This window comes from Dipodomys spectabilis, unplaced genomic scaffold (genome assembly GCF_019054845.1).
Source record: "Dipodomys spectabilis isolate Male_0828 unplaced genomic scaffold, ASM1905484v1 ptg000093l, whole genome shotgun sequence".
NCBI lineage: Eukaryota > Metazoa > Chordata > Mammalia > Rodentia > Heteromyidae > Dipodomys > Dipodomys spectabilis.
Window position 1 is genome coordinate 144,207 of NW_024870770.1, and position 72,089 is coordinate 216,295.

Consider the following 72,089-nt stretch of genomic DNA (forward strand, 5'->3'; position numbering starts at 1 on the left):
AGGCTTTGCATGTTGGGTTTAGGATTGGCATTGGCCAAATATAATTGGAATTTTCAAGTGCTCCACTACAAAGCAGTGCCTCCTTAGTCCTGTGCTGGTCCATCGTGTCTCACCCCCTGGCGTTGTCAATGCTTTGGGTCAGCATGGCTCTGGATGGAAGGAAGGGCTCCAAGGAGGAAGATCCCAGAGCAATCACCCCACCTCCTTCTTCCATTCTCACCCTGCTACTTCTGCTCTTTGTCATAGACTTTCTTCCTTGAATCCATCCATGAGGTCATCACCACCAACATAGTGGTGAGTGGTGGGTCTGGCCTAACTCGGGGAAGTCAGAGGTGGAAGTAGGTCTGGGATTAGGAGCTTCCTCCCTGGGTGTGGGCTGAGCCCAGGGTTGACCTTTATTTCATCCTGAGCCTTACAGTGGTGGGAAGACAGTGTAGACTCCACATTGAGTCAGGTAAGATTGGAATCTAGAAGAATCCTTGTGTGGGGGAGGATGTGGGGCCACTGCTCTTGATACTCCTCTCTCAGGACTCCCCTCTCCCTCCCTCATCCCTCAATGGTAGAAGAGAAACTTCAACTAAGGGTGTGGGATTAGGGGGTGGGGAAGTATTTTGGTGTGAACCAGAAGTGCTTCATATTCATCCTAGCCCCTACTTCCTATTTATCTGAGGAATGGCCATTTGGGTTTGGGAGGGGTGCATCATCCTAGCTGAGAAGGTGCGTCAGTGGTAGAGTGGTCGCCTAGCATGACTGAAGGGTTAGGAATTGATGTGAGACATTACACTCAGAACTATATTGAAGGAGGAATCCAAAATTAGTTACCAAGATATACACTTAACGCACTGTTTTAAAAATGTAAGCTAAAGGAAATAATTTATGAAAAATTGATTCCACACAGAAAAAGCTGGAAGAGGAAGTGGGGCTCAACTGGTCGAGCACCAGCCTTGATCAAAAAGAGCTCAGGGAGAGTGGCCAGGCCCTTAGTTCAAGCCCCAGGACTGGAAGAACAAATCTTTGTTGGAGGCTTTTTTCCCCTTTGAAAACAATTTATTGTTATAAGCATAACATGGGTCTCTTCCCTGGCCACCAATGGACCATTATATCCCTTGAGCTTGGGCCATCTCCCGGCAGCCTCTGCCCTACCCAACCCCCAGTTTAACCTTCCCATCAACCAGCAGATGGAGGCCTGAGAGAAGGCACCTGACCACCTACTTCTGGTGGCTTCCAAGGCTTTTGAGAGTCAATATGTCACATGGAGAGTCATTATCTGCATCAGTCTACAGAAGAAAGGGAGGGAGCCCTCCTCCCCTGAGCTGTGGGCAGATCTGTATCTGGGGCATCTACAGCAGGACGTGCTCCTTGGGGGAGTCCTCTATGGTGACGAGAACCCTCACCTATCCTCTGGCAGTTTCCACGCTGTCTTCAAGTTGCAATTCTTCAAAATCTTTCTGCTCCTCCCTCATTTCACACACCACAGGCCCTGATGCATCTGAAGCAGCATTGGTGGGGGGGGGGGGGCTCAGCCTGTGTTGGCATCTGGAGCCTGCTGTCCATGCCTTCCTCTGTGAGGATCAACAGCAGCTCCTGCAGCACTCTCCTCTTCTTCATCTTCTCCTGGGACAGCCAGCATACACACTTGGCTTTCTCCCAAAACAGCTCATTCAGAGCCAACATCTGCTCTTTACACACCATGGGGGATTCCTCAATAGTTTGGATGTGTGCTGACAGCTGGCTGCATCGATGGTGGAGCTCACCTGCTGGATTCTGGAAGTCCACCTCATCAGGCAGGTTGTGGACGAAGCAGATTTACTTCTTGGACGCCAACATGTCCTGCTTCCCATCCCCATGAATGCTGTGGTGGCAGCACATGTGGCAGGGAGCTGTAGCTCCAGCTCAGTCTGTCACTGAGCTGCCAGGTGGGCCAGGTGCCTGCAGCTGGCCCACCGCTTCTGAGGTATGATTTCGCCCCCTATAGATCTCAGCCTCAGTGTGTTAACAGAGCCTCATCCATCTACCAGGCAACATGGAATGTGGGCGTAGCCACATTTCTTGTATCCCATTGGTCAGAAAGAATCATGAAATAATGGGGGTTTGGCCAGAATCCTGTGATGCAGGCAGAATGGGCAGAGTTAAGATGACAGTGGCTCCCCCAGCCCCTTTCCCAGGGAACTCTGTCCAGTTAGGGACAAGAGGATGACCTGCTTGAGCCAGATGGCTGCACAGATTGTTGTGTATGTCTGTTTGTTGCCAGTCTCGGACATTGAACTCAGGATCTGGCACAGTCCTTGAGCTGCTTTTGCTCAGAGCTAGCCCTCTACCACTGGAGCCACATGGCTCTACTTCTGGCTTTGTTGGGATTGAAGTTGGACAGGGGTCTCAAGGACTTTCTGGCTTAGAGTGACTTGACCATGATCCTCCTATCAGTCTTGTAAATATCAAGGAGGAGCCACTGGTGCCTGCCTCATCATTGGTTTTGCTGATGTTCTTGGACACACCCATGAGTTCCCTATCCTCAGGTTTAAGTGGTGGGAGCTGGAGCCCACAGTTGGAATCCTAGTCCTGCCACTTTCAAATGGCAGGAGATCCTAAGAGACTCATTTCTATCCATATGAATGCCAATGGAATGTGATGTATGTCATGATTGAATGGGCAGTTCTTGCATGATTCTAAGATAAAATTATACACAATTGTATTCTAGGACACTGATTGATTTTAATTAATACTTTATAAAGCATTTCAACAATCACATTCATTAAATGGAGGCAGAATGAAATACCGAAGAATTGGGCATCACATAGTATAGAGATGCCATTTTTTCTGCCCGGACTTTCTTACTTAATTGCTATATACCATTTTCTGAATGTACTTTGGTATATTCAACTAGGATATATTATACTTGATCTGGAAATCAATTATTCAAACTGTTTTTTTTTTATCAAAAATGCTTATAGCAAAATAAAGAGGTAAATCCAAATTATGGATATTTGAAGACAATGCTTGGTTAGTCCTCTTCTCACATTACCCATTCCCTTCTTGAGAATAATACACATTTTAAGGAAATGCTTAGAATGTTTTGGAGAAATAGGTTGACTTTAAACCAGTTACTCTATGCTGCATTTTGTTTATATCTAGAAAAGCTAACTTCTTACCTTATCATTTTCCTTAGGCTTTATATTCAGGTTTAATGTTTGATGGGTGACAGATAAAGATATAAACATTTTTTAACAGTTGTTAAATTTAGGCTGAGGAATCTAGGTACAATTATGCTCATGCAGATAGGCCTCATCAGTCATGAGAAAATGATACCAAAATGTTAACCAATGCTTACTGGTGTCATCCTTATGAGATTTTGTGTATTATAAACAATGGTTATTACCATTTGTTTTGTAATCAACATCATTTCATGGGTTAGGAATTGCTGTGAGACATTATACTCAGAACTATATTGAAGGAGGAATCCAAAATTAGTTACCAAGATATACACTTAACGCACTGTTTTAAAAATGTAAGCTAAAGGAAATAATTTATGAAAAAGTCCACATTTACAATAAATACAGAATCAGTATGACTGATCTTTCTTTTATCCCAGTTGCAATACGGCTTGCATGATGACTTTTATGGTTATATGTTAAGTTAGGTCTTGATATTTAGTTGAAGTTCTCTTTTTTCATATATTCATTTGTCAGATCAAAGAGGAAATTAATTCCATGCCAGAGTCAACATCCATAATAATGTTACAGTTGTATCCTGCTACTTTGCCAAAGTTTCAAATGAGCTTGAGTATCTTGGTTCTTTTTTGGATTTAACTAAATATGTATGCAATTTTGTCAGTAGTATAAAAAATTTTTTTACCACTATTTATTAAACTATTATTTTCCAGAAACTACTACTCTCTTTTCATGAGATTTTTTTTTTGGGGTCCGGTCGTGGGGCCTGAACTCTGGGCCTGGGTGCTTTCTCTCAGATCTTCAGCTCAAGGCTAGTGCTCTACCACTTGGGCCACAACGCCACTTCCGGCTTCTTTATTTTTGCGTATGTGGTGCTGAGGAATCAAAGCCAGGGCCTCATGCATGCAAGACAAACACTCTACCACTGAGCCACCTTCCCAGCCCTTTTCATGATGTTTTTAATGTCATTTATATCATGGGTTGATGTTTTCCTTTAGATAACCCACATTCTGTATTCTACAAAGTGTAATTTGGAGTAGTTTAAAATTATGTACACTCAGGTACACTGCTCAGATTCTACTATTGGCATATTTTGTTCTTGTTAAATCAGTAGGATTTAGGTCTCGATATGGATACTATTAGACTTATTCATTGCATTTCTGCATTTTTTAAGATGTCATGATTTTTGTTATTTTATTCTCTTAAATATGTGCAGATCTTACTCTACTTACAGTCACATTTCTTTTAAACAATTTGATCCATTCAAGAGATTTGCTATATCAGGTTCATCTAGATGAATTTAATTACAAATGAACACAACCGTATTTTTGAGACACAGTTATCTTTATGGGTCTAGTCAAGGGTAATATGTATTTGAGGTTTTTGTGCTTAAAAATAACTGGGCACAACATGTTTTTGTTCCTGGTGGACTTCTACTTTGTTGGTTGTTTTTTGAGCTCTGGTGACTTCAACATATGTGTTTATTTTATTTCAATTGTTTTGTGTCTAAATTTTGTTTCATATAACAGAAAGTACCAAAAGAATCAGTGATTTTAGAACTTTTCAAAATAGATTTCTAAGAGAGACACTTGAAGTTTTGTGACATCTGGGACTGGATAGGTCTTGTTAGTGGAGGGCGTAGTAGAATAAAACAGACATTGTTTGACATGATTTGAATTCTTCCTCTTATTGCCTCACTATTTCAAATAGTATTACTTCAAAGTCTTTAGTGGAAAGAAAATAATTTTGTCTGTATGAGCTCAGAATTGTTGCTTTAATTGGGACACACTACACATTTATAATTGATTTTAACTCTAAAACCTTCTTTCCTTCCTTTAAAATCACAGATGTGAATTTATAATGCTAAAATAGCATCTAGTAATTTATATGAAATAGTCCAAACTATTTTCCCTTCACACTATATGTAATATAGACTGTAATAATAGTGAGTAATATAATATGTAATAATGGACTTTGGGGAATGTCAATTACAGTGGATTTTTTGAGATACTGCGTAATATTAAAAATTATATTTTATTCTATTAAAAAGATCACAGTTACATCTAAAAATAACTCATAGTTATAAACTAATGCTAAAAAGTAAGATTGTTTATTGGAAAAAGCCAGACGTTTCAATAAGCTTGCTTTTTATACATTGACTTGGATCTGGGCTTTGGTGGCTCATGCATGTAATCCTAACTAGTCAGGAGTCTGAGAACGAGGATAGTGGTTCAAAGCCAGCCTGGACAGAAAAGTCTCTGAGACTTTTACCTCCAATAACCCACTTGAAAACTAGAAACGGCACTGTGGCTCAAGTGGTACAGTGGTATCAATGAGCAGAAGAGCTCATTGAAATCTGCGACCAGGCCCAGAGTTCAAGCCCCACGACCACCAAAAACAAAATGACATGCATTTTTACTTTATTATTTCATTATTTTTATTGTGAAAATACATACAGAAGGGTTACAATTACATGAGCAAAGTAATGATTACATTTGTTATCAAACATTGTTTCCCCGTCCTTTGTTTCCCCTTACCATTCCTTCCCATCTACCCCTCAAAGCAACCCAGGCGCCAAAGTTGTAAAGTTCACTTTTTGACATAACTTGTTGTATATCTGATTGTTGCATGGGACCACCTGTATCCCTATTTATACAACATGTTTTTCCCTTCCCCTCCACAAATTATAACAACATCAAATACAGTGAAAACAAGGGTTATGTCATGGGGGAGAGACACACAAAGCAACAAAGAAATCATCTTATAAATATGCTAAAAACAATAGCAAGAGAAAAAAAAACATTTGAGTCCTTATCTTTGGGTTCATTTCACCTAACATCAATTTATCTGATCATTGCTGCTTGTCCAAGACATATACTAATAATTGCAAATAAGGGAAACCATGAGACTTATATGTCTTTGGGTCTGGCTTACTTCACTTAATATAATTTTTTCCAAGTCTTTCAATTTCCTAAAAAAATAGGGCAATGTCATTCTTTCTGATGGAGGCATAGAATTCCATTGTGTATATATATCACATTTTCTTGATCCATTCATTTACTGAGGGGTATCTGGGTTGGTTCCATATTTTAGCTATGGTAAATAATGCTTTAATAAACATAGTTGTGCTGATAGCTTTAGTATGGTCATGTTTGTGATCATATGGGTAAGTGCCCAAAAGAGATATTGCTGGGAAATAGCGGAGCGTTATGTGTAGTCTTTTGAGGAACCTCCATACTACTTTCCACAGTGGTTGAACAAGTTTACATGCCCACCAACAACACAATAGAGTTCCCTTCTCTGCACATCCCCTCCAGGTTCTGTTGTTATTAGAGTTCTTATTTATAGCCATTTTAACTGAGGTGAGGTGGTATCTCAATGTTGTTTCATTTGCATTTCTTTTATGGCTAGGGAGGTGGAGCATTTCTTCATGTGTCTATTGGCTATCTTTCTTTCTTCTTCAGAGAAGTTTCTCTTTAAGTCTTTAGTCCACTTATTCATTGGGCAATTGTTTCTTTGAGAATTTGTTGTTGGGGGATTTAATTTTTTGAGTTCCAGGTATATTTTAGTTATGAGACCCTTGTCCATTTTATAGCTAGTGAAGATCCATAATTTAACATGTTTTTCTACAAATTTATAGAATAGTGTAGCTTTGGAAAATCAATAAATGTTGCATTTTCATATAGGATTACATATCCTTGCAAGTGTTGTCTAAAACTGATCTACACTGAAATGATTGCCATTGATAGCTTTCTCAAGATTCCAGATGTTTATACTTTCTGCTGACCTTCCACAAAACTCATACCCCGAACGTAAGTTTTTAGTTTGTTCATGCAATTATAGAAACATAAACATATGAAACTGCTGTCATTAATGTAGTATAACTAATACAATTAAGTATACCTTGAGGAAAATAAGATTCTTCCTTTGAAATACTTGCTTCAAGGCACACTCACACACACACACACACACACACACACACACACACACACACACACACACACATATTTACCACTCTGACTCAGGTTAGGTTCCTGACATTTGGTATCAGACAATCATCTAATAATCAAACTTTCCTGCCCAGACATAAAATACATTCATAATTCCACACATATAAAAATACCAGATCATTCAAAATAATGAGAATATTTAACAGAATCACCCAGCTCCTGTACCATCTACTCCCTGATTTAATTCATTTATGACAATGCATTTTTCATATCATAATTAAAAATAATTTTCAGTCTCTCTGATTAGCAGAATAAAATATGTTATCATATAATAGAAAATGTAGGTAAAATTACTTTCCCCTGTTTAATCTTTTATATAACTTATCAAAAACTTCTTTTTCCTTGCATACTCTGTTTCTGGCATTTGGCCCTAATGTCTAATATTAAATTACAAAGGACATGCCATATTCCTTAGTTCGTTTTTCCTAAAGGTTATGCTATGGTGTTAAATCTGATTTGTTTGATTATTCTAAATTAAATTTTCTCAACAACTTGAATTATTGTTTATGTTACTCCTAAGCCATTTGAAATATCAAAAAGAACTGCAAATTCACTTTGGCAATGATTTGTGAATGGCAGCAATGCTTGTGGGTGGAATGAAGGACTTGAATTATCTAGAGTGCCTTAAAAATGGCACTGTTCTTTAAAAGGCTGATCATTTAGTAAGCTTTTAAAGTGTGGTCTTCATATTTCATCTAAGAAGATAACAGTATGCTTTTCATCACATTCTTGCCTGCAAAGCACAGAAATTATTTCCGTTGTACAGTTCATGCCTAGCTGCTAATGTAGTGAAACCCACAAACAACTGCACAGCTGTGTTCGCTGCTCTAGATTTTGAAATTTTCTTCCAGTAGCCCTAGTGATTTGAGCCCAGATTCATGGGATAGGCACATAATATACAATTACAAAGCACCACAATATACAAAGACCACGTACAAAATGAGGTTCAATATTCTTCTTTGTTGTTTCCTTTTTGTCTTATTGATTGTCTTTTAAGGCATTAGGGGCTGTTTATTTCTCATTACTGTTGATGTAACTTCAATAAATTACCAGATTTTTCAAATAAAATAAAGAGATATAAAAAAGAAATATTCAGTCATAAAATAAACATTTCAGTGATGTTTTTTATTCTAGTCCTGTTCTCAGTTATCTTCATATAATGTTGAGATGAGTCAAGCATATGTGTAAATTGACACGTATTAAGCACAACGAACTCTGGAATCTTTGGGTTTGATTTCTATATCAACCACCTAGAAAAGAAAATTATCACTTGCTTCATGTCTTAAGTAATCTACTTAAAACAAGTTGTATTAATTTTTTTTCTCTTAAAATACGTTTTCCTAGTCCTGGGTTTTAATATATATATATATTTATTATTATTATTATTAATTGTGAAAATACCCTATAGAGGGGTTACAATTACATGGGCAAGGTAATAAGTACATTTCAAACATTTTTGCCTCTTCCTTTGTTTCCCCTTCTCATTCCTTCACATCTCCCCGTTGGTATAATTTGTGGAAGGGAAGGGATAAAAATAAATTGTTTAAATAGAGATACAGGCGGACCCATTGCAACAATAAAATGTACAAGAAGTTCTGTCTAAAAACCATCTTGACTAGTTTTATTAATTTTATCAATAGATCTCATAATCTATGGAATTGATTCATTGCAAAAGTATTTGATTTTTTATTTCCACTGGATTAATATTACATTTATTTTACTTTTTTTACACATGAAATAATGACATTCTTGTGTATAAAACATCCCTGTTTTTCATTTTGGTTGCCAAAATGGAATTATTACATACTTTGAAATTTTAACTTTAAACCTGAACCTTCAAATTTCACTAGGACTTGAATTGTGTACTTACAAATTTAATGTTAAAATAAAAAGCATTATTAAATACAAAGCAACATTATAAATTATCATACCATAGTCCCTGAATTGACTTTATGATAAAAAACAATTATATTTATATAACATGATATACATACTCAAACAAACTATGAGACATGGAAACAGAAGTCTCCTATTTTGTTTTGTGTTTGTTGTTCTTTATCGTTTGTGATGAAACTGTCTTTACCTTACATGTGATATATTCATCGTACGTCTTCAGGAAGATGAGGGGTGGGCACAGAGCCTTAGGGAAAAGGGTAAAATATTGCAGCAGTGGAGTTCATTGAACATTGATGAAAGTAAACTATTTAATACATGGATGGGGACAGGAGTGAGGGACTAGGAACAAGTGAGGGAACCAAAGTCATTTCATAAAAGGAAATGTACTCATTACCTGACTCATGTAATTGTAATCCCTCTATAAATCACCTTAATAATAACAACAGAGAAATTTTTTAAAGTCAAATAGAATATTGCTTTTTAGAATTCTAGAAGCTTTTTTGTTCACTGGTTTGAGCTGTTTGAGTCTATCTCTGAAAATAGCTACATTGACATTCATTGAGTGAATTCGTGAGTTACTAGTAGATAAAAGTCAATTATGATTGCTTGTAAGTTTTTTTGAAACTCTGATTTATTTATTGCTTTAATCTAATTTGTATTATTTATGTCTACAGGTTTTTGGTTTGGCTTGTTCCTGTTTTTCAAGGACCTAGTGGTGCACCATTAGTGCTGATTCAAAATTGTTCTAATTTATTGCTGTACATACTCAAAACTATACATTTTCCTCCGAATATTGCCTGTGCTGTTGTGTCCCAGAGGAGGTAGTATTTTGTGTGCTCACTTCCACTGAATTCCATAAACGTTGGAACTTCCCTCCATATTTCTTCAGTGACTTACTGATGATTTAGCAATGTTTTATTCAGTCTCTGTGATTTTCAGAATTTTCTATGATGCCTTTTGATGTCAATATCTAATTTGGTCCCATCATAGTCTGACAGGATACAAGGAGTAATTTCATTTTTATTTTTGAATTTTCATAGATTTTCCTTATGATCTAAGATATATATTTTTGGAGAGCATTTCATGGGCTGCTGAGAGAGATATATATTGTGATGCTGCTAGGTGAAATATTCTGTACATATCTATTAGGAATACCTTGTCATTGCAGTTACTTATGTCTGAAGATTTTTTGCTAAGTTTTTACCTGGCTGGCCTATCCAGAGGTAAGAATGATGTGTTCAAGCAACCAACTATGTGTTTGGATGTATGAATATTTCTACGTTAAGTGGCATTTTTCTGATGAACTTGGGAGCTCTAGGATTCAGGGCATTGATATTTAGAATTGTTATATCCCCGTGATGGAGAGTTTTCTTTGTCAATATTTAATGTCGTTTTTTGTCTGTTTTTACTTTCATCCAACTTTTTATTTAAAGCCTATTTTATCTAATAATTGTATACCTACTCTAGCCTGTTTATGAAGTCCATTTTTAATCTGTGAACCCTAACATATGTATTCAAATGTTTTTTCTTTCATGCGATTGTTTCCAACATATTTATAAGATTATTTCTTAGTTGCTTTGCATGTCCCTCCCAACGGTATAACCCTTGCTTTCACTCTATTTGATGTTGATATAATTTATGGAGGGGAAGGGAAAAAACAAATCGTTTAAATAGGGATACAGGTGGACCCATTGCAACAATGAGACATACAAGTCGTTATATCGAAAATGAACTTTACAACTTTGGTGGGGGGGGAGGGATGGAGGTGGATTCTGTGAGGGGGGAGGATGGGAAGGGATGGGATGGGGAAACAAAGGAGGAGGCTACAATGCTTGATAAGAAATGTACTCATATCTTGCCCATGTAATTGTAACCCCTCTGTACAGTATTTTCACAATAAAAAAAGATGATGTACAGAAGGGTTACAATTATATGATCAGATATTGGACACTCTTTTGAACAGTCTCACCTATTCCCTCATGTTCTCCCAGATTTTCCATTTGAACCTCCCTCCCGTATAAGTTGTATAGTTCATTTTCAATGTAGTGTTTATTGAGTAGGACTGCTGCCTTTGTTCACCCTTTGCCCCACCATTTCTCTTTCCCCTTGACTTTTGCAAACTTACATATAAGACCAAAGGTACAAAAATCAAAAGAGCAACAGAAGACAGGAGGAAAAAGCAAAATAATAAAACTCTCATTATCATTTCTTCTACTTTTGCTGAATATTATTTTATATGATAATACTCATACAGCTATTGAGCCTTTGTGATCTTCTTCAAAGGGCATCCTCCATTGATCTCACTGTATAAATTTTTTGAATCCCATATAATATATCTTGTCCATGTTTAATGTTTTCTCTTTTACCATCTAAGTGTGTTTACTTGTAGAATTATAGGCACATTCTAATACAACAAATAAGGGAAATCAGGCAACCTACATACACACACACACACACATATACATACATACATTTGTACATATATACATATACATACAAGACATATATATATATAATTTTATTGATCCCTATTTATAAGTATGTATGTATATATACACATATATATACATATATATATATATATAAAAATAATCAAATTCCATTAATCCATCAGAAAGAATAATATTGCACCATTCTTAAGGAAAATGAAATACTTAGAAATAAGATTAAGTGAAATTAACTGCACTCAGAGAAACCTAGGTTGCATGATTTTCTTCATTTGTGGTAGATAGAAGGTTCTTATAAATGTAAAATTCTTTTTTAATTAATTAATTTTCTTGTGAAAATACCGTACAGAGGAGTTACAATTATATGGGAAAGATAACAAGTTCATTTCTTATCAAGGATTGTTGCTTCCTCTTTGTTTCCCCTTCCCAACCCTTCCCATACAATTCCCACCTCTTCCCACCTGATCCTCCCCACCTCCACCAAAGTTGTAAAGCTCGTTTTTCGACATAACGACTTGTACATCTCATTGTTGCAATGGGTCCACCTGTATCCCTAGTTAAACGATTTGTTTTTGCCCTTCCCCTCCACAAATTACACCAACATCAAATGCAGTGAAATCGGGGGTTATACCATGGGGGTTAAACATACTGGAATGTATACAAACAGGTACAAATGAATTATCTCAAGTATCAGAGCCCATGGAGAGTGAAATACTGTTATTATTCTCTTAAAAGATTAAGTCAAAGCCCCACAAAATAAATACCAATAAATGTGTACTGCAAGAGAGGACAATGGGGACAATGTGAGAGGGGTAAGAAATTGAAGGGGAAAAGGATAGAATACAGGCATTATACTATTGCATACTTCCCAGAATTGAAATATACAAAGCAAGGAGTAGTGTGAAATGGGAGTGAAGATATTGAAATGGTAACACAATTCCAGGTGCATTGTACACATAAATTGCTTTGTTAAATGGCAAGTAATTCCATACATAACATAATATTGAGATACGTAAAGACTGGGGTTGATTGGGAGGAGTGGATGAGAATATTGAAAGGGGTGACATTGACCAAGATGCACTGCATCCATAAACTGTTTCAGCGAATGGCAACTCCTTTGTACAACTTCTTAAAGATATTAAAATATTCAAAAAATTAATTATGAAAGTTGACTAGAGAGTTGCACATCAATTCAATTCCCATTTAAAAATATTTTTAACCTGAAGGTTTGGAGAATAAAGTTCAAATAATAAAACATTATGAATCTTTTTTTCTGAAAATTGAAATTTAAATCAAAACTACTTTGCTTTTTGTCAATCATTGGGCTTTTATAAGAGAATACTTCAAAGTAAGTGGCTTACAAACATCAGGAGTATATTACTCATAATCTAGAAGCTTGAACATTGATTATAAAAAATGGTTATTCAAATCAATTCCTTGTCTTATGGGGGTCTACTTTCTAGTTCATTATACTTTATTTGCTTGATGTTCACATGGCAGAGTAGTTATATTGGGCTTCTTTTATCAGGATCATTATTTCAGGGTCATCTCTGAAAGGGTAATTCTAATGTCACCAGACAGGTGAATACAATTTCAAAATATGTATTTGGGAGGAGTTACATCGTCCAATATATTTTGCAACTTTTGCTTTAACTCAGTGTAGTTTATCATTTGGATATTATTTCATAGAAAATAATGACTTAAGGACAAACCTATAACAAGTAAATTATATGAATGATTCTTCTTACAATGGGAATATTTATAGTGATAGCAAAACGAAGTATGATTATTTTGTGGCTCTTGAACTACATCAAAGCTAATCATGTAAACATGGTGTAACCTTTCTAAAGCCCTTCTGATGTATTTGAACAATCTCCATTGAGTTAATTGCTTTCAGAAATACAGATCTCCTTTGATTTTAATAATGTCTGCTATGAGGACTCCCACAGACACCAAAATTAGAGAATGCTAATTTCTCTGATAAAATACATAATTGTTATGATTAAAATAAAATGAAGATTGTAATATTATTAGCATTATAAATACTAGAGTTCACATTATATAATACATTTACATCCTTTGGTTGCATCAATTTTTAGAATATTTATAAGTAAATGTAAATTGTTTGTAAATAGTTATTTGATGATGTATAGAAAATGAGAAAAAGCTTTGTGTACGTATTTACTACAGATACAAACATTCACGTGGTTATTTCTGATCCTTCATTTGTTGGTTTCATTCATGCATAGAGAACAGGGAGAGAAATGACAATTACAAACTTGCATTTACTAAAGGGTTAACTTACATGAAATTTATGTTGGGCTAAATAGCAGATTTTATAAATTAAATTGTTTTTGTTCCTTCCTTCCTTCCCTCCTTTCTTCTTTCCTTTCTCCCTCCTTCCCTCCATCCCTACCTCTCTCTTTCTTTCTTCTTTCTTTCTTTTTCTTTCTTTTCTTTCTTTCTTTCTATCTTTCTTTCTGTCTGCCTGTCTTTCTTTTTCTTTCTTTCTTCCATTCTTCCTTTCTTTCTTTTACTCAGAATACTTCTTAAGACTATAGAAAAATACCAAATGTTGTACTCCAAGGTGTTATGAGGAATTATACCTATTAAGTAGATTAATATTAATTTTAATAACCTATGCTATATCTTAAAACAAATTTTACTAAAAACCACTTCACAAAAGTTGCAGTGTATGTAACAAATATGACTTTTCATGATATCGTTTATTTCTTCAAACTAAAATAAGAATTTAGACATAATATTTTCCATGTCTCTCTGTGTATGTGTGTGCGTGTGTTTTGTTCTTGTAATTTGAACTCAAGGCCTATCCCTTAGTTTTATTCACTCAAGTATAGTGTCCTAACATTTGATCCACAACTCCACTCCTGGCTTTCTCTCTCTCTCTCTCTCTCTCTCTCTCTCTCTCTCTCTGTGTGTGTGTGTGTGTGTGTGTGTGTGTGTGTGTGTGTGTGTGATTGAGATGTGTCTCACAACATTTCTTGCCAAGGCTGGCTTTTAACTGCAGCTTCCAGAGTACCCAGGATTAGAAGCTTGAGACACTCATATTCAGCATGGATATAATATATCTAAATATAAAATAAATTTCTTGTTATTTGAATTCCAGAGGTCAATTTAACAAATTAACATTTAGATATTTATTTAGTTATTAAATCTGAACCTGCACTGTGGAAAAATACTTTTCATTTTTATGAAAAAATATACACTCGAAGGTTTAAATGACAGAATCTTTGGACAAATTGAAATACTCTATTATTCAAAAGTGACAAAAAGATCATTAATCAAATGTCTCATGTAAGCTAAAATCAATAGCCTCTGTCAGGCTGAATGAAGCAATTTGTCATTAACATTAATTTTTATCTATTGTGGCTACATGATTTTCTATTCTTTTTACCCTAAACTTTTTTGACATAAAATGTCGATTCATATAATTTTTGAGTATGCAGAAATCTTAGTTACTGGTCATGTATTTCTGAGGTTTGAGTAGAAGTCATTTCAGAGGTTAATTTCATGTATTTTATGTCAACACTGACTTTTAGAAATTGAATCAATCTAAATATGAGATAACTAAAGCAAGATATTCCATGACTTATCCACTTATTCCTATAGATCTGAATATAACTTATTGTTGAATGGCAGGAAAATCATATTATACCTACTCTCTATAGAAGTGATAGTATTCATTTTCCTTCTACTTGAAAGAATGAACCTCACTATAGATGACAAAATACTTGAATAAAAATGCCATAAAATTATGAAAAATTCAAGTCATTATTAGTTAGATGAAATAATCATTTTTGAAGATAAAAAAATGAAATCTCTTGACGCTTCCTTATCTGTTAAATAAAATGTATTTGCACTCAAAATATTTCATTCATGTATAACCTAACCAACTCGGAGCCAAATATCTCCTCTGATTGATTCAAGTAAATATTTAGGAACAGAAGTTATACAATTGTACAGAAATGTCTACCCACCACTCTAGAAATTAAATCTGAAATCATAAAGGATTGGGATTAATAATTAGTTTTCACTATGTTGCCATAAAGAGGTGGTGAACATTTTCAAGTGGGCACAGTTGTAGAGATTTGGTCACTCTGAACTTGTGATCAAAGAGGACAATAAAATCAAAGTCCTTTCCTCTTCTTCCTTCTTTTTCTTCTCTGTCTCCTTCTCCCTTTCCTTCTCCCTTTCCTTCTCCCTCTTCCTCTCCCCCTCCTCCTTTTTCTTCCTCTCCCACTCTTATTCCTCCTCTTCTTTTTTTTTTTTTGGTCGGCCGTGGGGCTTGAACTCTGGGCCTGGGTGCTGTCCCTCAGCCCTTCAGCTCAAGGCGAGCACTCTACCACTTGAGCTACAGCGCCACTTCCGGTTTTCTGGTGGTTTATTGGAGATAGGAGTCTCACGGTCTCTCCTGCCCGGGCTAGCTTTGAACTGCGATCCTCAGATCTCAGCCTCCTGAGTAGCTAGGATTACAGGTGTGAGCCACCAGCTCCCGGCTCTTCCTCCTCTTCTTTACTTCCTCGCTTCCATGAAAACACACACTCCATCACATGTTCCTGACATGGGGTACTGTGCCACCACCAACCCAAAGCAATGAGGATAAGAAACATGAACTGAAATGTATAAAATCAGAAGCCAAGATTAATCTTTCCTCCTTTTAGGTTAATTTTATAAAGTATTTTGTCATATTAATAGGAGACTGACATAGCATGCTCTCATTTAGTACAAGGGATAAGATTTACTAGAAAATCTGACCAACATCGCCCTAATGAAATGATTGATTAAATTAATATTATAGTAGGGAAAATCTACTTTAAAATATCAGCTGTACTTCAACAAGAGGCAAAAAACTCATCACTATGATTTGCTATGAAAAGACAGCAGAATTCAATCTGTTCCTCAATGAAATTGACCTATAATTGGCAGTATTGTCAATTTTATAAATTATTTATTAAGACTGAAGAACAAATGCCAACTCAAACTTCGTGATATAAAATTTACTTTGCCCTTGTAAACAACCTTTGAATTCTATCTATATTTGGTCCCTAAGATGACTTGTATTTTATTCTAAGCCTATTTTTAATTAACTTTAAGTACGTAATTGGGGGTTGCTGTTTGACCATGCAGTTTATGAATAGTGTTTAGTGAGTTATTTTAGTTTCCTTTTTTCTCACCTGAGGTAGGAACTCTGGGCCTGGGTGCTGCCCCTGAGCTCTTTTGGATTAACACTAGAACTCTATTACTGGAGGAACAGTCGCACTTTCAGATTTTTCTGAGATTTAAGTGGAGATAAGAATCTCACAGGCTTTCCTGCCTGGGCTGGCTTCAAACCTCAATCCTCACCCTCCTGATTATTTAGGATTACAGGCATGAGCCACTAGTGCCTGTCTTAATACAATGCTTCCTTTTTTTTTGGCCAGTCCTGGGTCTTGAACTTAGGGTCTTGACAATGGGCAATGTCCTTGAACTTCTTTTCCTCAGGCTAGCACTCTACAATTTGTATCACAGTGCCAAATCCATAATTTTTGTTTATATAGTACTGAGGAATCAAACCGAGGGCTTCACACTACCACTAAGTCTACCACTAAGCCACATTTCCAGCCAGGTATAATACATCTTGATGATAATTTTCCCTCATCCTTCTCAATCCTATCTCATCCCTCAATTTACATAATTTTGTAGAATATTCACTGACTCGCAATATCATATATAGTCACTTAGAGGATATGCCACAGATGATATTTATTGATAGTCTCATTCACCAACATAATAAACTTATGCATTACAGAATTCTGTGATTTTAATTTCTAAATTATCTCTCAGATTCACCCACTACTATTCTAAAATTTTTCCTAAGGTTAATGCAAATGCAATCTGTAATGCAATCTGTAATTCTTTGATAAAGTACAATGATTCATAGAAAGTTAGAGTTGGACTATGAACATCACCTTCAGTTCTAGAACATTTTGTCATCATAACCCTCTCAAAATACTCCAGTATTTATTAGTAGTCACTTCCTGTCATCATTTCAACCTACCATCCATTGGCCAACCATTACTTCACAGTCTACCACTGCAGATGTGCCAATTTTAAAAAGCTAATTTAATTAGAAAATGAAGTTTATTTTATCCATTTCTCCCATGTAATATTAATGTTTCCCAAGTAAGTTCATGTAAATTTTTCTCAATTACAGAGAATATTGTTTTGTATGCATGTGTATAATTGTATAATGTCCTCAATTGGCATTTCAGTATTTTCTTATATATTATTGTAAAAGGTTTTGCTATGTATATTCTTGTACATGTGTCTCATTGGGCATATGTTGAAATCTATTTTGTATATAAAATTATGATTCAAAATGCTGGATAATAGAGCAACTATATGTGTAATATCTTAAAGTTTGTCAGTATGTTTAACAAACTGACTATATCATTTTAAGTGCTAAACACCAATGTATAAAGATTCCAATTTCTACATAGTGGTTGTGCAGTGCTATCTTGTTTCTATTTCCACTAATCTCTATATGTATGCAATGTCTAGGTAGGTTATGATCTTTTCATATGTTATTTGGTTGATGATATATTATTACAGAGATATGTATTTGGACTTTTAGATAACTTAGTCAGGGTGGTTAAGTTTTTCATTGGCATTAGTATGCTCTTAATATATTTCTGATTCAAGTCTCTTTAAATAAGTGTATATGTATACATACTATGTGTACGTATGAATATATTCATACTTACATGTGTATATATACAAATAACTATATATGAATACACATACATGAATATGCAGATGCATATATACATGTATATAGACATGTATATTATTATTTTCATTTGTCCGTAAGCTATCATTTTACTTTATTTGCCAAACATGTCCTTTATTGACTTTAGCAATAAGCCGTCTTAAATATAGGTTCAAGTCTAACATTTTAGTATTATTTTAGACACCAATGGCCTTCCCTTCTAATGAGCCATGAGCCCCGACTGTTGACCACATTTCTTAGTTTGTTTACACAATTACTATAATCATGTATTTTCTCATCTATTATTGTTTCATTTCACCACAGAATCTGTATTTATCCTTTATGTCATGCTTGAATACCAATGCATTTGGAAGATATTAATTAATTGGTGTATATTAATTTTATGAAGAAATCGTATTGAAATATTTTACACACTCACATATTGATCAAGGGCCTGATTAACTTGTTTCTGTCTTTCTCTATTCCCATATCCCTTTATTTTTCAATGGTTTTCTGTGAATGGTTTTCTGTGTGCTATCTCCACACATCGTCAAAATCTATTTCAGTGTTGTTCACCCACCATCATTGAAAATTATACCATGCTGAATATAAAGACAAAAATCTAAATAAGTAGAGACATATAATTTTTATGGATTGGAGGATGCATATTGTCTCCTCCTTCCTCCCCCATTTTTTTGGTCATTCTTGGGGCTTAAAATCTGGGCCTGGGTACTGTCCCTCAGCTCTTCACCTCAAAGTGAGTGCTCTACTCCTTGAGCAACTTTGCCACTTCTAGATTTCTCATGGTTAATTGGAGATAATAGTCTCACAGACATTCTCCTTCCAGCTGCATTTGAACCACAATCCTCAGATATCAGCCTCCTATGCAGCAAGGATTATAAGCATGAGCTATCAGCGCCCAGCTTCACAATTTTATTTATAAGTTTTTGACAATTTCTTAAAACACCGGACCAACACACTTTGATTCATTGACAAAGGAATATAAACTGGAATATATTTCTCTGTCCAATATTAAAACTATTAGTGTAAAATTGTCTTATTTGTAGAGGAAAGATTATATAGCTCAATGGGTCTGTAGGGCACCATATTAGAGCCACATACATATCATCAAGGAATATTTAATAAAAGTGTAAAACCAAACACTTGTGGAATTACATTTTCTTTAATAGTGGTGATAGATTAGACAGTATTGGGGAGAATTAAAAAGTGAATGTTGACTTAAATATAATAATTTCTTCAAATATTCTCTTAAAGCAGGTTTTGAAGGTGGCATATAAAACAAAAAGGGTGATGTAAATATAAAGCAAAGGAAGATGTTTTGACAATTTGGAGATGAAGCATACTTAAATATGGCATTAAAATTATAGGAAAGGAAAACTTGATATAGTAGAACTCAATAGAAGTGTAAAATAATTTAGTCTGTAAAAGCTCATATACAAGTAGTGAATAGAAGTTGGGAGCAGGTGGCTCATTTATCACATCCTAGCTACTTGGGAGGCTGTGATTTGAGTATTGCTGTTTGAAGGCAGCCCACAAAATAAAGTTCCTGAGAATCTTATCTCTGCTTAATCAGCAAGAAAGCCAGAACTGAGGCATGACTCAAATGGTAAATTGTTAACAAAATGCAACAAATCTCAGGGACCCTGAGTTCAAACCCCAGGACCATACATACATGTAAAAAAGTAATAGTAGTAATACTAATAGTGATGATGTTGATGATGGTGATGATGATGATGATGATGATGAAAGGTACCCATAGTCAAGGATAAAATAGTTACAATTCCTGTATCTGAAGCATGCCTCAAACCTAGAGTGTACATAGAACTCTCAAAACCTAATGTTAAAAAAATCAATTAGAAAACATCAAAATACCTCTTGTGAAAAATAAGCACAAGAAAATTATCATCAGTCATCAAATGAATGAACATTAGAACTAACATGACATCATAAAACATATATGAGAATTACTTCACATAATACAATAATGTCCATACTAAATGCGATCAAGAAACCGAGAAACTGGATGCTGGCAGGAAAACACAAGATATAAATGAATGGGATTACCACTCCATACTTCATAAATGTGTAAAAATAATTATGTAGTAGGTGCCAGTGGTTCATACTTGTAATCCTAGCTACTAAGTATTCGGAGAGCTGAGAATCATGGTTCAAAACCAGCCTAGGCAGGAAAGTCCCTGAGACTCTTATCTCCAATGAGCCAACAAAAAACTGGCAGTGGCACAAGTGGTAGAGCACTAGCTTTGAGCTGAACAGTTGAGAGAAAACGTCCAGGCCCAGATCTCAAACCCCACAGCCGCCAAAAGTAAAAATAAATAGGTAAAAATAAATATTTTGACATAAATGTTAAAATATATATTCTAAAACTCTTTAAATCTTCATCAGATATAATAGTTTACATAAACGTAGGGAAGTGTTTTCTGGTCTTAGTCGTCATTGAATCAATTGTGTAAATCACATATTTCTCACTAAATTCATATTTATGTTTATATACTCATATGTCGTAAGTATAATTAACTGATAAGTGATAGCCAGTGCTGTTTATGGAATCTCTCTTGGCTTTCTAACATTAACCCTTCTACCCTAAATCTATATGCCCTCCAACCTTGCCAGAAGTTTCATTTACAGTAAAGTTACTCATTTTATTGAAGCAGAAAAGTATAAGCCATAGTCATTGTTTGGAATAACTGTCACATTTACATGCATTCCACTTAGTTTAAGAACCAGGCCAGTAAAGGCAAAATGTCTTCTGACCTATTCAATCTTGTAAGTGATGAAAATCTTTGTTATTCACCTATTTTTTGACTAACATCTTATTCCTTAGGAAGATCTTTTTGTGAAACTCTGTGCTCCTGATTAGAGGATGGAACAAAGGCAATAATGAAAATAGCCAAGGAAAATACTTGAAAACATTTTAAAAAGCAATAACAGACACTCTTGTTTTCACTGGTTTCAATGAAAATGTACATTAAAGTATCACGTTTTTGTTATCATTTAAACTTCAATTAGCAGTGTAGAAGGGAACAGAAAATTTTGTTTGAAGAAAGCTTGACTTTGAACAATTCAACATAAGCATAATGGATTTATCTTGTTTTTTTGTGTAGTTGCCAAAATAATAGAGAGCAATGCCCAAATGCAGGAAAAACTAAGTCAAAGCAATAAACTTTTGCCTATAAAATAATTATGAAGTTCTGACTCTTTCAAAATCAGGCTTGCAAAGAGGAAAAGTGTATTTGCTTTAGTGTGAACAATAAAAAATAAAAAAAAACCTTTATTAATGTTTTACATATCTTGACTAGGATTTCTCTTGTTGAAGAAGAGGAAAGGTATGAAAAAGATCAAGATTGTTTGACTATTCCCAAAGATCATTCTTATTTATTAGCTATAGCAACACAAGTAGCCTTCATTACTCTTAGTATCATTCTTTTTTACATTTAGAAGCATTATTTGTTGCTGGGTTATAAGCTGCAAACCCTTAAGTATTAATAAAGAGTCATTTCCTATGAGAGGAAAGTTGCTGTGTAAACAAACCTAAAATATCAAAGACAGAATAGTGGAAACTTTTCTAGCTATATCACAATCTGTAGGTGTAGATTTTGTTTCCCATTTTTCCAAGGGACCCATTTTTGTTATCTTCTTTTTCACCATCTAGTGATCTTATATCATCCTAAACCATTCTGGAATTGTTGTATCTTTAATGGATTCTCTAATTTCTGTTGGAAAGTTAGGAAGGATAGAAAACTGAATTTCTGTTTCTGTTTTACTTCATTTTTTATTACTTTAGAAACTATAACTCAAAATGACATAAATTATCTTTATAATATTAGGAGACAGATTTCATTTCCATATTCTTACCTTAGCTTTCTACATAACTGTAGTACTTATTGATCCCCAAATGTGAAAATAAAGATAGGGAGCTCCTTATTTAGATATTATTTTGAATTTCAAGACTTCATTAATGCAAGGCCTTTAGTAGTATGTACATCATACATGCATACAAAGCCATTGGCAACTTTATCTTATTCTCAGAAACTAGGACATGTGTTGTCTCTGTAGTTGCATCAGTAAAAGGCTGTAGTTGACTTGGTTTACTCTATCAAATCTGTCAAATTTCGACAAGTTAAGTGGGTTGTATAATCCGTATTTATCATTTTAGTTCTAAAGGACAGAAATCTAAAAGAAGTCTCACTAGATTAAAATCGAGCCACCGACAGAGCTGAAATACTTTTCAGATGATTCTAGTGGAAATGGCATTTACTTCCTATTATGCTTTCCAGAAAGTTAAGAATCTGGGTTGTTGTCTTTTCCTTTATCTTCTAATGTAGCAACTTTACATCTTTCTGAAGGTTCTTACCCTAATCATGCCCCTTTCCCACTACAGCTGGGACTTTTAAGTACCCATTTGAATATACTTCCCCCATCTGATAATTATTCAAATTTGGGCTCCTTGGGTAATGAAAGGTGATTATTTTACAAACTTAGATAGATAGATAGATAGATAGATAGATAGATAGATAGATAGATAGATAGATAGATAGATAGATAGATAGATAGATAGATAGATAGATAGATATGTGTAAAATGCAAATCTACATTTGAGGAATTAGATATTTGGGGATGATATTTTGGGAAGGTATTTCACTGCCTACCACAATAAGTGTGTAGCATTCTTTCTAATATGAACTGTTATCCTTTCATTAAATTTGAACAACAGATTTCTTCTATGAATTATAACTAAAAAATATTTAGTTCCTGAAAGCAATTAATCTTGGCTAAAACATCCTCATGTACTAGAAGCCCTAAATCCCAGAGAGCAGCTCCTGAAGCAGTGCTGGCACTGGCACTTTTTACACATTCTGTTTAAAATCTTCTCTTTTCAAGAGCATTTGACTGGTATTATTTCGGAATTATGGTTAATATTTATTTGTCAGCTATTTTTAAAGACTATACTACACAATACTGGTTCTCTTTTTCTAACTTTTTGTGTCATCTACTTCTGAAACATAGTTATTTGAATTACATGAACTGCTTAGGAAAAAGATGTCCTTGTGTGTATGTCACGTTAAAAATGTACCTAAGGGGGCGGGGAGAGATTGGGTTGGTGGGCGGGGGGAGGCAGGGAAGGGATGTGAAGGGTAAACAAAGAAGGAGGCTGCAATGCTTGATAAGAAATGTACTCATTATCTTGCTCATGTAATTGTAACCCCCCTGTACTGTATGTTCACAAAAAATAAAAATTAAAATTAAAAAATAAAAAAAATGTACCTAACAGCTATTTATCTTAAAATCATTTATTTTTCATTATGTTTAGATTCTGATAAAATTTAGCCTCTCAACTCACAAAATGTTAATGCAGTCTTATTTCATGCCTGCCAAAAGCAAACAACAAATTACTATTTATTTAAAAATTATTTTTAAAATTTTTTAAAAATTACTATTTATTTAAAAAACTATTTTAAGAAATTAGCCAAGGCAAATGGTTTATTAGATATTTAGAGTCATGGTCCCACATTATGGTGGAAGCCAGACAGGGAAAAATCATATTTTTATTCTTCTTCGAGCCACTCTGATTTACTTTTAAGTGGAAGCAGAATGTTATGGATGTCAGAGATGACTGTTAGTGGTGCTTTACTTAATAATGTCACATGTAACAGCCCTATGAATCCTGCAGGTCTTAACACTGTACTTCATTAGTGATGTCTGGCTTTTACTGAACAGTTTATTGGAGATAAGAAGCTAAGGAAACTTCCTGCCTCGGTGGGATTTGAACCATAATCTTCAGATCTTAATATTCAGATATTTGGATCTCCTGAATATCTATGATAGATAAAATAATAATAATAATATATAATAAAATAAATATAACAATAAATAATATTTGAAAGTGTTCTGATCTCAAGAATGAAACTTGGGGGAAAATGATGCAGCAAAGTTTATTGTAGTGTTCTTCGCACAATTGGGAGGGCATCACAGCAGAAGTGTAGTATTTTTTCACAATAGTGATAAGCAAGTCATGATGTGAATTTAGGAAATTTTAAGGTGCACTTTACAAATTGGAAACTGTTGTGCTAGGATGACTTTATGGCATAAAAACTTGGGATTGATTGTCATAGAAATAATAGCTTAGTCTGATGAACAAATGTATACTTTTCAGGAATTAATTATTATCGATAGTTCATAGGTTTATCTTCTAACAGAATGTGGCCATTTTTTGTTGACTTTTAAATATGTAACATCCCATTGGAAACTGCATCTATTACAGAATTAAATAAAAGGCAAACAGATACTATTTTAAATGTCTCTGGTATGGCATGTTCAGAATTTGAAAATGAGTATTTAGTAGTCATAGGAATTTTGAAGAACACATATATTTTGTCCTCTTAGCAATTATTCAGTTTTAAAAGTTAGTACTTTCCATAGAAGAGAACCGTTTTCTGTTTTAGTATGAGACATTACTAAAATAATGTTTTTTCAAAATAATGGGAAGTATATTCTGAAAATATTGTATAGTTTGATAACATTCAAGTTAATGACCCTCTGATAAAGAAAGGGGTAATTGAATAATATTGACTATACCTATACAGTAAAATTATATTTTATGTAGCTTATATTTTAATTAAATTTTATTTTCAAGGGGATATATAGAAGGGATTGAAGTAATTGTAAGGTAGTGAATATATAACATGAACTTTTTACCCACTCCCTCATTTTCCTTACTGTTTTCCTTCACCCCAGTACCCCTCACAAGTTGTAATGTAAATTTCCAACATTTTGTTTTGTGAGAATTGCTATTGCATTGGTTTGCCCTTAGACCTTTGTCTCGCCATTTTATTGTTCCTCTTCCCTTGCCAAATTAAGATATATATATATATATATATATATATATATATATATATACAATGACACATGATCCTGAAAACAAATACAGCAGGGAACAAGCCATAGGAGAAAACACAAAGGAAAAAAGAAATCACATAGTACATTAAAAACAACAACCACAAAGAAAAACCTCTGTTTCCATATGTAGGAGTTCATTTTGCTCAGCATCATCTTACACATAGCTATTGAACCATTGTGCTCATCTGCTAGGACAATCCTAGATATTCCTAATTATTACAAATGAGGGAAACCATGGAATCTATTTCTTTGTGTCTTGTGTATTTTACTTAGTAGGATTTTCCCAAGTCTTTCCATTTCCTTATGAATTGGCAGCATATAATTCCACCGGGTATATATATATGTGGTATATATATATATATATATATTTTGTCAATTCGTTCATCTACTGAGTGGCACATTGGTTTGAAACATGACTGCATGTAAGTATCACGTAGGGCCATTCAAAAATGACAGATGCCACTTCCCCAGACATTCTAAAATCATGATTTCTATATAAGATAGGATTTCATGGTGGTACAAATGTTGAGATATGTGGATCAGCCTAATGTATAACTTGCACTGAATTAGGCAGGAAGGTATCCAATATCATATAGGATAAGAATGGTAGTGACAAAATATTCCCTTGAGAAAGATATAGGAGGTTGCCAGAAGTATGAAGCAGTTCAGATAATTTTGAAGGAATTAGAAATGCAAGCACAAGTATGTCTCTTTAAATAAAAAATTATGTAAGTGGAAGGGCAAAAGAAGCGGAAGAGAAGAAACAACTGACCGCAGATCATTGTCCCAAGTATAAAAGGACATAATGTATAACTTCCAAGTTAAAAAGAGACCAATATAATACATCCCACTTAATTTAGGTTTTTTTTTCCAGGGCTGAGGACTGAACCCAGGGCCTTGCGCGTGCCAGAAGGGCACCCTTCTGCTGGGATAAACCCCCAGCCCCAGTCCCACTTAATTAAGGTACTTGCAAAATGTTTACTTGGCTTTTTCCTAGTTTAATGCTCCAAAATAAATGAAAACGTACTTCAACCTGAACACTAACTCTGATGAGCCCTCTTTTTCTCACTTTGCACTTGGAAGATAATCCCTAAGTTGATTATGTTGTAGCTGATTAGAGTCAGACTAAGGGGCTTCTACTTGTACAATTATCCCAGAATAGTTTAAAGCAGCTTCTCCCGAAGATATCCAATTACATTGTCTGAAGCTATACTTTGAACACACCCTCACACTTGAACACATAATTTCAAATTACACTTCAGCATTTCCGTGGCACATTCTACTTTGTGCCTCTGTCTTTTTGCACATTCCTTTTGAGTTCATAGTTGCTCTATTCCCATTTCATCTGTAAAAGCTGCTAAGAACATTGTTCAACTACCACTTTTTGTTTGGTACTTTGTCCATGTTAAGTAATAGGGTAGTACTCACTCTCTGAGGAGAAAAGTTCCACAATATAACCCTATGCCCACATTAGAGGATGTAGAATTTAAAGCATTTTGAGACAAAGAGTGAATTAGAATTGAAAGGCTTCTTAGGGAAATTTTCTTGGAGCTCATTAGTTTACCCAGGAGAAATATAAATATCCATAAAATCTGGAGCTAATTAGTAAGTATCCAAATTAACACTAGATCTTAGACGTTGTCTTAAAACAAGTCACCATTGTATTGTTGTTACATCAGAATCCTTCCCTACTTGCAAATGGGTATAAGAAAATGAAAGAAAGGCATTAAAGCAAAATGTCTTATCTCTATAGGCATTTAATCCTAGTGGTGAGAGTAATGTCTGAACTCTTCCATTCAATAAAAGCTTGAAGTTTATAAGAGTAATTCCTACATACAAGAATTTGTGGCAGGTTCAGAGTATATGGCAGTTATGATGTGTCAACGGATTTTGAGGCATTTTATATTCTAAAGAGGAATCAATTCCCGGAGTCTTCAATCACATCAGCAAAGCTGTATGTTCAACCTAATACTTGGTTTTACTTTTCCTACATTTATAACGAATAGGCTGACAAAATATCCAAATATATCTAAAGATATTTCAATAAAATCTCAAACTGTTGTGGATACATGGGTCACTAATTGGAACTGTAGGACAAATTAAGCTTGTCTGTGCTGTAGTTCAATCTCTAATCTGCTGGCTGAACAAAGTCTTCAAAAATATTCACAGAATACCTCTAAGTAAAGTTCATGAGAGTTATATCTGTATAATTTTGCTAAGGTCAGGATAAAAGCATTTGTTCCCAGCATTTAAAATCAACAGGATCTGTTGAATTCATGGATCCAGAATTTTATGGCTCAAAATTTTATCAATATGACTTTCAACAAAACACTATTATTTTTAAACTTGTCTATATCCTTTACTATTCAAATCCAAATAGCATATTTCCTTCAATATCTTCCTGAAAATTCTTTCCTTCCTTTACTTCGGAAAATCTGTGTTTATTACTTTTTTGGTTCCTTGTTTTTCTCTTTGTTCCAGTCTTGTCCACACTGGTGCTCACATTGCTAACATTTGTGTGAGAACTTTTCTTTTCCTCTTCCCTTTCAATAATACCCCCCCAATTTTATTATACTTTTTTATATCCATGGTTGTGGAGATTTTGATGATGTCTAAACAGACCTATCTTTGCATCTGTTTAATATGAACTTTAGAACTATCAGAGAGTTTTATCCCCTAAATCCATCATTTCCACCTGTGGTCCTTATTACTAAGAATATCACTAATACAGTTGCTAGCCAGACCTGTGGAAGGACCTTAGATTTCTTCTTACCTCTCTACTCCCTCCCATTAGATAAGATGAATGATCAAGATTTTCTCAGGTTTACTAATATGATTTCTATGTACTCCTTTTCATGCCCCTGACACCAGCCTGTTTCATTTACTCATCACTGTCACCTAGTCCTAAAACAACCATTTCCAAAGTATGCTTTTGCCCCATAGTCTTTTCATATTGGTCCTCTCCATCAGCAAATTACTCTTTGTAAGCACACAGAGTGAAGACCTCAGACAAAAATTCTATCATTCTTTGCTCACTACATTGACTGTTGGCCTTACATTTCCCATCTCTAAATGGATGTAATCTACCAGAAATAATGAGGAATATATTTGTTGACTTCTAGAACAAGAAAAGAGAAGAGTGAAGAGACCTTACATTTTCCAACTTACCTTACAAATAAGGAAAGAGTCAAATTCAGTTTGTTGGTATAAAGTCACAAATTGTTTCATGCAGAAATAAAAATAAATTTTACCTCCTTGCTCTAGGGCCTAAGTCCTTTTAAGGTAACTACAGATATGTAAGTAGTATTATGTAAATATTGTCATGTGTTACAGCTGTATTGAAGATCATACTCTTAATATATTACTGGAAAACATTGGTTATTGAATAGTATGTATATGAGAGCCATGGCTTTCATGTTATTTGAACTAATCACACTAAGTTGAAAAGTACATCTTATTCCATTAAAATGTGGAAATTAATGATTTTATTTATAAGAAAACAATACCGCCAAGAATAGTGAGAATACATGAAAGAGACTGTAGGAATTACATTAGGGTTTTTACTGTCTCTACCTGTTTATGTGATTACATTTCTTGATATTGAAACTCTCGTCTTGTTATTCTTATTGTATGTAATCCAAAGCTGTTGATTACTATGTATTCAATGTGGGAAATCTAGCTTCAAAATTGTGTAAAGTTTTTTTTTTCCTTTTGAATCACAACATGGTCATTATCAGGGTACACTGTGGTCCTCCTCCTCATCATCAAAATTAATATTAGCATCATAATTGCTAACTATTGAAGTCTGATGTGTATCTATGATTTTGCAATTATTTTTTGTTGATTAATAATTTTAATGTTACCACTGTGCATAAATCCATATTAAAATTTTGATCAAATAAAGAAGCAAAAAAAAACTAAGCCAAAACAGGTAACTTGACTATGTGCTTATAACAAATTATGGAATAGAATTTTGAAGTATTGCAAATTCCTAACCAGTATGAATTCACTTCCTCTCTCCCCACCACTACACACAAATATTTAAGAGTTTGAACAGAATCATTTCAAGTAATATACTGTAAATGTTACTACAATATCATGTGTATATCTAAAATACCCTTGAAAGTAATAAACTCTACTTTCTATTGAAGGTTAGTCATTCTATTCTAGGAAACTTTTGGAAAAATATACTGTATATCTTTGAAATGAAAAAAGGTCAAAAAGAGCATAAAGTTTTACAAGGTGTCTATCTTCAGAAATATATACATATATATATGTATATATATATATATATTTTTGTGTGTGTGTGTGTGTGTGTGTGTGTGAATAGAAAGACATACATTTTTAGAGATTATTTGTCATCAGAAATATATACATATGTCTACATTTATGTGTCGAATGATGTACATTATAATGAAACAAACATTTTAAAACATATTTAAAATTAAAAAATACATCAAACCAAGTGCCACTGACTCACGCCTATAAATGGAGCTATTCTGGGTAATGAGATCTTAGATTTGATTTTGAAACTAGCCCAGACAGAAAAGTACTTGTTAGATTCTTATCTCCAATTAGCCACTATAAACAGGAATTAGCTCTGTGCCTCAAGTTGTAGAGTGCTGGCATTGAGCATAAAAAGGCTTAAGGACAATGCACAGGCCTTGTAAACAACAACAACAACATCAGCAACAAAATATATTACCTTAATTTCTCAAAAGCATCTTTTAAGTGCTGTGAACATTTCTTAGAAACATGAATACATGCCCCTGCAAAATGTTAAGTAAAAGTATAGAATATTTACATCTATGTTAAATACATGACTATTTAGATTGTTTAAGATATTTAGGTAATGATTAGGAATTAAAAATAATGATAACATATCAAGACTGGTGTTTTATTCTATTTTACGATAGTAATAAAATAATATTTGTAATGATTATGTAAAATTACTCTTGTTTGGTATTTGAATTATAATAAATGTTAAACATTTTTAAATGATTTCCATAGGAAAGAGTCATTTTTTAATGGTATCAATTCTTTTGTAATTTCAAAACTATTAAGAAATTTATTCCAAGTCTGGTTACTCAAAGACTGTATTTGATTTCTTATTCTAGTTTTCATATGTTGGTAGAAATTAAAATTCCAAAAATTCAGTGGATGTTGGCATTCAGGAACATCTTCATAGATACTAATATTAGAGCCCCATAAATGGAATTGCTTTATTTCATTTGTTATTTTCACAAATAAATCAAGATTATTGTGTATTTTGTTTCTTTTCATTGCTATTGGCTTTTATCCTGAGAATACTTTTTTTCCTAGCAAAGTAGAAAAAAACAATTTTATTGAGCAAGTAACATATGGCTTTCATAAATCACAGGTGTACGGATTTGGGTCTTCTGTCATTTGCTAAACGTTTCTTCCAGAAAAGGTTATCAATTACTTATAAGTCATGCATAATCCCTAGCTATTCCAGTTATCACATACACTTTTTGATTGAGTTATCTCTGTAAAACTAAAATAAACAGACCAAAAAACTCAAAATAAACAGAAATCAAATCTTTGTTCTAAAAGCTGTAGTTTACAAATAGATTTAGCCAACATCGAAAACATCTTTTTAGGTATTCTTCAATTTGTGTGAAGTATCTTTAACAATAGTTTTTTTTTTTTTTTTTTTTTTTTGCTAACATGTAATTCACATGCCATATATTATCTCCTTCTACAGTATACAATTTAGTGCTTTGAAAGTGAATTGTACAATCATAGATTTTCCAAGCCTAATTTTCCCTTGCATTTCTTCAAATAGAAATGGTGTAAATTTTAAACCAGACATTAAAATAGATATAAAATTCACTTACAATAATTTGTCCAGCATACATCCTCTATTGTGTGTCTTATCAAAATTCGTTTTTGGGGATTATTTCCAAGGTCTCACACAGACTATTCAAGTGCACTGTCAGTGAACTACATTCTATGTCCAAATAAGTTTTTTAATTCTCTTTAATACATACATAGAAGTGTAATGGCTGAATCATATACAATTCTCTTTGACCTTTTGAAGACTTGAAAACTTGCATGTTAAAATGATTGCAGTATTATACAGATCAATCTACTATGTGGAGTATATCAATTTCTCCACAAATGCATTACTATATTTTGCGTCATCTTTTCATATTATGGTCATACTAGTGAGTTTTCATTTTATTTTTTTCTTAGAAACTAAAGAGGAGCTTATTTCATATGCTCCTCCTATTGACTATTAATTTACATATGTTCTTTAAAGAAATATCCTGTTTGGGAAAAAAATATATAGAATTAGAAGATATAAAAATACTTAAGACTCAGTATCATTGTAGCATTAACATTGTACCATTAACAAATATGTGCCCTCTATCTGTTGGGTATGTTTTCACTTCTTTCATAGAATTATAAAAGGTAATCAGTTGATATTAACCAGTACATTCTTCTTTTCTTTAGCCACTAATTCTTTCCATGTCAAATTTTTAGAAACCTTTACTCATTCAATGTCATGAATTTTTACATTTATGTTTTATAGGTTTTTATATCTCACATTTAGTTTGATAATCATATTTTATTTTAAAATTTTGTACAAGGTTTGAGGAAGTAGTCTAAGCTCATTTTTTAAATCTAAAGAGGCAATAGTGCCAATACACCCATTTAAGATTCTATTTTTATTTAATAAAGTCATGGCATCCTCTTCAAAATCTGTTGACAATAAAACTAAGAATTTATTTTTGATAAATCTGTTACATTCTTCTATGTGTCTGTTCCTATAGTAGACTACACATGGTAATAAGATTCAAATCTAGTATGAGGGCTCAAGCTACAGCATTTTACAAAATTGTTCTGACTGACCTGTATTCCTTGAATTTACGTACAAGTTTATTGAGCAGGTGGACCACTATTTAACAGAGTTATCTAGATGTTTGATAGTCACTCATATTTGGCACTTTGTGAAAACACACGATCCCTGATATTACATATAGTAAAATGTCTTAAGAGAATGCTTGAAACAACTAAAATTAATTTAGGAATGAGTTAAAATTTAGATAACACTATAGCACAATAAACCTGAATGATGACTTGAGCTGTACTACAGAGGAGAGTGAGAGGGGATAGAATAGAATGATGGACCACATACGAGCTGTATGTCATTGGTTTTGTGTATGTCATTGGTTTTGTGTTTCAAAAAACAGAAAGTCTTCAGAGAAGAGGAGGAGGAAAATAATTAAAGTGTCCTGAATCAAGTTTCTTTTTAATCCACCTAATAGTGTGAACTGAGTCAGAGAAGATGGGAAAAAATACAATAGAAAATAATGCATTGTATAGACTTGTTACAATGTAAAGAAATTGCAATAAGAATGTGATAATTAATTACCAAAGAAATAAGAGAAAGAATAGGTAAAATCTAAAGGCAAAAAGAATGAAGAGAGAAAAGAAGCAAAGTAAAACCTTTATCAACAAACGCAAGAGTTTGGAAGTGGAAATATTCTAAGTAACAATAAAATTTGCTAACATGGATAGAATATGGATCACATTGTAGAATATATAATTTTGAAAAAAACATACTAGGAATGAAAATTTAAAAGTCATAATTTAAAGCACTATTTACATTATAACTGCACAGTATAGTTCAGAGGTAAAAACTTGGTTTAGCATATGTGAAACAATGCTATCCCAAGTGATATCCCAAGCATTACAAAGTATTCACATATCATCATACACACACAAAAACCACATAAACACACACACATACCACATACACACATTTGGATTATTATTATCATATTAAACAAAAGAAATCACCACAAATAGTAAAAGTAATTTAATATAGGAAATCATAATACTGCTTGTACTATTTAAAAGTTTAGTAGAAATAAAATAGTTGCAATATACTTGTATTCTTATAGATTAAGTTAATTGAAAAATAAGAAATTGAAGACATGAGAACCTTTGCAAACAAGTTTTAAATAATGAACATTTTGAAGAGTTTATCCTTTTATTTTGACAAAATATTGATGCTACTGGTGATAACCAGCTGCTCTATATCTCACTAGGGATGGCCATATCTCTAATAATTTCAGTCTGGATATTTTTATAATGAAGTATCAGTTTCTTAAGCTCTCCTGAATTACAAACCCTATTCACAGTTACTACCATAGCTAGAAAATGGAAGCTACAAATCACCTTGCCCAGCTCAAACTTTTTTTTTTAATTCAAGTACAAATATTTACAAAAAAAGTAACCAGGTTATGAAGATTTTTCTTAATAAAGTATGTGCTTCTTGGAAATATAGTAAGTATTTGTTACCTGGAAAATATGTTTAGAACTATAAGAAAATAAATTTATTTAAATTCACATACCATATATAAATTAAGGAAATAATTTTAGATATTCTCATGTTAAATATTTTAAAAGCAAAATATGTGTGTCTGAATAATTTACATGTGTTAAAAATCATGCAAAATTAAATTAACTAATCCTACAACTATGAAAAAAGAATTACCCTAAAGAAACAAACGAAGTTCAAAATTTGAAATTCAGAAAATAAAATGAATTGTACTGTTTAGTTGACCTAAATAACTGCAAACCATCTGTATATCAATTTTATAATGAAAATACATGAACAAAGAAAACAGAAGTACAGTAGTTGTTTGAGTGTAGAAATAAAATCCATGGAGGGGATAACAATGTTCCTTCCATAAGAAATGTACTCATTACCTTATGTAACTGTAACCCCTCTGTACATTACCTTCACAGTAAATTAAATTGAAATTAAAAATGAAACAAATAATATACTAATTAAGAATTCTTAAAAGCCATTGGTTAAACACTTTGTAAAATCTGCCCCCAGTACACAAACGATATACTTTGATGATAATATTTAAATACATAAATTTCAGCAGAGCAGCAAAAAGTTTAAAAACTGTTACAAAGTAAATAAGTCAGAATATAAGACTATAATAATAATAGATGATTATTTTTAATTTTAATTTTAATTTTTACTGTGAAAATACTGTACAGAGGGATTACAATTATATGGGAAAGATAATGAGTACATTTCTATCAAGCATAGTAGCCTCCTCCTTTGTTTCCCCTTCCAATCCTCTCCCAGTCTCCACACCCAATCTTCCTCATCGCCCACCAAAGTTGTTAGTTCGTTTTTCCATATAACGACTTGTACATCTCATTGTTGAAATGGATTCACAAGTATACCTATTTAAATGATTTGTTTTTCCCTTCCCCACCACAAAATATACCAACCTCAAATACAGTGAAAGCAGGGGTTATGCTATTGGGGAGGGACATACAAAGAAACAAAGAAATAATCTTATAAATGTGTTAGAAACAATCACCTGAAAGAAAAAGAAAACATTGAAATATGTATCTTGGTGTTCATTTCCCTAACATCAACTTACCTGAACTTTTCTGCTTGACTCAGACATATAATAGTTATTGCAAATAAGGGAAACCATGGGTCCTAAGTTACTTTGGGCCTGGATTACTTCAGTTAATATAATTTTTTCCAAGTCTTTCCATTTCCTAACAAATGGTGCAATATCATTCTTTCTGACGGAGGCATAGAATTCCATTGTGTATATATACCACATTTTCTTGATCCATGCATCCACAGAGCGGCATCTGGGTTGGTTCCATATTTTAGCTAGGGTAAATAAGTCTGCAATAAACATAATCGTTCTGGTAGCTTAAGTGTTGTCTTGTTTGTGAACATTTGGGTAAATGCCCAAAAGTGGGATTGCTAGGTCATAAGGGAGCTCTATGTGGAGTCTTTTGAGGAACCTCCATACTGCTTTCCAAAGTGGTTGAATAAGTTTACACTCCCACCAACAATGCAGTAAGGTTCCCTTCTGTCCACATCCCCTCCAGCATCTGTTGTTATTAGAGTTCTTGATTATAGCCATTCTAACTGGGGTGAGGCAGTATCTCAATGTTGTTTTTATTTGCATTACATTTATGGCTAGAGAGGTTAAGCATTTCTTCATATGTCTATTGGAAATCCTTCTTTCCACTTCTGAGAAATTTCTCTGTAAGTCTTTAGCCAACTTATTTATTGGGCACTTGTTTCTTTGAAAATTTGTTGTTGGGGAATTTAATTTTTTGAGTTCCAAGTATATTTTAGATATGAGACCCTTGTCTGTTATATGGCTAGTGAAGATCTTCTCCCAATCCGTGGGCTTTCTATTGATCTTGCTAGCTATGTCCTTTGCCATGCAGAAAATCTGCAATTTCATGCAATCCCATTTGTCCAACCTTTCTTTGATGTGTTGTGTTTCTGGGTCTCTATAAGAAAATTCCGGCCTGTGCCATGGAGACCTGGGGTTTCTCCTATTCCATCCTGTAATGTTTTAAGAGTGGCTACTTTGACTCTGAGGTCTTTGATACATTTGGAGTTAATTCTGGTGCAGGGTGATATATAAGTATCTAGATTTAGTTTTCTAGAAGTGATGAACCTATTTTGCTAGCAGCATTTACTGAAGAGGCTGACTTTATTCCATTCTATATTTTTAGATCCCTTATCGAAGATTAAATGGCTATAGGTCGGTAGGTTCATTTCAGGGTTTTCAATTGTATTCCATTGGTCCTGAGGTCTGTTCTTGTGGCAGTACCAAGCTGTTTTTGTTGTTATGGCTTTGTAGTAGAGTTTGAAATTTGGTACTGATATTCCTCCAGCACTGTTCATTCGGTTAAGGATCGTTTTAGATATTACGGGGACTTTTATTGTACCATATACATTTTTGGATTGCCGCTTTTATTTCCTTGAAGAATGAGGATGGAATATTGATAGGTATCGCATTGGATTTGAAGATAGCCTTGTGAAGTATCGCCATTTTGACGATGTAGATCTTTCCATTCCAGGAGCATGAGAGTTATTGCCACTTTTTTTCATAAGGCAAAGTTCTTTGATTATTTACTCTCAAAATTAAATAATGACATTACAATTCCATATTTGATTAAATAATTTTATAAAACTCATTAAGTGTTTTAGCTACTTTAAATGCTCAGGTATTTTATTTTATTTTAATTTTTTGTGAACATACTGTACAGAGGGGTTACAATTACATGGGCAAGATAATGAGTAAATTTCATATCAAGCATTGCTGCCTCCTCCTTTGTTTACCTTTCACATCACTTACCAGCCACCCCCCGCGCTCCCACACAATCCCCCCCGCCCCCGCACCAAAGTTGTAAAGTTCGTTTTTGACATGACAACTTGTACTTCTCATAGTTTCATCGGGTCCACCTGTATCCTTAAACGACTTGTTTTTCCCCATCTCCTCCACAAATTATACCGAAATCAAATATAGTGAAAGCAGGGGTTATACTGTGGGGGAGGGACATACAAAGCTACAATGAAATAATCTTATAAATGAGTTAGAAAAAAATGCACGAAAGAAAAAAAACATTTAAATACATATTTAAGGGTTCATTTTCCTAACATCACATTATCTGACCTTTCCTGCTTGTCTCATACATGTACTAGATATTGCAAATAAGGGAAAGCATGGGACTTATGTTTCCTTGTTCTTGGATTACTTCATGTAATATATTTTTTTCCAAGCCTTTCCATTTCCTAACAAATGGGGAAATGTCATTTTTTCTGATGGAGGCATAGAATTCCATTGTGTATATATACCACATATTCTTGATCCATTCATCTACTGAGGGGCATCTGGATTGGTTCCAGAACTTAGCTATGGTAAATAATGCTGCAATAAACATAGTTGTGCTGGTAGCTTTAGTGTGGTCTTGTTTGTAAACATTTGGGTAAATGCCCAAAAGTGGGATTGCTGGGTCATAGGGGAGCTCTATGTGAAGTCTTTTCAGGAACATCTATACTGCTTTCCAAAGTGGTTCAACAAGTTTACACTCCCACCAACAATGAAGTAAGGTTCCTTTCTGTCCACATCCCCTCCAGGATCTGTTGTTTTTAGAGTTCTTGGTTATAGCCATTCTAACTGGGATGAGGTGGTACCTCAATGTTGTTTTGATTTGCATTTCTTTTATGGCTAGGGTGGTGAGCATTTCTTCATGTGTCTATTGGCCATCCTTCTCTCTTCTTCAGAGAAGTTTCTATTCAAGCCATTAGCCCACTTATTTATTGGGCAGTTGTTTCTTTGAGGATTTGTTGTTGGGGGGTTTAATTTTTTGAGTTCCAAGTATATTTTAGATATGAGACCCTTGTCCGTTACATGGCTAGTGAAGATCTTCTCCCAATCTGTGGGCTTTCTATTGATCTTGCTAGCTATGTCCTTTGCCATGCAGAAGCTCTGCAACTTCATGCAATCCCATTTATCCAATCTTTCTTTGATTTGTTGTGTTTCCAGTCTCTATTAAGAAAATTTCGGCCAGAGCTGAGGAGGCCTAGAGATTCTCCTATTTCGTCCTGTAAAGTTTTCTTAGTGTCTGCTTTGACTCTGAGGTCTTTGATCCATTTGGAGTTGATTCTGGTGCAGGGTGATATATAAGGATCTAGTTTAGTTTTCTCCAAGTAGTTAACCAATTTTGCCAGCACCATTTACTGAAGAGGCTGTCTTTCTTCCATTCTATTATTTTAGCTTCCTTATCCAAGATTAGTTGGCATAGGTCTGTAGGTTCATTTCTGGGTTTTCAATTCTATTCCATTGGTCCTGAGGTCTCTTCTTATGCCAGTACCAAGCTGTTTTGATTAATATAGCTTTATAGTAGAGCTTGAAATTTGGTATTGATATTCCTCCAGCAGTATTCTTTCCGTTGAGGAGCGTTTTTGCTATTCGGGGTCTTTTATTGCTCCACATGAATTTTTGGATTGCCTCTTCTATTTCCTTGAAGAATGAGGTTGGAATTTTGATAGGTATCGCATTGAATTTGTAGATAGCCTTGGGAAGTATTGCTATTTTCACGATGTTAATCTTTCCAATCCAGGAGCATGGGAGGTTTTGCCATTTTCTAAGTTCTGTTTTTATTTTCTTTTTCACGATTTTAAATTTTCACCATGGACGTCCTTCACTTGTTTGGTTAAGTTAATTCCTAGGTATTTAATATTTTGAGGGGCTATTACAAATGGAGTTAATTTCCTAATTTCAGACACACTTTTCTAATTGTTGGCATACAGAAAAGCCATTGATTTGGGCGGGTTAATTTTATAACCTGCTACTTTGCCAAAGGTTTGAGTCAGCTTGAGTAATTTGGGAGTGGAGTCTACGGCATTGTTTAAATACAAGATCATGTTATCTGCAAAGAGGGAGAGTTTTATTTCTTCTTTCCCTATTCAGATCACCTTTATGTTTACATCTTGTCTTATTGCTGTAGCTAGACATTCTAATACCAGAATGAATAGAAGTGGAGAGAGTGGACATCCTTGTCTTGTTCCTCAGTAAAGAGGAAATGGCTTTAGTTTTTCACCATTAAGTATAAGGCTGGCTGTAGGTTTGTCATATACAGCCTTTACTCTATTGAGGAATGTTCCATGGATTCCTAATTTTTCCAAAACCTTCATCATAAAGGGGTCTTGGATCTTGTTGGACCCTTTTTCTGCATCTATTGAAATAACCATGTGGTTCTTATCCTTGCTCCTGTTGATGTGATGAATAGTATTAATTGATTTCCGTATATTGAACCAGCTTTGCATCCCTGCAATGAATCCTGTTTGATCTCGGTGTATGATTTTTTGGATGAATTGTTGAAGTCGATTGGCCAAAATTTTGTTGAGAAGTTTTGCATCAATGTTCATCAAAGAACTGGGTCTATAGTTCTCTTTCTTTGATGAGTCCCTGCCTGGTTTTGGGATGAGGGTTATGATGGCTTCATAGAATGTGTTCGGTAGTGAACTTTCTCTTTCAATATCATTGAAGATTTGGAGGAGTATTGGTGTGAGCTCTGCTTTGAAGGCCTTGTAGAGTTCTGCTGTAAAACTATCTGGTGCTGGACTTTTCTTAGCTGGCAAGTGTCTTATTGCTGTTTCTATTTCAATGCTTGATATGGGCCTGTTAAGCTGGTTTAACTCATCTTGGTTTAGTTTTGGCATGTCAATATTTGCTAGGAAAAGGTCCATTTCTGTCAAGTTCTCAAACTTATTAGCATAAAGTTTTAAGAAATATTCCCTCATAATGTTCTGAATCTTGGTTTTTTTCGTGGTGATGTTTCCATTCTCTTCTCTAAGTTTATTTATTAGGATGTGTTCTTTTCTTTTTTTGATAAGATTTGCTAAGATTTGTCAATTTTGTTAATTTTTTCGAAGAACCAACGCTTTCTGTTGTTCATTCTTTCTATAGTTTTTTTTGGATTCTAATTCATTTAATTTTAATTATTTCTTTCCGTCTACTGGATTGGGGTTTTCTTGCTGCTCTTTTTCAAGTAGGTTCAGATGGCTCATTAAATTGTTGGTTTCCGATCTCTCCAATTTGTTAATGTAGGAGCTCAGAGCTATAAACATGACTCTGAGTACTGCCTTTTCTGTTTCCCTGAGGAGCTGGTAATTTATGTGCTCATTTATGTTGAATAGCATGAACATTTGAATTTCCTTTCTAATCTCTTCCTTGACCCACTCATGATTCAACAGTGTGCTGTTCAGCCTCCATGTTTTATCAGACTTTCTTTGGTGGATTTTGGTTTTGAGTTCTAATTTTATTCCCTTGTGCTCCTCGAGAATGCAGGGTATAACGTCAATGTTTCTGAATTTGGACAAGTTTGCTTTGTTTCCTGAAATGTGGTCTATTTTAGAAAATGTTACATGAGGTGCTGAGAAAAACGTGTATTGTGATGCTGCTGGGTGAAATATTCGGTAGATGTCTGTTATATCTAGTTGATCTATCCAGTTGTATAGAACAGCGGTTTCTCTGTTGAGTTTTTGCTGAGTTGATCTATCTAGTGCGGAGATCAGTGTGTTAAAATCCCCAACAATTATTGTCTTTGGATCTATGTGTGATTTGTGGGAAAATAGTGTTTCTTGGATAAATTTGGGTGCTCCGTTGTTTGGCGAATATATATTTAGAATTGTAATATCCGCCTGAAGGAGAGATCCCTTAATTAGTATTTAGCCACCTTCTTTATCTCTTCTCACAAATTTTAATTTGAAGTTTATTTTATCTGATATTAGTATTGCAACTCCCGTCTGTTTATGGCGGCTGTTTACTTGGTAGATTTTGTTCCAGCCTTTAACATTGAAAATATGTTTGTTTTTATGGGCAAGATATGACTCCTGAAGGCAGCAGATAGAAGGACCTTGTTTTTTAATCCAACTAGACAGTCTATGCCGCTTAATTGGAGAGTTAAGTCAGTTAATGTTAGGATACAGGACTGAGAGGCATTTGGGAGTTCCTGCCATGTTATCCACTTTCTTGGGGGTTGCGAAAACTGGGTGCTTCCTATGGTTCTTGGATTCTCAGTTTGGGTGCAATTTCTTGATTTTTATTGTGTTCTTGTTGGTGTTCTATGTGTAGGACGTCTTTAAGAATCTTTTATAGGGCTGTTTTGGTGGAGATGTATTGTTTCAATTTTTCTTTGCTATGGAAGGCTTTTATTTGGCCTTCAGTCATGAAGGAGAGTTTAGCTGGGTACAGAATTCTTGTTTGATAGTTGTTTGTTTTTAAGGCATGGCATACATCATTCCAGGCTCTTCTTGCGTTGATTGTCTCTGCTGAGAAATCTGAGGTGATTCTAATTGGTTTCCCTTTATAGGTGATTAATCTTTTCTCCTTGACAGCTTTAAGGATCTTTTCCTTGGTCTTAGTTGATCCTGTGTGGATTACAATGTGAGGGTGGTATGTCTTATTCTGGTCTGGTCTATTTGGGGTTCTAAAAGCTTCTTGTACTTGAATAGGCCTATCTTTTTGCATTTTTGGGAAGTTCTCTGCTAGGATCCTGTTAAACAAATTTCCTAGACCATTAACTTCTGTTTCTAGGTGCTCCTCTACACCCATTATCCTTAGATTAGGATTTCTGATGGTGTCTTCCAAATGTTGGATAGATCTCTCATATTTCTTGGATTTCTCTTGGATGGTTGTAAGTTCTTTCTCTACAATGTCTAGGCTGTCTTCAGTACCCGAGATTCGATCTTCTGCCTGGTTTAACCTGCTGTTGAGAATTTCTACTTTGTTTTTTATTTCTTTTCCTTCTAATTGGTCAGCTTTGATGGCTTCAAGTTCTTTGTTGAAGCTTTGCTTTAGATCTTGTATGAACTTCTTTACTTCCTTAATTTGGTATTCACTATTTATTCTCAGATTGTTTATGGTTTCCTTGGACTCCCATTCCTTCTGTTGGGTTCCATTCAGCATTCCCTTTGTGGTCTCCCTGACTTTCTTCAGCTCTTTGTTAATGGATCCCATGAATGCCTTTAGTGATCTTTGTGTATTCTCATCCTGCTCTCTCAATTCCTGTATTACTCTTTGATTAATTTCCTCCCTTTCATGCCATTCTTGTAGTTCTCTTTGAGTGTTCTCAGCTTGCTCACACCATTCCTCCCTTTCTCTTTGAGTATTCTTAAGCTGCTCATGCAAATCCTGTATCAGTTTTTGAGTAGCTTCCTCACACTTATGATATTCTTGTATAAACTTTTGGGATGCCTCCTCTCTCTCCCTATCACGCTCATAACAGAGTCCTTTGTATGTTTTCAATCTTTTCATTTATCATGTTTGCCAGCAGTGTTTGTAGAGCTATTTGGGAAATCTCCTCTGGATTATTCATTATCTCTTCTGTCCCCTGATTATCATGAGTGTGATTTTAGGTACCCGTACTTGTGTTTCTCTGGCTTACTCTGCCCATTTGGGATGAAATTAACACCAGTTTTGTGCTAGAACACTCCCTTTAGGCAAGCATTAACCAAAGTCTGTATTTGCACAGTCAATAGTCTGCAGGTACATTCTAGTTCAACAGATACATCTATTCAACATCAAACAACTATATATTAATGGGCTACGAACTGCAAAGAAGAATTTGGTAAACTAGAAATTATTAGGTTTAGGAAGAGATGTGCGTAAAAAATAGTAGTAGAGTGATGTGGGAAGGCACAGGGAGAGTTAACTAAGTCCTAATCTCAAAGCAGGAAATAGGTTGGATAGGATGTAAGTAGAGAGAGAGAAAGAAAAGAAAAGAAAAGGAACAAAAAGAGACCAGAAAAAATAGTAAGGTAAAAATTAGATATATTTTACAGAATTTAAAACAAACTATTCAGAGAACAACATGAATATAATGAGAGAAGGGGAGGGATATAAAGGACATGTGAAAAACTTAAAAACAAAATACTCAAAATATTATAAAGCTATAAAGATGTCGTACTGCTATTAAGGAATTTAAGTCTAAGAGGTTTTGAATTGAGTAATAAATTTGTGGATTAAATGTGTATACAATTGGGGATAAGGTCTAATAATCGAATACGGGTTTACCTGAGGATGTGCAGAGCAGCAATTAACTCACATAAAGAAGAACGAAAGAGAAGAAAAGGTGAAATGGATAAAAATGTAAGAAAAAAGATCAGAAGGTCAGTAGAGCTAAACAAAAAACAAAACAAAACAAAAACAGAAACATAAAAAAGAAAGAAAAACGCACACACACTTATACCCCTAAAATAAAATTTTAAGAGGAAAAAAAATTACTAGAAAACAATTTTTTTCTAAAAAGGTAAAAATTAAAGATTAAAAAAATTTTTTAGAAAACAAAATTATAAAAGGTACAAACAAAAGTTCTTTGATTTTTTTGGGAGGGGTGGGAAAAATCCTGTGTCTCCCTTGTGTCCATAACCAGCCTCTTGTTGTAGTCTCTGGTCTGCTTGTGTTCCTGTGGCTTGGTTGGTTACTTAAGTCAGTTTCTCTGAACAGGCAGAAAAATGCTCTGTGATCCTCCTCCCAGGTTAGTTCAATGGGAGGGAGATCTGCTTTGAGTATCACAAAAGAGGAAGATGGCTTTTTTCTCGAGTTTGGAGATGCTGCGATGAGGCTAGGTTCTGGGTAGTGTTGAGGCCTTTCAGCAAACAGTAGCTTTTCCTGGGGGCTGGTTTGTGAGAAACTCACGGATCCCAGCCTGGAGCCACTCTCACGGTTTCTGTTTACTGAATTTCAATTGATTGTCGAGGCTGCTAAAGGGAGGGGCAGCCTCTGGCTCTGATTACCCAGTGAAGAAAGCAACTCCTGGGGCTGGCGCCCGAGCTGGGTGACTTTTCCCTGGGTAGAGCTGAGTCTGGTAGGCCAAGTTAGGCTCTTGTGACCTGCTAGACGACTCTAGATTTATTCCAAGTCTTGAGTTGGAGCTAGCAGCTCTGCCGAGCTTTGTCAGTATCCAAGATGGAGATCTCCATTACTGGGGGTGGTGGAGGGCTGGCCTTCCCTCCTCTGCTCCCTGAGAAGTAGTGAGGACGTTAGGCTTATACTCACGCTGAGTCTTGTTTCCTGGGTCGTCTCTGGTCTGTGAACTGCAGGATGAAGATTTCTTCTTGTTGGTTCTTGCTGGTGTTGAGTAGAATCTGCTCACCTGCCGGGTCTGGCTCCTTCGTCCCGGACTCTCTGTGATTCAGGTATGGTGGCTGCAGTTTCTTCTGCCACCCTTGGGATTTCTTTAGATGATGTACAGTCAGATGTCTTTTCTTGAGGATACGAAAGTGAGGGATACAATTGTAAGTGTGGGGTTAGAAATGCAGCTAAGTGATAAAGAGCTCGCTCAGCATGCATGAATACCAGGGTTTTAAACCTCAGTGACACAGACTCAGAAAAAGCAGAAGCTGTGGTGTGGGTCAAGTGCCTAGCCTTGAGAATAAGAAGCTCAGAGACAGTACCAAGGCCCTAAGATCAAGCCCCAGGACTGTCAAAAACAATAGGCCAGATGCCAGTGCTCACACCTGGAATGCTAGCTTCTCAGGAGGCTGAGAGCTGAAGACCACTGTTCAAAGACAGCCTAGGCAAGGATAGCCTATTAGACTCTTATATCCAGTGAACCACCAAAAAACCCATGTAGCGCTGTGGCTCAAGTGGTATAGTGTTCGCCTTGAGCTGATGGGTTCAGGGACAGTGCCACACTTGTGTTTGAGACACACAATTGGAAAAAAGTGAGGTTTAATCAAAGAAATTTTCCTATTTGCTAATTATGAGAACATTCTTTGGAAAATGAACACTGATGTACACCAGAATAGAACTAGAGCTGCAGGCTCAAGTGTAGCAGATCCATATGCCCAGCCTCTCAGAATCTAGCATTGTAACCTTGTGTCCTACTGGGTTCTGAAAGGTCCAATGTTGAAAGGCTTAATATGTTCCTCAAACCCTTTGTGATAAGCAGTTGACTTGTATTGTCAATGTCATTGCAATTCTGAACCAAGCCAAACACCAGTAGCTCAGTCCCGTCACCCTAGCTCAGGAGACTGAGGTGCCAGGATCACAGGGTGAAGCCAGTGAGAGCAGAAAAAATCTATGACACTAAGATTTCCACTTATGAAAGGTTAGATGTTCAAGAGCTTCCTTGGTTTCCTTTGGTGATGAGAAGTACTTGTACTCTAAATGTTCTTAGAGTTCTTGAGCTATAGAAGCAGGAAAGAAACATTATTGACCTATCCTGGGTTCAAATGAAGTTCTCAGGACCCAAACCCTAGCCATGTTTGCAGGAAGAACTGCAGTATAACACTGTAATTGAAGGCAGAAAACAGTTTCAAAGCCAAGCTAGATGAAGAGAGTAGGCCTACAGGATTAGGAGGCAGAATGTACACACTCATCAGGGAAGGCAGCTGCAAAATCACTTCATTCATTCCAGGAACAGCCACCAATGGGGGGAAACCTGAAACAATTGTTAGAGTTAAACTAGGGTAAGGCTTTTCTCTGCCTCTTCAAACAATGACTAATTAACCTTCCTCCCTCAGGTGAAGGGAACCTCAGCCTCCCTTTAATTTACCAATAGAGAGCCAGTTTAGTGGGTAAGAGGGGAGGAACAGAGTAGACAAACGCTGCTCTCTGGTCTTAAGGAGTGGGTTTTTCACTCTCCATCTGTCAGATTTGAAGGCCATTCTTCTATCTCTGCCAGTCCTTTCTCCTTCCTTCATTCTCCACGTCATTAATTCAAATCTCCAATCCCTGAGTTAGAACCTAGGTCTGCCTGTTTGACTCTGGGGCCGTTGGCTGCCTGAGAAGTGGAAAAGAGACAGTCTTCCTGCCCTGTGGTCGTGTGAAGGCGATGCTGGTGTCCTGGCACACTGCAGAAGGCCTCATGACTGGGAATTGTTCCCTTCTTTCCTCCTGACATCCAAGACCAGATTCATCTATCATCTTTCTATCTATCTATTGAATCTATCTATGGATCTATGTATTTGTGTATGTATGTATGTATGTATGTGCCTATATCTATCTATCTACCCACCTATCTAGATATCTCTTTGCCAGTTCTTGGGTTGAAATAAAAGCCAGGACATTAGTCTCTAGCACTCTACTACTTGAGCCACAGCACCTATTCTGACTTTTTTTGTGTATGTGCTCCCAAGGAATCGTACCCAAGGCTTCTTGCATGCTAGGCAAGCACTCTCTCAGTAATCCACATTCCCAGCGTCCTCATCTTTTCCTTAATGGTAGTTTTTACATAAGTATGCTCCCATTTTACGTCCCCAAGTTTAATTTTCTGAATACTGGTTACTTCTATGAAACCTGATCTTCTCTTCCCCTGTCTGATTTGTGATTATTCTTGCATTGGTCCCATAATAAAATGTAAATAAAGGCTGCTGAGAGCTTCAGGATGCATCATATAAGGACACATGCCTGGAACCCTGGAAGAGAAAAGCTATGGGCCTGAAATGAAGACAATGATGCGGTATGTGCAAGGAGTATATCTGAAAAATAATCCAGTAAATAAAAGGAGAAGAATTGCATATGGTCTGTTTGCACTCAGGGAGGTAATATACACACATAACTGCATCGGGCAGTGATACATAAACTTGGCCTTCTCTTTTTGAAAATTTTTTGTGGCCATCCCAGGGCTTGAAATCAGGGCCCAATGCATTCCACAGCTGTTTTTCACAAGGCTGAGGCTTTACCACCACCACAGATACACTTCCACCCATCTGGTCATTAATTGGACATAAGCGCCTCCCAGGCTTTCCTGCCTGATCTAGCCTCTGTCTCCTGCTCAGCTTTCTCTCTCAAAGCTGGAGCTCTACCCTCTGGGCCATTGCTCCACTTCTGGTTTTCTGGTGGTTTATTGGAGTTAAGAGTCTCACAGACTTCCTGCTCAGGCTGACTTTGAACGGCGATCTCCCAAGAGGCTTCAAGGTGCTTTCCTTAGGGATTCACGGAGTAGCCCCTCCACACAAGCCCTTAATCTAAATTTTAAGAGGCACTAGAGAAAAAGAGATACATGAAGATGCTTCTAGTGTGTTCTAGATACTTAAGGTTAGAGACACACAACACTCATAATTATTAGATCATTTTATAGGCAAAAGGTGCAATGTAGACAGTATGAGGATTGCTCCAGCTATCGGTCCTCTCATCCTGAGACAGTAAATTCACTGCAGCTCAATGCTAAGTGACAGGGCTATCATGTCCTGTGGACATTTGCTGCCAAATCCTGTGATACTCACTTCTCAATTTTGGCTTCAAACCTGTGACCAGAGAAGATGAGGAGAGAAAATCCTTCTCAGTGAAAGCAGCTATAAAGAATAATGGGTAGTTAATTTATAAATTCAAGCCATTGGAATGACCCTGTTAAGAAGTCAGATTGTCTAGATTAAAAAATGAAGAAGAAAAGAAAGAAGGTGCCAGCGGGCCGGGCGCCGGTGGCTCACGCCTGTAATCCTAGCTACTCAGGAGGCTGAGATCTGAGGATCGCGGGTCAAAGCCAGCCCGGGCAGGAGAGACCGTGAGACTCCACTCTCCAATAAACCACCAGAAAACCGGAAGTGGCGCTGTAGCTCAAGTGGTAGAGCACTCGCCTTGAGCTGAAGAGCTGAGGGACAGCGCCCAGGCCCCAGTTCAAGCCCCACGGCCGACAAAAAAAAAAAAAAAAGAAGAAGGTGCCAGCGGCTTCTCACTTTAATACCAGCTCTTCAGCGGCTGAGATGTAGAGAATCTGAGTTTGAATCCTGCCAGCATAGGAAAGTCCATGACACTGTTATTTCTAAGATATCACAGAAAACCCAGAGGTGGGGCTGTAATTCAAGGTTAATGCACTACCCTTGATCCAAAGGAGCTCAGGGACAATGCTCGGCTCATAGTTCAACCTCGGACATGCCACCTCAAAAAGAGCCTGTACTTCCATGTGTTTGGGTATGTATGGATGTATTCCTATAGGTGAATTTCCAGAGTAGCTATGATGAACATCACCAAGCTAGGAAATTTTTATTCAAGAAAATGATTTCATAACAGAGACTGCTTTCATGTAAGTGCATGTTCCAGGGCTCCCTTCACTGTTTTCAGTGTAGCCTGAGGATTTCTCTGCATCCCATGCCTGTTTAAAGAAGTCTCTCTCATTGTCTGGACAGGCAGACAAAAGCCTCACTCCTGTACAGCTGTGTAACAAACATCTCTATCCAGGTCAGATAGTGAGAATGATTTTGGGCGAGCTCTAAAAGTCAGGAGAAAAAGGTCTCTTTGTACCCAAAACTATCTCTCTCCCCAGTGCTCTGGTTTGACAGGAAGTCTTCATTTGTGCCACCTCCCGTAGCAGGCCAAGTTCTTTGCACTTATCTTGCCTTTGGAGACTATATTCCAGTATTTAGATACAGTGCTCAATATAATTCATGATACGTTCTGGCAGACAACCAGGGCACTGAACCTCACGAAATGTTTCATTGAGGGCGATGATGGGCATATGATGCCTCTCTTAGGTTTCTAGAAGCTTGGAAAATCTAAGCACGTATCTGATATCACAAAGCTTCCTGTCATTTAGGGCTGGTGAATCTCATCAGGTTTTGAAACTTTTGACCTCTCCCAGTTGGTCCTGGGTGGCTAGGTTTGAGGGATGAACACAGGGCTGGGGTGCTGACCATGAACTCAGTGAAGAAACCCACTGCTTTACCATTTTGTGTAACAGCATCACTTCTAGTCTGTGTGTGTGTGTGTGTGTGCTTGCACATGTGCTCTGGTTCAAATACCATTCCTGGAAGTTGAATTCAGAACCTGAGCTCTGTACCTGTGCACTGTAACTAGTTTCTCTTGTACAAGGATAGCCCTCTTCCACCCCTCTTCCACTTGAGCCAGAGCCACTTCAGGCTTTTTTTTTTTTTTTTTAGTGACGTGGTCCTGAGAAATCAAACCCAGGGTTTTATATACGAAAAGAACTCTACTCCAAAGGCATATTCCTAGCCCTCTACTTCAGGTTTGTTAGTTTGTTTCTGTCTTTTTGTTGTTGTTGTAGGAATTGAAGTCTGGGCCTGGGTGCTGTCTCTGAGCTCTTCAGCTCAAGTCTTATGCTCTACCATTTGAGCCAAAGCACCATTTCAGTTTTTCTGGTGGTCCATCGTTGCTTAGTGTCTCAAGGACTTTCCTGCTCAGGCTAGCTTTGAATCATGATCTTCAGATCTCATCCTCCTGAGTAGCTAGTATGACATCCATGAGCGACAAGCACCCAGCTTCAACTTCAGGTTACTTAGTGATGAATTGGAGATGATAGTCTCATGGGACCTTTTGTGTCTGAGATAGTTTGGAACCCAGATCCTCAGATCTCAGCTTCCTGAGCAGGCAGGATGACAACCTCAGCTATCGACACCTAGGTGGCACTCTGCTGCAAGAGGGACCTTGGATCCACGTGGTGGAGTGCTAGCCCTAATGGTAAGGGGCAACACTCAGGCCCGTAGTTCAAGGTTCATGACTGAGAAAAAACAAAACAAAAAAATTGAAGAGACCACTCATTACTTTTCAGTAATACATAATTTTTTCTCTGACATGGGGACATATCTGAGCCTCAATATTATTGTCTGCATAATCATCTCAGTTGTGGAGCTCTTACAAGGACCTGATGAAAGAATGCAACCTGTGAAGAACACAGCACATGGCACTCTTTGCATGACTCAGCACACAGCATCCTATGAAAGACTCAGCACCCAGCACCCAATGCAGGACTCAGCACACTGCACTTTGTGAAGGACTCAGCACATAGCACCATGTGCAGGACTCAGCACAGAGCACCTTATGAAGGACTCAGCACATAGCTCTATTCAACAAGCTGCCATTAGAATTAGGGTGCTCTCATCAGTATCACCATTCTTTGAGGAACATTTCACAAACCACACAAGTTCACATCTAATGGTTATTGGGGTGTTGTTTTTCTTGTTGGGGGGGTTAGCCATGGGGCTTGAACTCCAAGCATAGGGTACTGTTCTAATACCATTTGCTCAAGGTTAGAACTCTACCACTTCAAGCCATATTTCAAAGAGTCTAGCAGACTTCCTGCCAAGTTTTAAACCCACCGAGTAGCGGGGATGTTGGTGGTAAGCCAGGGTAAACCAGGATGACAGGGCTAACCCATGGAGCTGGGTTGCAACAGTTTACATCTGGCCAAGTCAGGTTAGGTGGCAGCTGTCAGCACCAGACTACTAGCTTTCTCTGTGATGAGGTCCTGTCTTTCTCTAGTTGCAGTTGAACATTCTACCTTTTTGTGGCGTCAGTCCTGGGGCTTGAGTAAGGGCTTTGACACTGTCCCTAAGCATTTGTGCTCCAGGTTAGCACTCAATTGATTGAAAGATATCAGAATGCCGCTGACTGGCTCTTTCGGGAAGATGGAGGACACCTAGTGGAGATAACTGGAACAGTTGGGGAGATGGCAAACAGACAACTCACACACAAGAGGAGTGAATGCTGAGTGGGATTTATTGCAGAGGATAACAAGCTTTTATAGATAAAGGTCTCCATGAGAAAGGGCAAAAGGTTACATAATCTTGCTGCAAGACTTTGTTCTTGGGTGGTTACCAGCTGGTCGCCTGATCTTGTATTTTGTATGACGAGCTATGATGATAGGCACTTGTTTCAGGCGTTTCCTCTATTTTTAAGAAATACAATTGGTTTCGAGATGTTTATCACCTATTAACCATTAACCAGAGCATATGGGCACGGTGCTGGACAGAAAGGCATGAACTCTAGTACTTTATTGTTACTTTTGTTGAGTTTTGTACTTTATGCATTTCAAATCTTTTCTAAGCAATTGTGCTTCTTTGCCATTCTTTTAGAGGGTCCCCAATTTGTGGCCAAAACTCATGATATTCTGTATACTTAGTTAAATCTGGCCATATATCAAATTCAAGCTCATAGTGTCTTCTCTGTAACCCTTTCACATAATCGTTTACTCTTCTCCATAGAGGCCTTAACTGTCTCATAAGATCTTTTTTTATTTCTTCTTTGATAGTAAGCACCAAGGAGGCCTAGATCTACCAAGTCTCTCAGTAAATGGAAGAGAGTAATAGGAAGTTTTTTTTTCTTAAGTAGTTTACCCAATGGTTGCCATCCTTATCATACACACCTGTAAAAGGCTATGGATCTGGGGGAAGTCTTTAGGGTCCTCTAGATAATGGAGGATCCTACCATTTTCCTCTGAAAAGCCATTTCCACCTTCCATCTACCAACCTTTTAGGAATCTTATTTAGCTTTTGGTCTAAATATCCCTCTACATCGTTCTTATCTACAGGATATCTATATGGGTCTATTGTATATGCTTCAGGATTAAAGGGAACTCTCCAATATCCATATACACTTTCTGCTCTAGCCGTGCCTACAGCTTCTTGTAAATCTCTTACAAACAATTCCTTCTGCTGAAGTGACGTCATGAAACCCCCAATACTTTTATATTTACTTATGACTTGTCTAATAGCCTCCATAAGAGGGGCTTTCAGGGTAGCACTTAACTCTGGTGAGTTAGTCATATTCTCAGGACACTCATTGGATGGTGGGGTCGTCATCACTTCCAAGAAAGAGCCCTGAATAAGGGAACGTTGAACATGAGAAAGTAGAACAAGCAGCAGGAACAGTAAAAGATTAATAGGCACTCCTATACAGCGAAGAAAAGAAAAACAGGACCAGGAACATATCTTTCCCAGGGGCTTGCAAGCCTTTCCAGGAGGTAGGCTTCTTTGAAGCCCCATTCTCTGAGGTAGACTTCTATGAAGTCCCATTCTCAGAGGTAAGCTTCTGTGAGGCCCCATTCTCAGATCTGATAGCAGGTGTTCCATGCTAAGCAGACTCCACTGGAGTAGGCGTGGCAGCAGAACTTCTGAGTTTTCTGTTTATATCACACTGAGGTATCGAACCCAGGGCTTCGTGCTTACTAGGCGAGCACTCAACCACCAGGCCCCAAGAGTGAATGAGGCATAGATAGAGATTGGTGTATATAAATATTATATACATAAAAAGATGTCTGTCTGTTATTAATTTATATATTAATTTATATATTAATTACTACCAATTATTAGGTATTAAATTATGTCTCCATTTAATGATGTTTCCCAGTAAACAATTAATAAAACATTAATTAAAATTACTCAATATCCTATTATTGTTTATCACATATGTACATACATCCATACATATAATCACATATTTTATAGAATGAGACAGATGTCTATATATTATTAAATTGTGCATTAGCTGTTATTACTAATAATTAGGTATTTATGTTTCCATGCAATTTTTATTCTGTTAATGCTTAATAAAATATTAAACTTAATGCATATCCTCTAATTATTGTGTCTATTTTATCCTAGAATGATTCACTGCTAATTCAATCTTTTTTTCATTTATTGTAGTGACAATTCTTCCACTTATGACATTTTTTCATTTATGACATCCTATTACATAGCTTATAAATTTGCATCTGAATTATACATCCTACATATAACCAAGTACTTTCAAAGAAAAAGAAAACATGTGTCACGCTTGGCTTCTCACTCCACAATTACATTTTTGGCAGTGCTGGGATCTAAACTCAGGGCCTAGAAGGTTCAATTCATGGATGAGTGACTGTCAGCACAGCAGCCTCTAGCCAATTCAGCTGCCAGGCCTTTCCTAGACCCTGAGATCGAGCTCCAGATGTTGACCCCATGTGGAGCTTAGTATAGTTATTCATTTTATTTTTGTTTTAATCATTTATTTACCATTTATTTTATTGACTGTTATTACACAGGAAATATTTATTACATTTATTACATAGGATATAGATTTGCCTATATATGAAACTTCACACCTGACACTCAGGAGTTTCACAGAAAAGGAAAAAAAATAAGTCACCATGGGCTTCTTAATCCACGATTCAATTTTTGTGAGTGCTTGCACCTGAATTCACAGCCTACAAGACCCAATTCATGAATGGGTGAGTGTCAACACACCAGCCTGGGGCATATGGAGCTGAAAAGCATTTCCAGCACCTGAGATCAAGCCCTAGGCATTGACAAAATAAGAACAGATTGACATGAAGATGGTAGCACACAAATAAATACCGATATTTATAGAGTGCAAGAGATGTCTATACATTCTTCAGTTACATAGACCACATTTCTACCAATTCTTGGGTATTTATTATGCCTCCATGTAATTAATATTATTGTTTTCATCCTTAATAAAATATTAATTAATTCAACCACGGTTTGGAAACTATTGCGTCCATGTAATTAATAGTATTCTTTGAATGTGTCAAAAAATACTCATTAAAATCCATTGGCCTTATAAAATCACTCTGTCTAATTGTACGGTAGTATTCAGAATCAACCAAATCCACCTTGCCATTCATAGTCTTCCATCAATATTCCTATGAATAAGAACGAGACTCTTAGGATTTCCCTCCATTTGTAGGGGACAGGAAGGGGCTTCTAACACAGGACCTATGTTGACCTGTTGGCCTATGGCTTTCCGGGTAGCCCGCCAGCCTTCAGCAATGCCAGGTTATCAACATTTTTCTGCCGTGTCATTCAGACACAGGATGGTCATCTTGCAAACCAAACAAATGTAAAACTGGCAGCCATCTGCAAGTTGCCAGTTGGTTTTTTTTTTTTTTTTCCTGTGTCGCATTAATTTATTTTTTCCTGTCAACATTTGGGGCCCAGGAACCCAGGTTCAGCTGTGGGTCCAGGGGCTTCACCCCAGCCTAGAGTGATCAAAGCTGAGGCAGAATTACCATGACCTGAGTTCAAGCCCTGTGCTTGACAAAATAAATAGAAATAAATAAGTACATACATTGATACATTAAAAATATTTAAAATATTATGAGGCTCCTTGTCTTGGAATTCATGCCCATTTATCTGCCAGCCCTAGGATTTGAACTCAGGCTCTGGGTAAATATGCAGCACTGTGGGGGATGGGGAAGTTCACCGTGCTGGAAGACAAAAGGCAGGCCTGTTCCTAGGGCCTGAATTCAAGTCCTAACACTCTAAAGAATAATATGTGTATACATTTTAAATACATGATTTATATTTACATACAAGTTTACTGCATAATGTGATTAGTGTAGTTATTCATATTATTTGTGTGAGAGGGATCTTCTCTGTTCTGCAGGCTGCTGCCCTTGTCAAGCTCTGCCTACCAGCTGGTGTGTGTTCAGAAAGCACAAAGGGGAAAGGTCTGGCTTTTACCACCCAATTTCTGAAGGCTCTGATACACTACCCAGAGACCGGTGCTGTATCACACTCTGGAAGAGAGCACTCAAGGCTCAAGCAGTCTGGGGGCAACACATGGGACCATTTCTTTATGTGGGCTTGAACTGAGGATCTGGGACCTGTCTCTGAATTTTTGTGCTCAATGCTGGTGCTCTATCACTTGAACCACAGCTCCACTTCTAACTTTTTGGTGGTTCCATGGACAGTAGAGCCTCACTGGCTTTCCAGCTTATGGCTGGCTTAGAACTTTGATCCTCAGATCTCTGCCTCCCAAGTAGCCAGGATGTCAGGCACAAGCCTGAGCCAGAGGTGACAGGCACCAGAGCTTTTCTTTTGAGCTTCTGTTTATCTCATGTCAACTACCAAGCCCTAGTTAAAATAGTCATTTACAGGGGATCAAGTTCCTCTCCTAGGTCAGTTAATCCAAGGAGATAAAGTGTTTTTGGAAAAGGCTACTCTGACTTGGCCTAGGTGAGTGTGTGTTTGAGAGTATGAGTTTCGGGGATACTTACCCCCATGTCTGCAGTGCCTCATCCTCCCAGTGGTGAGTAAATCCAGGATCCCCATCCCAAGGAGGAAAAGTAGGTGATGGTACTTAAGATCATATCAAGAGGGATGATCTAAATACTATCCTGCAGCTCAAGCCGGGAGAGATAATAGACAGAAGGAGAGGTTTAGAGGAACATCAAGGGAAGCCCTTTACCTTTGGATTCAAGTACCAGAGAGAAGATTGAATCCATCCTTTTTGGTAGTAACATAACAGGTGCCCACCATTCATTTATTTTATTTTTTGTGAGTCCTAGGGCTTGGGTTCAGGGCCTCGGTGTCATCCCTGAGCTTCTTTTACTCAAGGCGGAGGCTCTACCACTTGAGCCACAGCACCACATCTGGCTTTTTTTTCTGGTGGGGGGAAGTGATTTATGGGAGACAAGAATATCACAGACTCTCCGGCCTGGGCTGGCTCTGAGTCATGACCATCAGACCTCAGCCACCAGCACCTGCTCACCACCATCCATTTATAATCCCCTGGGGCCAGTCCCAGGGCACCCACACTGCACCCTGCATGTTTTGAGAAAGCAGTCATAGGCGGGTTTGATACTTCAACAGCCTACCTACCTTTGAGCATTTTTCTGGGTCAGTCTGATAGCGGCTTCTTTCTTATCCACAGCAATGACTTGGCTCTGTCACAGGAAGAAATGTCCCCCAGGAGGTGTCAGGCCTGGGGTCTTTCCTCTGCACACTGCCCCCTCTCCCCAAAATGACACAAAGTGAAAGTAGACATAGAGTGAATTCATTTTCTTATCATCAGGGTCTGGCCCAATATGTGGTGGTGAGGATCAGAGGCCCGGGATTGTGCTTTGCGGTTGGAAAACGCGATCCCTCTTCATCCACTTTGGTTAGCAGAGAATAGTGGAGAAGGACTCAGCAGACTGACTGACAATGAATAGCCATCATGGTCTAGCCTGGGCACAGAGGGGCAGACTTCAGGGAGCTAGTTCAACAGGCTGAGCAAGGCAGCTCCTGACCCACAGCCCACCTCCTGTGAGAGAGAGAGAGACAGACAGAGAAAGGGAGACAAAGAGAGAGAGAGAGAGAGAGACAGAGACAGGGAGAGGAAGTTAAAAGTACACTTAAGCCATGTGCCGTTGGCACAGGCCTATAATGGTAACTACAGAGGAGGCTGAGATATGAGGACCATGGTTCATAGCCAGCACAGGCAGGAACATCTTTGAGACTCTTATCTCCAAAGAACCACCAGAAAACCTGGAGTAGTGCTGTGGTACAAGTGGTGGAACACTAGACTTGATCTTAGGGGTTCAGGGACAGCACCCAGGCCCAGATTTCAAGCCCCTGACTGACAAGAAGTGTACTTCCTACCACAAGAATTGGACTGATTAGCACCCATAGTCTTAGGGAGCATGGCAGAGAAGTCAGGCTAGCTTCCTGTAAGCTGGGGGAAATGAGTAGGCCATCCAGCTTCTCCGTGCCTCGTTTTCCCCAGCTGCAAAACTGAACACAGTGAAGGATCCCTTTCCTCATGGGGATAGAGTAAGGATGAAAGACAGCCATGTTTAGTTTCATAATCCCATACCTGTTGCACGATAAATAACAGGCCCCTTCTGAGCCCTTTCCAGCTATCTTCTTGTCATATGCTCACAGAATTGCCAAGAACTGAGCATGGCGCAACATGTCTACCATCCCAACTGCAGATGACCACGCATGGTGGCCCATGCCTGTCACAGGAGAACCGTGATCCAGCCCAGCCTGAGCATATATTGAGTCGCTATCTTGGAAATGATCAAGAAAGCAAAATTTAGCTCCCATGGTAGAAGACCTGACTGGAAAACCTAGGCCTTGAGTTCAAACTCTAATATACCAAAAAGAATCAGAGGCCTGGTGCCAGAGGCTCATGCCTATAATCCTATCTACTCAGGAGACTGAGATCTGGAAATCACAGGTCAAGATTTAAAATAGGGTTGGCTCTCCCCTCAGACGTCATGATCAGACGACCCAGAGTCTGACCGACGTCAATACACTCCATACTAACAGGACTCACATCCTTACTAAATGCTGGTCACACTCTCTGTCCCCCTGGGGACCCACCCCCTGTGGGCCCCACCCCCAGGTCCTCCCAAGCTCCCTCTGCCACCACCAGGCCCAAGTGAGTAGACAGTTCCAGGGCACAAAGATCCCTTGGTCTTATAATTTAATGGTGTTGAGTCCCCTTCAAGCGTCTCACCCTTCCAGGCCCCCAGACTTCAGCCACAAAGCCCATGCACCCCCCAAAGATTGTAGTTAGAAGTTACAAAAGGGCCCAGTGCTCCTTGTTACAACCCACTTCCACACACACTCACTCACACACAAACATACAAACACACACACACACACACACAAGGCCGGCACAGGTGGCTCCTGTCTGTCATCCTAGTTACTCAGGAAGGTGAGGTCTGAGGATCACTTTTAAAAATCAGCCCTTGCAGGAAAGTCTGAGAGGCTCTTATCTACAGTGAACTACCAAATAGCCACAGAGGGAGCTGTGGCTACAGTGTCAGAGCACTAGCTTTGACCACAAAAGCTCAGGAAAACCACCTAGGCCTTGAGTTCAAGGCCCAGTTCTTGTACCTTTAAACACACACAGACACAGATACAGACAGACAGACAGACAGACAGACAGACACACACACACACACACACACACACACACACACACACACACACAGATAGCCCAAGGGTTCAGCAGTCCCTGAAAACAGAACCATGAACTCATTCCATTAGGATCATATCCCACCCCGAAGAAGGTGGCACTACCGACCTCAGACCCACTGAAGACAAAACATTGAGCCTCTCATATATCTGGAATGTCTCATAGACAAGCATGGCATTTCATACCGTACACACTGCTATGCAGAAAACTTAGCCACCTCTTTTTCTGTTGTTGGTCATGGGGTTTGAACTCTGGGACAGGTCACTGTCCCTCAGCTTTTCAGCTGAAGATGAGCACTCTCCCACTTAAGCCACAGCACCACTTCCTCTTATCTGGTGATCCATTGGACATCAAGTCTCACAGACTTTTCTGCCCAACCTGGCTCTGAACCATGGTCTTCACATCTCAGCCTTCTGAGTAGCTAGGATGACAGCTGTGAGCCACTGGCGACTTCCGGTTTGAGCCACCTTCACATTCCCAGAGGAAAACCATCTTATAAGGCCACAAACTTCTTGCAACCCTTCACTTCAGATTTTGTCACCAAGCATCCAAATCCATCTTTATTGGAGAGAATACAGACACAGCAATCCCACCTCTGTACCCATTCGCCCACTCCCTGCCTGCCACAAGCCATGTCCTCTTGAAGCTGTGGCTTCAAGCTGGGGTAAACTTGGGGAGTTCTTAGAAATGTCTGTACAGTGGGGTGAGCACCTGGTCTCCCAACCACAGCACCCCCCTCTTCTTCCCTCCTACACCTGAATCATCTTTTGCAGGCCAACATGTTTTACTTTGTTTCTTTTTTCAGTTGTGGGGCTTGAACCCGAGGCCTGGGTGCTGTCCCTGAGCATTTCAGCTCAAGGCAAGCACTCTACTACGTAAGCCATAACACAACACCACTTCTGCTTTTCTGGTGGTTCATTGGAGATAAGAGCTTCAGGGTTTTTCCTGCCCAGGCTGGCTTTGACCCTGATCCTCAGATCTCACCTCCTGAGTACCTAGGATGACAGTCATGAGCTAGTGCCACCCGGCCAAAGATACTTTTCCATGCCTCTCATCCTATCCCCTCAGGAGACTGAGATCTGATGACCACAGTTGGATGCCACCCTTGGCAACAAAGTCCATGAGAACTCTTTATCTCGAATTATAAACACCCAAACCAGTTGGAAGTGGAGCTGTGGCTCAAATGGTAGAGTGCTAGATTAGAGTATAAATGACAAGGGATAGGACCAGTCCCAAGTTTCAAGCTTTGCTAGCAAAGACCCACCCAAGAAAGGGAAGCTGGTGGGCATATGGGAGCTGAAAGCTCACACATAATACTCAAGACTCCCAGAACAGACCCCATCCTGCTCTGATTCTCTAGATTATATGTCCTACATCATGGTAATCTTAGATGGAACTTACCATGCACCAAGTTAGGATATTCAAATACAACCGCATATTCAGGATCCCCTGACCTTATCAAAGACGCAAGATCTCTCACTGTCCTGCCTCTTCACTGGGTAGGGAGGTGAGGTCTAGTTATCCAACCACAGGATGTGGGAATGAAAGTATTTCTTGGCCAAGGCATGCAGATTCAAGGGCTCCAGGTCCCTCCCTCTCAGGAAGGAGAAAAGGGCTGATCTATCCCCAGAATGTTCCTGGGTTGTCAGTATCCTCAAAGAAACAACCCTGCTCAGAGACCAGTGCCTCTGGTTTTCCCACCAGCCTCTATCCAAACCTGCCCCACCTTCAGTCTGCCCTCTCTGAATCTCAGATCTGCCACCTAGACTAAAGGCTGAGCCACCAAAGAGACCCATCTCTGCCTCTGAGAAAGGCAATCAAGGGGTCCTAGCGCCCCATAGAGCAAGTCTGGGGCAACAAGGGTCCTTACTCCCACCCTCATTCCCTGGCTGTCTTGTGCTAGTGGCCAGCTTACTTCTGTCTCTGGAGGAGGAAAGAACAAGGTGGGTTGCCAACTTCAGATTGAGCCCTGGAAAGTCCCAGTCCCCAAGGATGTACTGCACAGGCATCCTGCAGTGGACGATAGCCAGGTGGTCAATGGAGAACCCAATGTGCCAGGACTCTTAATAGCAGTGTGGCTGGGTCAAAGGCCCTATCACTTTTGGTCTAGGTTGTCAGGCAAAGTCATGGCTCCAATGTCCTGACATTCCTGACCTGTGATCGTCCTCCCTCTTCATCTTCCTGCTTATCCTGCCCCCCCCCCCGACACTCCCTCACACCAATACCTCCCTAGCCCTTGGACAGCTTGTTCTTATGTGACCAGAAAATAAACTCATTGGCGCCAGGGATCATTGAAACCTGGTGACCCATCCTGAGTCCTAGTGTCCTCCCGAGGCTGCTTCCTTCTGCAGTTGGCTACCACACAGCTCCTGGATGTCAGAAAGTTGCTGAGGTGTCAGTAGCTTGGTCCTACATACTGGCTTTAGGCTCTTAAATTGTCCCCACATAGGTTGTGAATGGTTTGCTCCCTTGATCCAGGGACTCCAAACCAAGGCTCACATGTTCTCCCTTCTTCCTTCCTTTCCTCGTTTTCTCCATCCAGCCTTCCCTCCTCTTTCTCTCTTTCCTTCCTTTCTCTCATTCCTGGGCCTTGAACTCAGAGCTTAAGTGCTGTCCCTGAGCCTTTTTACTCAAGGCCAACAGACTACGGCTTGAGCCACACATCCACTTCTGGTTTTACTTTTTGCTAGTTAGTTAGAGATAAGAGTCTTACAGCCTTTCCTGCCTGGGCCTCAAGCATCAATCCTCCCATCACAGCCTCCTATGTAGCTAGGATGACAGACATGAAGCACCGACATCCAGCTCAAACCAAGGTTTCTTCATGTGCTGTGGAACCAGCACTGGAAACTCTCATTTTCTATGACCCCTCCAGAGCCTGGCGCACACTGTAATTCTTTGTTGGATAAATAAATGACCATCTGTCTACAAAAATACTACAGAAAAGTCCCATCCCATTCGTGAAAGCACCCTGGTGAACGAGGCAAAGCTTGATGTAGCTCTCCCACAGTTCTCCCTCCTCCCTCTTCCCACTATCCTGGTGCCACCAAACTTAACAGTTTTGGCTCTAAAGACATGATCCCGGGTGTACTCGCTGGATTCCGGAGCCTCTGGGATGCCTATCTTCTCAAAGATCTCTGGCTAGCGGCTGACCTGCTCTGTGGCACTCAATTCCCCACTCAGGTGTGAATGAGGTTGCCATGAGCTGAAGGCCAGCCTCAAGGGGCCTACTCTTCAACCGCTGGGGCCAGCCAGGATGGCCAACCATATCTGAACCCCCAAGTTTCATGTTACAGAGGAAGGATCCTCGAGGCATCTTGGGTTTCTAAATCTCCCAGAGTCCAGTGCAGGTGCTGAGAATCCTGTCTACTCTCAGCTGGCAGGCTAGGGATGGTGAGGTCACAATCTCTGCTCCCGATGACATCCTCAGTGTTATGTCTAGGTCACAGGACCCCCACCAAGAAGACCACCGAGAGTCAGACTCTACAGCTGTTTTATTTAAACGGGCTGCAGCTCAGGCCTTGTCCTACACTCTGACACAGCAGAGCCCAGGAGGACAGCCCCAAGCTAAGTATTTACAGGTCTTATGAAGGCACACAACTAGGTGCTTTAGCACCACGTGTTGCTCTGCTCTGAAACAAGGAACAAATGGTCACTGCCTCAAGTATTTTAACCTTCACTCAACTCTGGGGGTCACACTAGAGAGAGTTAGAGGAGAATCAACAGGAGCTGAATAAAAGCATTCAAGGCACGACGTTCATAGCAGGAGACCATCTGGCTTGGGAACTCTGCTTGTGATGCTTTGAATGTCATTGATTGTTGGCTGAAACGGTCTGTCTAATTTGACCCATAATCCCAGGCCTTAGTGGAAATTGCCAGCTTCAAGAAAAAACCCTGGAAAAGGTGACATTTCAGTTGCCCCAATCAAACTTAAAGGGTTCCAAGGTTAGTGGTCCCTTTTCTTTCCAGACAGCCCACAGCAGTTTACAGAAACACATTCAGCAAGCCCTAACTAACTGCCATGTCCTGATACCAAGCAGGCTCCAGCAGGGGGAAATGAATTGCCTACCACTGCCCAGCTGGAAACAGCACAGGCAGGACACAGATTAGAGTCTGCAGGACTCCAGGGAGGACTTCCTACCAGTGCACTCACCTGGGAGGGAATCCACACCACCAGTGGGGTGCCAGAGCCCCCTGCCCAGATGCCCATGGTCACCGTCAATGCCCTGGGTAAGGTTGTCCTCTCATCCTCGGTAGTGGTGAACCATCTGCAATGTCACACCGTTCACCATTTCCCAGACCCTCCTAGCTTCACAGCCCCTGCCCTACTCCCCCCCTCCATCTCATTCCCTAATTACATTTGGCAGACACATTCCCAACCCTTGAATTAGCTCCAACTATACAAACGAGAGCAGACTGTCTGGCTGGAAGAGTGCAGCTGTGGTCACACTCATCTCACAAGCCTTCAGGCTTAAGGCAGAAGGTGTCCACTTTGGTTTGAGGGTCACACAGGCCTCCTAGGGGAGACCCACGCAGGCCCAGCAGCTACTGTGGGCTATAGGAAAGGGGGAAGAGAGAGGTGGAAAGGAACATCTACTGAAATCTTCCGCAAAGGAGCCATGAAACAGTGAAGATGAAAACAAAAATTATGGCTGGTCTCACACTTGGCATTGAAAAAAGAACAACAAATACACACACAAATCCAGAACAGTGATTGTAGACTCATCCATGAAGCACCTGCAATTTGCCAACTGATCACTCACCTAAGAACAGTCAGGCTCTCTCTCTCTCTCTCTCTCTCTCTCTCTCTCTCTCTCTCTCTCTCTCTCTCTCCCCTCTCTCTCTCTCTCTCTCTCTCTCTCTCTCTCTCTCTCTCTCTCTCTCTCTCTCTCTCTCTCTTTCATGCACACACACACATATACATAGACTCAGAGTAGTGCCCCTCCTGAGTTTGTTGGTTCCTCATCTGGGACAATGTACAAGCTGGAGCATGGGAGTTTCCTTGTCAGAACCAGGGACTCAACCCAAGGAAGCACCGCTCTAATAATGCTGAACCATCCTCCCTCTCCCTATATCCAGGGCCAGACACTTTCCCTTGGGAATAGCCAGCCTTGACTCCCCATTCACCAGAACCCTAGGCCAGGACTCTAGGTAAAGGAGTCCTAAGACAGGAGGCTCTTCAGAGCCTGGACTGAAAATAAGCAGGAGGTCATGGTGCCCCCAGAGAAGTGTCTGAACCGGGGTAGGGGCAGTGTTGGGGAAATGGATGGGGTCCTAAAGGCTACATACATGGATGAACTTTCTACTTCCAGCTAGATGCTTCTGGGTGACTTGGTGGATTCTTGGGGAGGATGAGGAAACCAGATGGACCTGGAGCACCAGAAGATGATGGCAGAGCTGGGAAATGTGATCACCCTGTGAAAGATGTTGACAGCTGGAGTGGAGGGGGACAGGCAGGGTGTATGTGTGTTTGAGGGGCGTGTTCTTCCCAGACATTCACCTTCTATCTGACCCCTAGTGCCCCCACCTCCCTAGTGGGCTCTTCTGGGACTCTCCTCAGGGGAAAGTGTGACTGAGCACAAAAGACAAGGGGTCACACAGAAGGGGGGGCTATCTTCTGCATCCAACACTCCCCACCCCCAGAAAAAAGGAAAAATCTCTAGAAGGCAGGTGTGGAGGTGCTGCTCCCCACCTCTGACTAAAGCCACCAGGTTCCCCCAAAGGAGAGGAAAGGTGCAGATGCATAGCTCTGTGGCTCCCACTGCTCTAGGCAAGGGGCTAAATGGCGCCTCCTCTTCCCTCATCCCTGCATCTGCCCTTTTCCTGGGACACTGGCCACTAGGGATTGGGGTAGGATCCCAGGATCAACATCCACTCCCCTACCCCCCCACACTCCTGGGGCGCATTTGTGGCAAAGTCAGGGCTGGCCTGCCTGGTGCTGGGGAGGGGCGTTTGGGACACAAGAAGGGAGGCAGGAGTCAGGGGTCTGAGTCCGTGGGGGGTGGGGGCTAGGGGGAGGTCGAAAGTTGCAGACCCGCGGGGCTTCAACTGGGGACCGAGACCCGGTCAGGGCAGCAAGGAGGCCAGGGGTGCACCATTGCTGGATGGCAACAAGAGGCGCTATGGGTCCAAGCTGGCAGCAACCTGTTTCAAACCCGGTGTCATAGGGAGGTCAGGAGAAGGGGCCGGGGCAGGGGCGGGCAGGTGGCAGGGCTGAGCTCGCCCCCTCCACAGCTGAGCTCCTGGTGCAGGGGCCTTGGACTCAGGGCCTACCTGCCCTCTGAGCCTCCCTGGGGCTGTGAGAGGTATGTGCCTGCTGTGCTGGCTTTGTGTCCTCTGTGCTCCAGGCCCAGACCTGTGCTCCTACAGCAGTGGAGGCCAGTCATGATGCTGCCACCCCTGGTGCATGTGCCTGCTCTTCTCTGTTCTCTCTCTGCCCCCACTTCTCACCCAGGCTGCCCAGCCCCTGCTGTGCAAGTATGCCAGCTCCCGTGTGCCACTGGCTGCAGCAACTATGTGCCCCTTCAGCCACGCCCTGTCCTACCCTCAGTCACACCCCTCCCCACCTCGGCCATGCCCCCGCCCTGGCTTTGTGCTGCTCTGACTCTGCCCTAAGGCTACCAGGCTATGGCAGAAGCAGCCTCACCTCAGCTCAGGGTTTCCCCCATCCCCAGCAGCTGCCTGGGGGAACTGAAGATTCCCCTCAGCCAAAGCACTGGGGGAGACTCTTCTCCATCCACCCCACACACCAAGCAGGTGCAAGGTAACGTTCCTTTTGTGTGTATGTGTGTGTCTGTGTGTGTGTGCGTGTGTGTGTGTGTGTGTGTGTGTGTGTGTGTGTGATTGTCCTCTCAAGGACTCAGAGCATTTAATCTTTTGGGATGACAGCACACAGCACACTTTTTAAAAATGCACAAGGGACCCTGTGTAATGGATTCAGCACAATGTGCCTTTTGAAGGAGTCAGCACATAGCAACTTTTGGGATCCTCATGGTAATTTAATTACCAATAAGATGACAGGCCATTTTGACATCACTAAACTTAAATATCATAATATTATGACATTATATGTCATAGTGACATTATAGACATATTGCGAATTCCTATTCTGTGATTTCATTCTATTACAAGCTAGCAATATTGGTGGATATCAGAAATCCATTGTGACCTCAAAGTCATTGTGACATGAAAATCCCTTTGTGACATCACAGTGCCATTGTGATATCATTAACCTGTTCTGACATCACAAATCTGACCTGTCCATTTTGACCTCATCACCAATGTGCCATCACAAAGCCATTGTGATATCACATTGCTAATGTGACATTACAATCACCTTATTGCCTCCCAAACCCATTATGACATCTTTAGCACCTTTGGAAAAACACATGGCCTTTGTGACATCACAGTCCCTTTGTGTATCCATATCCTCATTGTGAAATATCAATGGAGATCAGATAAGCCATTGTGACATCACAAAGCATTTACAATATAATCATTGATGTGATATCACATTGTCATTATGACAATATCAGGTCATTGTGACATCAAAAATCTGTAATGACATCATACCACTATGACACCACATTGTCATTGTGACAACATTTATACATTATGAAGGCCTATTATGTGATTTCGATGTATTTCAAATGTGGGTTCATATCAAAAACACATTTTGACTTCATAACCTTTGTGACTTGACAATTCTTTTGTGATATAATATTGCCATTGTGATATCTCTAAACAACTGTGACAACTCAAACATGTCCTATCCTAAGTTTTGTGACATGTTGCCACTGTGTTAGACCCATTGAGAGCTCAATCTATTTTCGACCTCATATTATTTCAGGTATGACATTAAATATTATATACTGTGAAATTATGAATATTGTGACATCAAACTGCTAGATGTAATGACCATTGTGTCACATTGTCACATCACAAATCTGTTCTGACTTCATCACATTTGTGCCAACAAATGACTTTGGAATCCTCAAAATCCCATTCTAAACTCATGTACTCATTATGAGTTAATGACAATTGAGGCCTGGAATGCCATTTTCACATCACCAAACTACTGCGACATCACAAAACTATTTTGAACTCATCACTATTATGACATCACCAACTAATTGTGATATAACAACACTCTTATGACATTATAATTTGACACATATTGCAATTGTGATATTACTGAACCCTCATGCTTTCTTTTTTTTTCTTTTTTTTTTTTTTTGGTTCCGGTCGTGGGGCCTGAACTCTGGGCCTGGGCGCTGTCCCTCAGCTCTTCATTTCAAGGCTAACACTCTACCATTTGAGCTACAGCGCCACTTCCGGTTTTTTTCTTTTTGCTTATGTGGTGCTGAGGAATCGAACCCAGGGCCTCAAGCGTGCAAGGCAAGCACTCTACCACTGAGCCACCTTCCCAGCCCAACCCTCATGCTTTCACGAACCTATTATGATCTCATCACATCTTAGAAAATTATGGCCTTTGAGACATCAAGCTCCTTCCGTGAACTTGTATCATTGTGAACTTGTAGCAACTGAAAATTGAAATAAGATGTGATATTGCAAACTAGTTTTGACATCACTAACCCATTTTTATATCATGAACACTTTGACAACCAGTACCTGTTAGGAAACTTAGCACTTTTGACAAAAAAACATGACCTTTGTTTCATCACAGTTCATTTGTTTATATCATGGTGACTTCATCCTCATATCCTCACTATAAACTAATGGCAATTAAGATCTGACATGCCATTGTGACATTGTGACATCATAACCAGTGCGACATCAGACTGTCATTATGACACCAACAGCTCATTGTGACATCACCAAGCTATAGTGACATCATAGCATTTTGACATCGCATTGCCATTTTGCTGACATAGACACATTGTGAACGTATATCTGGTGATTTCATTGTATTTCAAATGTGGCATATCAGTTGATATCAGAAACACATTGTGACCTCATAACCATTGTAAGATAATAAACCCTGTGTGACATAATAACCAGTTTGACATTATATTGTTGTTATGACACTTTTAGCATATGGTGGCATCACAAAATAATGACAGTATAGCATTTGGCATTGTCATTGTAAAATCATTGTCAGATTATGAATGGCAAATCTGTGATTTCATTGTATTTGAAATGTGGTATGTGGGTTGATATGAGAAACTCATGGTGATGTCATAACCATTGTCACGTCAAAATCCCTTTTTGACATAAATTTGGCAATGTGACATCACACTGGCAATGTGATGCTAGTAAGGCATCGTGATATTACAATGGTCATGAACTCACAATGGATTTCTGGTATCAACCGACATGCCACATTAGAAATAGAATCAAATACCATAATAGGCAAACACAACGTGTCTATGACATCAGAATGACTATGTGATGTTACAATGCTATGATGTCATTGTAGTTTTACATGCCAAAATGAGCTGATGGTGTCATAATGGCAACATGATGCCACAATTATGATTATGTCCGAAAGGGTTTGTTATGTTTCAATGGTATATCTGATGTCAATTTTCATTAGTTCCCCATGAGGATATGGATACAAAAAGGTTCTGTGATGTCTCAGAGGCCATGTGTGTTTTCAAAGGTGGTAAGAGATCATAATAGGTTTGGGATGGCACAATGTGATCCATAATGTCACAATGGAAATGAGATATGCCATTGGGTTTTTGATGTCACAGTGGTGATGAGGTCACAATGGTTTTGCGATGTCACAGTTTGTTTGTAATATCAGAATGATATATCAAATTTCAATGACATAATTCAATATGAGGATACCAGGTGATAGAAGAAGCTCCATAGTATGAGGTCATACTATGTGAAAACCCAATGGGACAGTGATTTCACAATGACAATGTGATATCTCACCATCATGTTATAAGAATGTTTTGATGTCACAATTGGTGACGCAATATTGATGAGGAGATCACAATAGATTTGAGATGTCCCAAGGGGTTGGTGATGGCACAATGGCATGTGGGATCTCAATTGTCCTTAACACACCATGAGTATACGAGTTTGGGAAAGGATTATGATGTCAGCAAAGCATATGTAGTCAAAAAGGTGAAGAACTAACAGGTCTGAGATGTCACAAAGTGACACAATGGTTATGATGTCCAGCGGTGTGATATCATGATGTTACACTGGATTTTAGATATCTCATGTCATATCTGAAATACGAGGTCGAACTCACTAATATATCACAGTGGCATGCCACAAAATTATGAGAACAGGAGAGGTATTTGATTTCACAGTGGGTTAGTGATATAACAAAGGCAATGTGCTGTGACAAAGAGATTTAGATGTCACAAAGGTTATGAGTTCACAATGGTTTCCTGATAACGCAGATGGCACATTTGAGATAGAATGAAATCAAAGAATAGGCATTCAAAATGGGTCTATGACATGAAAATGACAATGTGATGTCAAGGAAGCAATGTTTGACAGTATATGTACTCATTACCTTGCTCATGTAACTGTAATCCTTCTGTACACTGTATTTACAATAAAAAAAACTCACAGAAGAAAAAAATAAAAATATGGTATGTGTCATTGGGGTTTGGTGATGTCACAATGAATGGTGGTGTCATGATGACAATGTGATTTCACAGTGATAATTATTGCACAAAGTATTTGTGATGATACAATGCTACGAGTGATAAGAATTTTCATTACTTCACTATGAAGATATGAGTACACAAAGGGTCTATGATGCCACAGAGGTCATGTTTTCTTTTTTCTTTTTTTCATTTTTTTTTATTGTGAAAAATACTGTACAGAGGGGTTAAAATTACATGGGCAAGATAATGAGTACATTTCTTATCAAGCATTGTAGCTTCCTCCTTTGTTTCACTTTCCCATCCTCCCCCTGCCCCCCCACCCAATCCTCCCCACTCCCCCCTCCCCCCTCACACGAAAGTTGAAAAGTTCGTTTTCGACATAACGACTTGTACATCTCAAGAGTTCACAATAGCTTTGTGATATTACAATGTGATTGTGAAGGCACAACAGCAATGTGATATCACAATGGTTTTGTGATGTCACAGTGGTAATAAGGTCACAATGAGTTTGTGATGTCACTATGACTTTGTAATATCACAATGACATGTCCAGTTTGAATTTCTACTAGTTCACAATGAGGATACAATTTCAAAGAAAGAATCTTAAGCTCCAAAGACCATGAGTTTTTAGTCATAACTTGTGCGATATGCTGCCATTAGTATATTTTAGGTCTTTAGTAAGCTTATAATCTGTTTTCAAACTCATAATAATCCAGGCATGAAATATGATATCAGAAATTAACTCTGACATGAACATTGTGACGTCACATTAAACTCTGACATGAACATTGTGACGTCACATTGATAGACATCAAGACCATGGTGTTACATTGTGAACTCACAAATTTGTTAGGGCTTCATCACATTTGTGCCAACACATGACTTTGGAGACAACACAGTCCCTTTGTGAACTCATATCTTCATTGCGAATTAATGACATTTGAGATCCTGCATGCCATTGTGACATTTCCAACCAATTGTGACAGCACAAACCTATTATAGTAGAAACACATTGTGATATCATAGCCATTGTGGTAGCACAATCCCTTCATGACCGCACATTTCCATAGTGATATCACTAACCCAATGTGAAATTGCAATCCTCTCATACCCAATCCAGGTATGAAATGTGATAACCGAATCCAGTGTGACATCTTGATCATGGTGACATCACACTGATAGGTGTTATTAGCATTTGGTCACATTCTGACAACACACAGCTGTTAGGACTTCATCACTTTTGTGACAATGCATGCCTTTGGAGACATCAGAGTCCCTTTGTGAGCTTATATACTCATTGTGGTTAATGACAATTGAAATCACATGTGTCATTTTGATATCACCAACCCATGGTGACATCACACACATATTGTAAGCTCATCATGTGTGGCATCACCAATTGTGATATCAAGACATTATTAAGTCATCATATTGCAACATCATATTGCCATTGTGATGTCACTGTTCCACTGTGTTTTCAAAAACCTATTGTGTCTTCATAGCTTTTTAGAAAATTCATGGCCTTTTATACTTCAGTCTTCTTCTGTGAACTCATATCCTCATTGTGAAATAGTAGCAACTGAAATTGGACATGTGATTATGAGATGTGACTTAACAAAATTATTTAACTTCATCACCAATGTGACATCACAAACCCATTGTGAGCTTTCATTGCCATTTGACATTACTATAACATTGTGACATCCCAAACCTATTAGGACCTCTTAGCACCTTTGTAGAAACACATGGCCTTTGTGACATCACAGTCCCTTTGTGTAACTATCCCCTCTTTATGAACTGACAATTGATATCAAACATGCCATTGTAACATCACGAACCCTTTGTGACATCATCAGTGTGACATAGTATTGTCATTATGGCAGCATCAACTACTTTTGACATCACAAATCTACAATAACAAAATAGCATTATGAGATCACATTGCCATTGTGATGTTATAAAAATATTATGAATGCCTGTTTTTAATCTTTTATTTTTTCGGTCGTGGGGCTTGAACTCTGGGCTTGGGTGCAGTCCCTGTTCTTCAGCTCAAGGCGAGCACTCTATAACTTGAGCCACAGAGCCACTTCTGGTTTTCTGCTGGTTTTCATTGGAGATAAGAGTCTCATAGACTTTCCTGCCTGAGCTGGCTTTGAACTGCGATCCTCAGATCTTAGACTACTGAGTAGCTAGGTTTACAAGCATGAGCCACCGGCGCCTGGCTTTTTCATTCTATTTCAAATTTGACATGTGCGTTGATATCAGAAAAATAATGTGACCTCATAACCATTGTAACATCATAAATCAAAAGTGACATCAAATTGTCATTATGACACTATCAGGTCATTGTGACATCACCAAACAACAATGGCATCATAGAATTATAAATCACAGTGACATTGTTATGACTTAACAGTGTGAAGGCCTATTCTGTGAATTCACTCTGTTTCAGAAACCCCTTTTGACCATATGACCATTGTGATATCACAATCCTTTGTGACATCACATTACCATTGTGATATCATTAACCTGCTGTGCCGTCACAACCAGTCCTGTCCTTGTAAGTTTTGTGACATGCTGCCATCATCATAACGTAGGGCTTTGTGAGCTCATAATCTGTTTTCAATCTCATATTTCTGGTATGACATGTGATATCAGAAATCCTTTATGACATCATACTGCCAGATGTCATGACCATTGTGTCATATTGTGACATCACAAAGCTGTTAGAACGGCATCACATTTGTGACAACACATGCCTTTGGAGACATTACAGTCCCTTTTTGAACTCATATATTCATTGTCAATTAATACAATTGAGATATCCCATGCCACTCTGACATCATGAACCTATTGTGACATCACAAACTTATTGTGACCTCATCACGAGAATGGTATTAACAACTAATTGTGGTATCAAAGCATTATTTTGATATGATATTGTGGTATGGGCATTGTTATTTCACTGTCCCATTGTGTTTTTACAAACCTATTATGGCCTCATCATATCTTAAAAGATTCACGGCCTTTGAGACTTCAAGCTCTTTCTGTGAACTCATGTACTTATTACCTCTAAGGCAAGGAGACAAACCATTGAGACACATTTAATATAATAAACCAATTTACACTAGAAAGGAGACTGTGATTTCATTATCCTGGACTGGATAACTAGGTCCAAGAGCAGCCTTGACCATCAAACCTCAGACCTCCAATGGGCAGCCCCGCCTTATCTTAATTGGTCTGCAAACCACCAGCCAAAAATTTATGATCTTCAAAGCTCCAAACCTCAATGGGCAAGGCTTTTAACTTTTCCATTACTCCCTCCTTCACTACAGACCTGTCATTCCTTTCTGGTCTTTCTCTTTTTCCCTTCCACCACTTTCTTCTTCTCTTCAGGCCTCTCCAGTCTCCATAGGCCTGCACTACTCTGCCCTAATGACCACTTTTCTGCTTCCTCTCTTCTCAGGTTTTTCCCTTCGTGCTGTATTACCACTTTCTTCCATCCGGTTAGCTCTCATTTTTATCTCCTCTTCCAGTGCTCTGAAAATGCAACTTATATATAGGTTGTACCCCTGCTCACTCCAACGGGTCTTCTGCCTAACAGTTTTCAACCGTCACTTTCCAAACTGCCCAATGTTCAATCACTTCTTTTTTTTTTTTGGATCCGGTCATGAGGCCTGAACTCTGGGCCTGGGCGCTGTCCCTCAGCTCTTCAGCTCAAGGCTAGCGCTCTGCCACTTGAGCCACAGAGCCACTTTCGGCTTTTTGCTTTTTGCTTATGTGGTGCTGAGGAATCAAACCCAGGGCCTCTGGCTTGCAAGGCAAGCACTCTACCACTGAGCCACCTTCCCAGCCCTTCAACCACTTCTTGACATCTCACTTCTTGAGGCTTGACATCTCCACCTTTGGTGGATTTCCCCACACTCTCTGGTGGGCCAGGCCAAGAATTTACAAAGATTAATGGCTCCCACAGATAATTCTGGCTCCACTGGTTATTACAGTATCCTCATAGTGAATTAGAAGAAATTGAAATTGTATATGTCGTTGTTATATTACAAACTTGATGAGACATCACTAACCCATTGTGACCTCATCAGTGCGGTGACATCACAAACTCATTGTGATATCACATTGCCATTGTGCCAATATGATCACATTGTGACAACCCAAACCTATTATAACCTCAGAAGCTTTGATAGAAAGCATGGCCTTTGTGACATCACAGGCCATTTGTGTACCCATACCCTCATTTTGAGCTAATGACAATTGAGGTCATACATGCCATTTTAACAACGTAAAAACTTTGTGACATCATTACCAGTGTAACATCATATTGTTATTGTGACAACATCAGCCAATTGTGACATCATAAAACAATGACATCATAGCATTATGACATCACATGATCATTGTGATGTCACAGATACATTGGAATGCCTATTCTGTGATTCCATTCTATTTCAAATGTGGCAGGTAGGTTGATATCAGAAATATATTGTGACCACATAATTATTA